Source organism: Corvus moneduloides, chromosome 7, assembly GCF_009650955.1.
Source record: "Corvus moneduloides isolate bCorMon1 chromosome 7, bCorMon1.pri, whole genome shotgun sequence".
In the NCBI taxonomy this organism is placed as follows: domain Eukaryota; kingdom Metazoa; phylum Chordata; class Aves; order Passeriformes; family Corvidae; genus Corvus; species Corvus moneduloides.
This window is the reverse complement of record NC_045482.1, coordinates 939,077-1,008,352: the sequence shown is the minus strand read 5'-3', so window position 1 is coordinate 1,008,352 and position 69,276 is coordinate 939,077. Positions and strand designations below refer to the sequence as shown.

Below are 69,276 nucleotides of genomic sequence, written 5' to 3'. Positions count from 1 at the left end.
GGCGAGCTCTGCCTCAGCACAATTTGATATCGGAGCACTTGACCGTGGCAGCCCCGTCATGTTCTTTTTGCTGTTGTTTTTTGGCGTTGTTTTCATTATTTTTTTCCAGCAGGGAAACTCTGTAAAGCCGATGGCAAAATTGCCTCTGCTGCTGGCAATCAGGCTGCAAAAGAAATTATCTAAAGAGAGGACAATGGGAATGAGAATGGAGCTGCCTTTTTTTGCCATGTTTGTTACTGAAGCAGTCAGTCTGCAGTGTTTTGCAGGGATGAGAGATATCCATCAGAGAACAGGCACATCTGCATTTTCTGGGGACACAGCAGGCTGAGCACAGTGTTTGGTGGGAGGAGAATATCAGCCCCATCCTCACCCCGCAGCCCGGATGTGCAGTGGGACAGAGTCTCATCATTCCCCATTTGCCTCTCCTGCCGGTTGTGCCTCCTTGGTCTCTCCCACAGGACCTTCCCCTGTCCCCTCAGCTCTCCCATACAAAGTTCATCCAAGATACTGATCCTCCATTCTCCTCTCCTCGCCAGCTTCCCTGTTTGAGCTAAATTATCTTGTCTACCCTCACGGTGTCATTAAAAAGGACCCCTCCTCGGGTTTTTCAGGAGCAGGGAAGGCTGGAGCTGCTCATCACAGACAGCTTCAGCTTTTCTCCCCACCCTGCTCTGGAACTGAGATATCAAGAGACAAGTTCCATTGTTTCAAGGTGAGATCAGACTTCTCCACTGTGGGATTTAGGCTGGGTTTTTAAATGCTAACACTCCCATCCAGATGAGAACAGGATTCTTTAGTGCCTGCCTGCCCCAGAGGAGGGAGAGCTCCTTTCCACAGCTCACGAAGGAGTGGAAGGAGTTGGTTTGCAGCGTTTCCCTCCAAAGTCTTTGCACCAAAGACATCATTTCTCAATCCAGCCTTGGCCTGACCTTTCAGGAGGTGGCCGATCCCTTCCCCTTGGTGTGCCACCACATTATTCCCACCGCAGCCTCCTCCCTCCAGGGCTTCCCTGAGCAGCTCTTTGTGTCCTACAAAGCTCTGTCAGGAGCTGGGGGGATGAATTTTTGCCCCTGGGCTGCAGCACTTGGCCACGAGGGTTGTTGCTGGAGGTCTCTGCAAAAAAAGCCCTGAGCTTGAGGGTGGCTCACAGATGCCTTGTTAGGGTGGGTATTGCCTTTCACCTGAAATCAGAGCTGCTTGATTGACTCGGCGATGCCTGGCTCCCAGGCAGCCAGGCTTTAATGCATACTAATGAACAAAACAAGTGTTTTCCCCCAGAAGTGTCACATGTTTCCCCAGACTTCCCCCCCAAGCTCAGCCCAAGAGATAACATCAAAGTGGTACAATTTAATGAACCTGCTCCGTTACAGTGTAGAGCATAATTTACTGGCTGCTATGCAGGGGGAAAAAAACCAAAAAGCCTCACTGCCGGCGAGGCTTTTCAGTCTATTCCTCTGATTTTAATAAGTTACAACTTATCTTGTGCCGTTTGGGGGAAGAATGGGAGAGATGGGATGATAAAACAGTGATTCATCCCACGCTGGGAGGTTTATTAAGAAAAAAAACCCAGCAAAACCCTGAGCTTTCGGCTACGTCTGGGAAAAGGAAGGAGAAAACAATTCTGTTTTAAGAGATTCCTTCCCTGCCAGGCTCAAACCCAGCGTGGTGTGAGGAAGCAGAGATACCTGTGCACATCCCTCCCCTCTCCACCTGATGTCCTTGGCCTCTTCTCCCGAGAAAAACTACCAGCAGGACGAGGGGAAATGGCCTCAAGCTGCACCAGGGGAGGGTCAGGTTGGATATTAGGAAGAATTGCTTCGCTGAAGGAGCAGCCAGGCTTTGGGGTGGTGGTGGAGTCCCCATCCCTGCAGTGTTCAAAAAATGAACAGATATGGCCATGTGATTAAGGGCATTGGTTAAAGGCTGGACTTGATGATCTGTGAGGCTTTCCCAGCATTGCCCATCCCATATTCCATGGAATAATGTGTCCTGGGAGGCCACCAGCCACTGTCCCTGCTGCTCTGGAGGAGAGGCACTAAAGGACAGGGCAGGACAGCCCACGGCTGCTGCTCAGCCACAAAAACTGCTCCTATTTGAAGACAACAACCATTTATCCGTGGCACATCTCTCCCGAGGCGAGGCCACGCTGCTGGAACAGCCTCATTCCAAGGGGACACCTCGCTTTGGGACCAGCAGGAGCTGAAAAGCCCCAAATGCTGCAGCCCAGCTCCTGCACAACCAAAGCCTCCAAGAGCGAAGAGGGAGGCTTTAATTACGCAGAGGTTTCCATGGCAACCTCCCCTATCAAATGGCCGAGCACAAGGGCTCTCTGCTCTTCTCCTTGCTCTCGTTTGCCTCTGGAACAATTAGGCCAGGATGAGAGCCCAGCTGCGTTTCGGCGTGGCTTGCCCAGCTCTGGGCAGGCCCAGAAGGAGCAGGAGCCTTCCTCCCCCAGGGCCCAAGGAGCCTGGTCTGTATTTCCATTGAGATTTCTGGTCACCTGCCTGCCCCGGAGATCCTTCCAGGAGCTCTTGGTGAAGCCAGGAGAGGCATTTTCCTCATGGAATCCTGGAATGGTTTGGGTTGGAAGGGACCTTAAAGCTTATCTTGTTGCACCCCTGCCACAGGCAGGGACACCTCCCACTGTCCCAGGCTGCTCCAAGCTCCATCCAGCCTGGCCTTGGGCACTGCCAGGGATCCAGGGGCAGCCCCAGCTGCTCTGGGCACCCTGTGCCAGGGCCTGCCCACCCTCCCAGCCAGGATTTCCTTCCCAATCTCCCATCTCTCCCTGCCCTCTGGCACTGGGAAGCCATTCCCTGTGTCCTGTCCCTCCATGCCTTGTCCCAAGTCCATCTGCAGCTCTCCTGGAGCCCCTTTAGGCCCTGGAAGGGGCTCTGAGGTCTTCCCAGTGCCTTCTCTTCTCCAGGTGGACACCCCAACTCTCCCAGCTTGTCCCCACAGGAGAGATAAGGGAAGTAGATAGCAATCCAGGCCCTCATCTCTGCCTCTCCCTGGGGAGATGTTCCCTGTTGTTTGTTGGTCCCTGGGATTTTGCTCACCCTTTCTGCCAGGTTTAGGAGGAATTGGGTGTCTGTATTTCCTCGTGCTCTCGCCCAGCTGCTGGGATTCAGTGCTGCAGCCAAGGTGTCCTCGTGTGCTGCTGGTTTTTGCTTCATGAGGAGGAGCCTGGCTTTGGGGAGAGGGCACGGAAATAGGTTTATAATTAAGCAATCCTTCCCTCTGGCACGGGAAATGCAGGCAGCCCTCAGCTCTCCCTTGCTCCATCCAAAGAAATCCCAGCTCCCGAGATGACATTTTAGAGCACGAGAGGAGGAGGAGGAGGAGGAAGACATCGAGGTGGTGTCCGACCGAAGGCATTGTTCTCTTTTCTCCGGGCCCATGCGAACGGCCAAACATCAATATTTGCTTTTCCATTTCCCTCTGGGCCCCATTGTTTGAGACGACTTTGCAGCTCACCTCTGTTTACTTGGAGGGCCTGTGGCGGGCCTGGCCCTTCCTTGGGCTGGCTGGGTGGGAAGGAAAGGCTGGCTCGTTCCTCCCGGCGGGAGGAGACTCATTGTCCCTCTTGACTGCTGTTCAAGAGCAGCTGCTGCTCGCCTATCGTAGAGCTGTGGATTTTCTTTGTAGCAGCTCAGCACTACTTAAAAGGCAGGCCCGGCCCGAGCACGTCTGCCAAATCAAATGGTTGGCTTGCTGTGAGGCTGGGCCCGAGGCTTGGAGTGGGAAGAGATCCAGGGATACAGCAGGTCAAAAAAAATCCCACTTGGCTTCTTGCTTCATGGTTTCTGACAGCAAACCCCCTGTTTCGAGCGGTGACTCTGTGAACTCATCGTGCTTGGCCTCTTTGGAGAGGGCCGCGTGTCCGGCTCGCCTTGAAACGAGCTCAACTCAAACCAGATTTTTATGTGTCCTGGAAAAATTCTCTTTGCAAGGATCTTTTTTGATGCATTAAGGGTGTCAGGAAGAGGTTGGTGATTCCCTCCTCTTTCTCTGAAACTCTGCCAACCCCACTCTTCGCAGGTGGTGGGATCTTCAGCCAGGAAGATTTTGCAGGGCTGCCCTTCAGCTGTGGTTTCTGCCTCTTAAACCCAGCAAGCTGGTGGCTTCTACTCCCTTAATAAGAATTGTGTCCCATCTGGCTTGATTTTTTGCTCCCAGTCTTTAAAAGCAAGGCCATGGCATGAGACCTGCACCTTGCTGAGCCCCCTTTGCAACTTTGCTGCCCTTTTTCCCTTCGTTGGAGGCATGCAAAACAAAGAGGCCTCTCCTGTCCAAACTCACCACCACATCTTTGCTCACTGCATGATTTAACAACCACAATTACAAGGTTGGATTGACCCTGCGTCCAGGAAAGGCCCTTGCTGGCATTTCTCACCCTCTGGAAGGGAGGGAAGTTTCCCTCCTTCCCCTCACCCAGGCCCATGGCATCTGACAGGTTTTTTTAAGTAATAAGAAGCCTCTTTGGATTTATTGTTGCGTGTCACTCCCTCAGTGCACAGCTGCCATTCCTCCTTAGTCTGGCAATGGGGTTTCTCCATCGGCAACAGACCCAATCCCACGGAGATTTTAAACCTGGCATTGTGGGACTGAGCACAAGGGGAGCACAAGGGGGACAAGGAAGAGAAAATTCGGGTTTAAGGGCAGAGGGATGATGATTTTTGCTCCACAGGTGCTGCGTGCCCAGGCTGGATCCAGGCTCCAGAGTGACCCAACCCCAGCAGCAAAGACAGCAGCTCCGAGCCCTCCATCCTGGGTGGGGATGAATAGCCCTGGAAGGTGGGTTTGGAGACCTGCACCAAAGGGCAGCTGGCACCTGTGGCATCTTTATCTCCTGCTTGTGCTCAGTACCAACACTGGGAATTGTGCAGGGAGAGACAGGGCGGATCCTGGCAGAAAGATGGGAATGGAGCAGAAAGCTGGGATCACAGAAGGAAGGTGGGAGCAGAGCAGAAAGGTGAGGAGACAGCAGAGGATGGGAATGTGCCAGCAGGGAGACACTGCTCCTTGTGCCTCACCTCAAATTCCCAGCCTACCCCAAAGGCAGACAGCAGGCTCCATGCCCGGCATGAGTTCATTGGGATGTAATCCTGTTACTGAGGGCAGGACAGGCTCCAGCCCATTCACAGCGCCTCTGGTAATTAAGACCAGCTCTAAGCCTCTTCAAACAAGGTGCTTGGCAAGCTGGGGAGGGAGCCAGGCCACTGGTTTGCTTTTGATGTGCTGCATCCAGAGCTCACTGGGAACCAGTGTCACCAGCAACCCAGGGCAGATGTTCCCCCAGGGCAGAGCAAGCCACGCTGTGTGCTGGGGGAATGAAGGCTTACAAAACCATGAAATCGTGGAATGGTTTCAGTTGGAAGGGACCTTAAAGTTCATCCCGTTCCAAACCCCTGCCATGGGCAGGGACACCTTCCTCATGACCTGTCCAACCTGGCCTTGGACACTTCCAGGGATCCAGGGGCAGCCACAGCTTCTCTGGGCTGCTGAAACGAAGGAGAAGCAAAGACATCCCTCCTGAAGGGACTCAGAGGAGGTCTGGCAGCCCAAATTTACAGCAGGCATCACGCCACTTGTTAGTTTTCATTAAATGCAGCTCCCCGAGCCAAGTGGGAATCACAGCTTTTGTTCAAGGAGCCGTCGGAGTCTCACACAAGAGGCAGAAAGCAGGGAGAACTCTGAGCTGGAACAGAAAGCAAATAAAACTCCAGTATTTGGGCTTTGTAATGAATATAATTAATTATGTCGAAGCTCTTTGCATAATTCCACAGTTGTCTGAGAGAGTTTGCCAGAGCAAGTAGTTCTGACACGCTGCACGCAGAAACTGCCCTTTTGACTCCACGAGGATATTGAAGATGTTCTGGTAAATATTTACATTTTTTAATCGCCAGTGCTAATCAGAGCTGAGATTATTGCAGTCACAAGAGTTTATTAAAATAAACTCTGCTCCAATTGCTTGCTTTCTGCATCTGCTGGGCTTTTTTTCTCCCCATCCCAACTGTCCAGATGCCAGGGAAGCTGGGATTTTGTCGGGGTTAGGTTTGCTGGACTACTGCAGTTGCTGTAGTAGTTTGAAAGGGTTTGGTCCCCAGGGCCAGATGTTATTCCAAAATTAGATGTCACCCGAATCCTCCTTGATGCTGAAATTACTGAACTGTGGGGTAGAAATTGTTTTGTGGGGTTTTTTTCTGCCTTGAAGCTGCTGTTTATTGGGAAAAGGTGTTTTTATCGTGAGGAGAGGGCAGTGTGAGCTCTCATGGCATTGTCTCAGCCCATATTCAAGGTCAAGCTTCTCCTGCAGCCCCTGGAAGGGCTCCTTTGGCCCCATTCCTTGGAGCTGGCCTGGGTTATCACCATTCATGCATCATCTCATCACAGAGCCCTGGGGCTGCCTCATAAACACTCCCCAGGCCAAATCCAACACTCGGAGTGCGCAGCGGGGAAGGATTTGCATCCCTGAGCTGGGAAGAGGCAATGCTGATGGATCCCTGCTCTTCCCCAGTCCTTGCAAACCTGCTTGCCTGTGCTGGGATGCTCCTAGCAGGGCTTCCCTTGGGCTCCAGCAGGAGCCTGAGCTGTGTCTGTGGGAAATCTCCTGCCCAAAGGAACGGGTTCCATGATTTTTTTTCCCACTTCCTCGCTTGGCCAGTTGAAAATTAAGCCCAGTCTGGGTCTGTGCTGCAGACTGCCTTGGACCACTGCCTGGCTTTTATGGGGTGGTTTGTCCACCCAGGAGCCACAAAGGGTCAGGAAAAAGACCATTTGGAAAGCAAGCAGAGTTCTGTAAATGCCCCCTGAAGCCTTGGATTTCTTGCAACAGCCGTCCCTGCTGCCAGGGCTCGTTCTGCCCCTTGCACAGCAAGATTTGCGAGAGGGGAAAAGCTCAGGCTGCGTGTCCTGAGCTGGCAGCAGCAAGGACAAATAATTGCAGAGCCGAGCAGTCGGTGAGGACAGAATAAATGAGCTATTTGAAAATCACAGCGGGGCTCAGCACTGCGGCTCCAAGCCGCTGCCTGTGCCCCGGGGTCAGGGAGCTCTGGGATCCCTCCTGCCTTCGGGTGCCTTTGGTTTTTTTTCCTCTTGAATAGCAGCCCTGCAAAGTTTGCAGCTTGTCTGGGCGTGTTCTTTCAGCGCTGCCGAGTTTAGGCTCTGGGCAGAGGTGAGAAGCCCTCGGATCATCCTTAAGGGGAAGGAAAAGCATCACACTTTGTTTAATGTGACTTTTCACTAGGGATGTGTCCATTAGAAATCAGCACAGTGCCACCAAACGAGCTTCTGGTTGAGCCCTCAAACAAGCTGGGGAGGGAAGGCATCACCTCAGGAACATCTCAGGGAAAAGAAAATTACTAAAAACTCCTATATTTCAGTTTTTCTACGTGAAAGAAATGAATTGCTGCTGTCATCTGTCCCCCCGCGGCAGTGCCAGGCTGTCTTGTAGCAAAGGCTCACCCATCTTCTCAAGTCTGCCAGATAATTTTGACCTTGATGCAGACCAGACCGGGGCTTTGAGGCTGTCACCAGATAGGGCGAGGAAGGAGGGGAGGGAAGAACATTCGGTTCAGCGCTGTGGGAATGAGGCAGTGTGAAAAGCAGGGAGCAATCCATGAGCAGATGGAGGGTGAGGTGGTGAAGACCGGCGGGCTCTGCTGCATTAATGATGTTAATAAGCAGTGAGGAGTGATTAATGAATTATATCCAACGGGTTTGGGTCAGCTGGGGACACCCCAGGAATGGAATTCTGGGCAAATTCACCACCCAGCTGCATTTTGGAGCAGGGAGGTCTTTCCCAGACTCTGGATAAACTCCTTGCCAGGCTGAAGTGGCTGTTACCCTTCCCTGCAAGGGTGAAACACAGGGAGAAGGAAATGCAGCACTCTCCAGAGGGGCTGGCCTCAGGATCTCTGGGAATACAATGCTCTCCTGAGTTTTCCAGGTGCAAGGACACCTCAGAGCAGGCTTTGAGCTATGTAAGGCGAAGGAGCCAAGCACTGGAGGGCACGACTGTGTTTCTTGGTTCCCTAAGGATGTGCTCCTCCACAGAGGATGGGACACAGTCACCAGCCAGGCTGGGATCTGCTGGAAATCCCTTCCTCATGGAGCTTCCTGGGGTCTTTCAGCACTGCTGTTGTCTCACCCTGGTGGGTGCTGAGGGTCATGAGCTCAGGGCAGGGACCTTTAACCATTGAATCCCAGGATCATTAAGGCTGGTGAAGCTCTCCAAGATCAGAGTCCAACCATTCCCCCAGCACTGCCAAACCTGTCCCCAAGTGCCACATCCACATGGCTTTTGAATCCCAGCAGGAATGGGGACTCCACCACTGCCCTGGGCAGCTGTACCAGTGCTTGATCGCCCTTTCAGAGAAGAAATTTTCCATAATATCCAATCTAGACCAGGCTGGACGGGGCTTGGAGCAACCTGGGATGGTGGAAGGTGTCCCTGCCCATGGCAGGGGGTGGAACCAGATGAGCTTTGAGGTCCCTTCCAACCCAAACCATTCTGGGATTCTGTGATTCCCTATGATCCCAATCACTCACAAGCTCGCTGTCCTTCCCTGCTAAGCTCAGCTTAGTGAATCTCTGCTGCAGCTTGGAGAACCTGGAGAGGCTCAGCTGAGGCTGTGTGGTGCTCAGATTCCTGTTGGGCTGCCAGGCAAACAAGGCAGGCCCTCCATGGATTGCATCATTTTTCCCAAAGAACCTCCCGCCACGCAGACATGGAAAAATATCCCTAAAGGAAGCTGGTCATTCCCAGAGAAAAACCAGGAATAAAGCAGATTAACTCGTCCACGGTCCCAAATCAATGGAGAAGAACGCACAGATGTGATTCAAAGCATCATGAAATTAATTACCAATAAGAATGTCCACCGGTGAGGGGGGGATGGGGCTAGCAGCACTGACACAGAGCTGTGCCCATCCCAAGTGGGTCCCCAGCAGTTAAATCTGGCATTTCAGTGGCTCTGGGCACATCCAGCCTTATTTTGGGCACATCCAGCCTTATTCTGGGCACGACACTGACAGCAAAAAGAGAGGGTCAGACCTCTGAGGGCTGGTTGGGGATGCTGCAGGAGGAGCTTCGGGGCTGTGTGAGGTGACTCCTCATGGGGGCACTGACAGCTGAGGTGCTGATGAGGCGTTTGGAGGTCGGACTGGCACGGAATGGGGCTGGACCTGCAGCCTGAGCCGTGGGGCTGCCGTGGCTCCATGCCACGGTCCCAGCCAGCGGCACAGCCGAGCCCACCGGGCCCATCTGCGGGCACATTCCAGCCTGGGAAGCAGCAATTACCTCCCAGCCAGGTGAAATTCCCCATCTCAATTCCAAACACAGCTCGGGTTGTGTCCAATGTCTCCCTCCTTCCCTGTCCACAAAGAGCTCTGCGCTTTGGTCGGGGTTCGTTGGGATTTAGAGGCCTGGATTAAGGAGGAATAAGCTGAACTTAATTGCAGGGATAATAAGAGCTGCTGCCCAGGGTGCTGTGAGCAGCAGGAGCTTTACTCCAGATGGAGTAAATGGACTTTTTGAGAGGAAGGATGGCACAGGGATCAGCATGGGACACCCTGTGCTGCCACTGAGCATGGTGGGGACACTCAGCAAGCACTTGTCCTGTGTCTCCTCTGGGACAGATGGATCAGGGAGCACCTTCAGGCCTCCTGTCCTGTCCTCAGCTATAGGGGGAGCCCAGCTCAGACAGTTCCAGACATCTCAGCTGGAGGAGATCAAGCCCAACCATTCCCTCAGCACTGCCAAGGCCACCACTAACCCGTGTCCCCAAGTGCCACATCCACAAGTGTTTTAAATCCCTCCAGGGATCATGACTCCACCAGATCAGCTGCGCCAGGGATTGCCAACTCTTCCCAGGAAGAAATTTTTCCTAATATCTCACCACCGAGTAGGCAACACAACCCTCTACTCACAAAGCCAACCAGGGAAGGTTATCTATGGATATTGCTGTGACTCCTCATGGCATCTTCCAACTCCTTTGAAGGTCCCTTCCAACCCGAACCATTCCATGGTGACTGGAGAGAAAGAAAATGGAGCTGCAATTTCCACAGGAAACCTGAAGCTGCGACAGCCCCAGCTGCTGAAAAATAAATAAATCCTTGTCTCCAGGACAAGCTGCTCTCGTCAGGACTAATTGCAGGAGGTTTCTTGATCTCTGACCATGGCAGCAGCGCTTGGTTCTGGGCTTCTGCCACCAGCAGGTCTCCAGGCACTTTCCAGAGGCAATCAGTGTATTTTCCATGGATTAATGCGGGAGAAGCGATGGCTCAAAACATCCCCAAACTTGTGTCTTTGCTAGGTAACAGCCTGGGGAGGGTTTATCCCTCTCCCTCTCAGCTTTGCAGCCCCCGGGGCTCTGTCTGTGTGGTCACATCTGTGCCTGCAGGCCTGCAGGACACCTGCGTTGTGTGCCTGGAAGCACCGATGGAAATTTATCCATCAGCAACGGAGGCGAGGGTGCGGCCCGGCAGAAATTTAGCTGGCACGTGGTCTTTTTCTTGGTCTCAGGAAGGAATCTTTGGGGGTTCCATAGTTTTGGCTGACACGCCATTAATTTCAGGCTCTCGTTAGCAGGGAGGAGGCGATGCTAATTGTGCAAGGCCAGGTGATGTTTGAAATAGGATCTGTGTGGGCATTGTTGTAACTGATCCTCGGCTGCTCGGGAAGCCTTGGCTGGGGCCTGACTGGCTCTCCAAATACAAATATTTGCCAGTGGATGGATGCCTCATTATTAATTTAAAGCCTGCCATAAATCACGAGCTCAGAAATGCAGACTTAAGCTCCGCAGACAAAAATAGATGCGGCCTCTTGCATGGGGAGCCATTCCCGATTACGCTTCCATAATTGGATCACGCTGAAATGGATACCTTAAATTTAGTCACAAAGGGCTAACGAGAAAAAAATGCCAGCAATTTATCACAGGCACGGCGCTATATTTAAAGCTGTCAGCATTCCTGGAACATAAAGTGAGCATAAATCCCAGTGATTTGTAAGCGCCCATAGGAATCTGCCTCCACGCTGACATTTAACACCCGAGTTCTCCACGCTGGCAGCCCTGGATTCAGCCACGTAATTAAGCCTTCACCTCCTTTTCAGTTTAGGAATAACCCTGCTGCTCTTGCAGGTTTAGATGCACCGCCAATTGCAGGCCCAAACGTAGTTGATTTCCTTCAGTAATCAATGCCTTGCTGTCGGTTTGGAGGTGGAGGTGCCAGAACGCTGCTCTCACGTCCCATTTAACTGAGATAAAGCAGTGCCTGGCCCTGTTCTGGGGCTGTGGCAGCTCATTAGCTGACACATGAGAGGAGCAGCAGACAAAAAACTCACTGAAGTGTGCTTTTCCGTGAGCCTTTCCGAGGAATCTTTCCAAATTAGACACACAATAATCCATAGTTTTGATACCTCTTCAATCCCCGGAGCTTGTTGGCATCGGCAGCCTGCAAAAAAAGGGATAAAAATCTTGGAAACAGGCAGGGAATGACTGTGCTGAGGTTCCTTCCAGGTCTTCACTGGTTCATGCCCTGGAGCAAGGGAGTTTACCTTGTTTTAAAAACTCATTTAGAGCTTAATCTCCAACCTCTAGGAAGGTGGTGGTTCTCTTCTCCTCACGCTAGTAAAGGACTTTTCTGTGGATAAAAGCCGTAGAATAATTTTGAATTTAAGCTCGAATACACCTGCCCTCGATTCCGCAGCCTGTTAGGATTTCAAAGCCTTGATTTCTAAAAGTTTCCCCTTTTTTGGGTTACAACCACACCCAGGTTTGTACCTCAGAGATGCTGGAACTGAGAGCTGATGCCAGCTCTCCATCCCTTCTTACCAAAGCCAGAAATGGAGCACTGATGTCTCCTAAGGAATTCCATTGTTTGTTATTAAATATTTGACAATTTAATTCTTTTTATCATAGAAATAATATTTTATTCAATTATATTTTCACCTTTGCTTGCTGCCACCTCGAGATATTTTACCTTCTCAAGACCCACACAATGGAAAGATGAATCATGATACAGATAATCCCGAAAGAGCCTGGAATTTGGGAAATTGGCCACGAAATAAGCCAGGGAGCAAAGCCTCTGGCTGTGGCTCTGCTCCCCTTTGTGTTTTCATTTCCTACCTTCATTCCTTCTCCCTGACGTGATGTCAAACCCCTGGAATGCACTTATTTATTAGCCGGGTAAAGAACAATAAGCGAAAAAATGCAATAAAAGAAGAAACTGCTCCCAAACCTCCCTTGCCAAGCATGTGAATCCTTCAGGAAACGAATCCACAGCTCAGCAAATCACTGAGGAATGTGGGTTGTCCCATGGGATTAAAGAGCCCTCAGGAAGGCTGCTGAGATATGGGGTGGGGAACCCCACTTTACCGCTTCTGCGCTGAGTAGTTTTCCGTATCTTCTAATAAAAGTTGTGCCTATCAAATTTTCATTTTATAGAGGCCAAAAGCTCTTCGTTTGCTCGCTTCAAAGCCAGGACAAAGTCAGGATGCTCACGAAGGGTGGATTGGTCCCTGGAGGTCCAACCATGCTGCGGCCCGGGCTGCAGTAACCTCAGCGCTAGCCAGAGAATCATGGAATCATTTCAGTTGGAAAAGCCCTCTCAAATCATCCAGTCCAACCATTAACCCACCACCCACATCCCAATTTACGCCTCCCAGGAGAGATTTTTCAGGAAAGGCTTCATGTCTGTGTCCAGACCAAGGCAAAAATCCTCTTGAAGTGATGACTGAGCAGCAGGAACAAGCGTGGTCAAAACCAGGCCAAGTTCAGCCCTGCTCTTACTGAAGCTGGAGAGAGTTTCACCTTCCCCATCCCCAGGCATCTCAGAGAGGTTTTGGAAGAGGGCCTTGCCTTCAGACAAGGCTGAGCTCACAGGATTTATGGATGAGAGAAGAGACAGATGGTCTTCCCCAGGGTAAAAACTGAGATAAGCATCTAAAGGTATTCCAAGAGAGCTGGAGAGGGACTTTGGACATGGGCATGGAATGACAGGACAAGGGGGAATGGCTTCCCACTGAGGGAGGGTAAAGTTTGATGGGATATTGGGAAGGAATTCCTCCCTGGGAGGGTGGGCAGGCCCTGGCACAGGGTGCCCAGAGCAGCTGGGGCTGCCCCTGGATCCCTGGCAGTGCCCAAGGCCGGGCTGGACATTGGGGCTTGGAGCAGCCTGGCACAGTGGAAGGTGTCCCTGCCCTGGAACGAGATGAGCTTTAAGGTCTCTTCCAACCCAGACCATTCCATGATTCTAAGCTTCTATTATTCCATTCTAATAGAATTCATTCCTTCCAGATAATCCAGCTCTTGTTCACCCCACTCCCACATCCTGTTTGATGGCCACGTGTGCTTCCCACCCCACACTCACCGCTGGAGCAGGGTCCAAGCGACTCCTCCTGGCACACTGTTCCTGGCATTCCCTGGGCAGATGCAGGTCCTGGGTGCTCCAGGTGGGATGTGGAGAGCTGCAGGAAGCTCTGTGTGGTCTTTGCCTTGACTTTGCTGGCACCCGCCTTCGTGAGGGTAATCGTGCGCTTAAAGCTGCTTCAGGGGAATTAATTTTCCTAGGAATTAAGTTCCCAAGGGAAAAGTTCTGGCAATTAGTATTCCCCAGAGCTGTGCCTCAGTAACTGGTCAAGGAGGGGCAAATACGTGTGGCAATGTGTGAGTATATTTCGGTAATGCCAAAGGGACAGGGACATTTTTGGAGGGAGAAGAGGCACAGGGGTATGTCAGCTGTGGAAACAACGGAAAGGATGGGCAGTGGGGGTGTTCTGGGTGTTCTCACCCACAGACATCTCCCCACTACTGCACGTGCCCTGGGATACTTCTCCCAGCAGTCAGGAGCCAGGCAGGGCTTAATTCCTCCCCTACAGAGGCCATCAGGAGCTTGGAAGTTTTATTTTATATGGAAAACTCTCGGCTAAACCAAGCTGAAACTGAGCTGGGAGGTTTTTGTTCACCTAGCAAGTGGCACAAGTGTTAATGGAAGGGGAAAGGGAGCCAAACCAGCAAGTTGCCACTGCCCCAAAGTGAAAAATGTCCTGGCTCTTGAGCCCAAACCTTCAACACATCAGCTCTAAAGTGACTGGTAAGTTTTTAACGGGTCCTCTTACTCGTCTTTCTACTTATCTTCCAGGCAGAAAGGTCGGCTGCTGCTGGTAAATCTCGGACAGGTTCGTGGAATTTTGCCACCCAAGAAACACGCTCAGTCTCCTCCCTGTTTTCTTTCCATTTCCACCAAGATCAGCCCTCACAAACCAAGCCCTGGTGTTTTAGCAGGTATTTGGCACATCTGCCCCGAACATCAACACTTCACAGCTGACAGACGCTTCTCAGTGAAACAACTTTTCTTTGACATCTCCCTTGCACAAAAAAATTCGGGAAAGCAGCAGCTTCCCTTCCCCCTTCCCTCCCTCCTTGCCGGCTCCTTTGGAAATCTCCCACTGCCGGCGTGACTCATCCAGGTGCCAATAGCAAACGGGAGCGAGGGGTGGCTTTTGATGGTCCAGGCAAATTTATGTTCCTACTACTCGTTCCTTGGATGGAGTAAAGAGGGCTCTGCCAAGCAGACATCCCAACTGAGGGGCTGACGGCTGCGAGGGACATTCTCCTCCCTCCGTTAACTTATCGAGTGTGTGGTTAATGGCAAACATCAATTAACGCCAGAGATCGCGAGTGGCAGGGTTGAGGCAGCGGGACAGGCTGTGACTTCCTTTGGGAAAGAGTTTAATGGCTTTGATATCCCAAATATGCTCGGAGTTTAATGGCTTTGATATCCCAAATACCCTCAGAGTTTAATGGCTTTGATATCACAAATATCCTCAAGAGCAGGCAGGGGACAATGCTCAGCCTGGAGTGAGGAGATGGGGCTGAATTTACAGCAGAGAAGGACCAAGCCAAGTGGCTGAGGCCTTCTGGGGGGTTACGAAACCTTCTTCTGGAAAGATCTTTCCACCATAAAAACAGAGCTCAGGATCCTCCTTCAAAGTGAGGCTGCTCAGCGGTGCTTTGGATGTCTCCACGTGGGTTCCTGCCCACAGAGACTTCAGAGCTGGGCTTTGAAGTTGTCCACCCTCCTCCCCTGGGCCTGCTCTGACTTTGACCTTCCTGACCCAAAAATAGCTCCTCTCAGTCACGGAAAATATCAAAGGTGTCGGACAATGGCTGGGTCCCCGTTCTCCCTGAAGGTAGTGGGAACTCTGCCACGGTTTGGAGAGAACGTGATCGGACCAGCAGGGCCCTGCGACAGTCCTCTTGGTCTTGGGGTGGGGGACACATTTCCTCTTGGGGCCACACGGCCAAACCCAGCCTCCCTGTGGTGGCCTGTGCAAGAGAGGTCACCTGGCCCAGAGAGGTCACAGCAAAGCACAGGAGCTCCCAGACCGGTGTCAACGAGCCGGTCAGAGCCAGAGCTGCAGCAACAAGGTTGTTCCAACCTACACGTTCTTCTCCATCCAACCTACACATCCCACACCACCCAACCCACACACCCTACACCATCCCAACCTAGAGATCCTCCTCCATCCAACCCACAGATCCTACACCTTCCTAACCTACAGGTCCAATGCCATCCCATCCTAGAGATCCTCCTCCATCCAACCCACAGGTCCACCACTCTCCCAACCTACAGGTTCTTCTCCATCCAACCCACATGTCCTACACCACTCAACCTACACGCCCTATACCTTACTAACCTACAGATCCTCCATCCAACCCACAGGTCCGACACCATCCCAGCCTACAGGTCCGACACCATCCCAGCCTACAGGTCCAACACCATCCAACCCACAGGTCCAACACCATCCCAACCTACAGGTCCTTCGCCATCCGACCCAGAAGTCCAACACCATCCCAACCTACAGGTCCTTCTCCATCCAACCCAGAAGTCCAACACCATCCCAACCTACAGGTCCTTCTCCATCCAACCCACAGGTCCGACACCATCCCAACCTACAGGTCCTTCGCCATCCGACCCAGAAGTCCAACACCATCCCAACCTACAGGTCCTTCTCCATCCAACCCAGAAGTCCAACACCATCCCAACCTACAGGTCCTTCTCCATCCAACCCACAGGTCCGACACCATCCCAACCTATAGGTCCTTCTCCATGCAGCCCACGGGTCCGATACCATCCCAGCCTACAAGTCCTTCTCCATCCAACCCACGGGTCTGACACCATCCCAGCCTACAGGTCCTTCTCCATCCAACCCACAGGTCCGACACCATCCCAGCCTACAGGTCCTTCTCCATGCAGCCCACAGGTCCGACACCATCCCAACCTATAGGTCCTTCTCCATGCAGCCCACAAGTCCCACAGCCATCATCAGAGTCACGCAGGTATTGTCACCTCACACGGCTTTGCTGTGTGCCCAACCTGACCTGAAGTTCACTGGAAGCCCCAGATAGTGAAGTCATGTGAACAAGGAACAATCTCCACTCTCACTTTTTAAAGTCTAAAAGTCTTTTTGGGAAATTGCTGTCATGTACTGGGAACATTTTACTCCCTCGCAGTAAGACAGATCCTGTGAAAGCCCAGCCTGTCTAAACCTTTTACTTATTTCTGGGGGCTTGAGGGCTTTGCTGGGTTAAAAAATATATTAGCTCTGCCCACAGATCTTGCCTTACCCATGACCTTGGACTATCAGAGCCACAACAGCTCTACCATTAGGAAAAAAATAATCTTTTGAGCCTGTGGCTGGGAATACTGACAAAATCCAAACTAAGTGCCAATTTCTCTGCTGGAGCTCAGGCTCCATCAGAAGAAACTTGCGGTGGTGTTTCGGTTCACAACCTTCTCTACAGGCAGCACAGTCCAACATTAGAGACGATGAGACAAAAATAAATGGAGGAAACTCAACGCGGGAACATAATCAAAGGCATCGAGCCTTTTAAGATAGCGTCTGCCCTGATGTTTACAGAGTCCTCCCAAAGCCAGGAGACTTCTTCTGGACTTCAGAGGCTCAGTGCTGCTCTGTTCTTGTTTATGGCCCTGATGCCAAAGAAAATCAAGGGGCTGATAAGCACCGTGCACCCTGCCATGCTCTGTCAAAGGACTCTTCCTTGGGATTAAGTGCCTGAACAACATAAAAGTGTTTTCATTCTGCTTTATGTTCTCATCTGCCTCCTGAACAATTATTTTTGGAGTTGTACAGGAACACGGGCTCAGTAGGACTTGGGTTTTGTTCCTGCTTTTCCATCAACCTACAATGGAAAGCCCACGTGCAGTGTCTCACTCCCAGCCCACGGCATTGTCCTCATGGGCTCGTCTTGTAATTGTCCCTCGTGTGGGAATTTGCTCATCTGAATCCAGAGCACGCTCCAGCCCACCAAGGAATGGCTCCCCTTGGAAAAGCAGACATATTTAAAGGGAGCTTTCACTGCAGCCACTCAATGTTTGGTCTCTTTGTGTGTCTGGACCCTAATTAGAGAAGGGAATTGTGGATCAGGAGCTGGAATTTGGTAGGACTCGAAAAAGAGCTTCACCCCAGGCTTGCAGTCTCCTGGGGTTTGCCATGATTAGTGGCTCCAGTCCCACTGGTTGGCTATAATGGAATAGAAGCCCTCTAATTGCGTGTTAATTACACTTAATTGCTCACCAGGAGGGAACCCAGGCCTTCCTAGCTGATTGTGGAAAGCAGTGATAGCTGAAGGAGGAGCCCCACAAGGCAGGTCCTCTGTAGAGGGTGATGCTGGCATCTTCCTCCTCTGGCCACCTGTATGAATCCAAGTGGCCACAGCCCCAGTCCTGCCAGAGCTCCAGGAGCGTTTGGACACCGTTCTCAGAGATGCCCAGGGTGGGATTGTTGGGGTGTCTGTGCAGGGCCAGGGGTTGGACTGGATGATCCCTGTGGGATATTCTGTGATTCCAACCCTGCACTGCTCTGGCTTGCCTGGGTCTGCTCTGCTCCCAGGCTGCTCTTTGGCTGCTCCCCATCCCTTGCTGATCAGTCCAACCTCGTTGGGAATGGAAGGCACAGACCTCCTCCTGCTTCAGACCTCTGAAACCCCCTCAGATCCTTTTTCCTCTCGGGAATTCCAGACAATATCAGCTTGAGGCTTTGCGGGTGAGGTGGAGGGGAAAGGAGGCTGAGGGGAGGTGGCGGGGGGGGGGGGGAGCTGGGATTTGTGGTGGGAAGGGAGAATGGGTGCGCACACCGAGTGCCTGCACCGAATTCCATGGAAAAACTGCCCCAGGAGCTGGGCTGCCAGGCTGTGACTTTGGGAGGGAAAGGGAACGCGGCCAGCAGAACGTGGAGCCTGAAGCAAGCCCAGGCCCAAGATGAATGTGGGGGGCCGGGGCTTTGGCTCTTGTGGGTTTGTTGCTGCAGGGAGGAATGCGAGCAATTCCTTGGCAGGATTTCCCCGCAGGATATTAGCATTAGAAAGGGAGTCGCTGAGCAGGGATGGTTCAGATACGGCTGTTGCTGGCTCGGTTCACCCTCTCTGGGGGTCTTGGTCTGCTCTGCCCTTTTCCAGTTCATACCGTCTGAGGATCATTTGATTCCTACTCACTTTTCACATCCAGAGCACTCCCAAACCACCTGAGGAGGACAGCTGGCAGGATAACATCCCATTCAGCATCCCAAAACTCCTTGGCCTTTCTCTGCAGGCAGAGTGCAACCCGGAGCCTGCAGGAAAGGGGCTCCTGGCAAGGGCAAACCAACAGATTGATGCTTTCTTTCCTTTCCTGACGTGATGAAAGGATCCCAAATGAGTCTTTGTGACTCTCTTGGCTCTGATCCACATGAGGAGTTTAAGCCCAATGAGCTCATGACCATTGTCCAGGACACTCAGGGAGGGATAGGGAATCTATACCTCAAGGACAGGAATTTTTAAGGCACAAATGTGGATAGAGCCCAGGGGGATATCTCCCGCTGTAGAAAGTTTGGACTCTGACTACTGGATGGGGATTTTTTTGGGGGAAAAAACCCACAATTCTCTGTGCCTTCTTTTACAGCAAGTTGTAAAACTTTACTGCTTGTCAAGCAACATTCGTACCTGCCCCTTCTGGGAAAAGGAATCAGAGCAGATTCGCCTCAGCACCTCAGAGCTCAGAGGTGCTGGGCACAAATTCACGCCTGCCCTCGATCATTCTTAACAGCACTTTGAAGAAGGCTTCTCGTCCCACCCCCCACTGCTGTGGGAAATCACATCATGATCCAAATGATGTGTTGTTCATGATCCTCCCCTCCTCGGGGGCCGCTCTTCCAATCCAGATTAGATTAAACCCAACCAAAAAGCATCTGGACTGTGGAGCTATAAAGGAGCCAAGAATTAATGAGTTTTCATGATCCTGGGTCCACGCCGCGATTTCTTTTGCATTCCTCTGGCCGCCCATGTGCGTGGAACAATGAATGTCCCCCATTTCAGGGTCCATCCGGAGGTGAGTGAGTGTTTGTAAACTGGAAATTGCCCTTTGAGCCATTGCAAAGCGACTGGCTCAGAAATGAATGCTGGCAGCCCTCATCCATGGATAAGGAGCTACGCAGGCTCTTGGAACAAGGGCAGAGAGGAAGCAGCCTCCAGGTGTAGCCACAACTTCTCCCCTTTGGGCCACAAAGTTTTGGAGCCATGTTGCCATGGAGGGAAGGGGAGCAATCCTGATTTTCTTGGGAGATTCTCCTAAACCAGTGGAGGAAGAGCACCCCGCTGCTCCTTTGCACCAAGGCACCTTTAATCCTGTGGAGATGCCATTCCTGCTCCTGGTTTCTGTGTGAGCCCTTGCTCCATCACAGGATACCACGATCTCCTTTATGGTTGCACAGTCAGTCCTCCTCCCAGTCCCAAAAACTTGTGGGAAAAATCCCGGAGAGTTTTATGCACTCAGTAAATGATACACCAGCTCTGCCTTACCAAAGAGCCAGGAGTTTTCGGGATAATGATGGGAATGTTAATGGTGAATTAATCAGAGAGGCCAGTGGAGCGTGACACTAATCAGGAGAGGTGATCACACTCTGCTCAAAGTCTGTGACTGCCCCTGAATCACCCGAATTTGGTGCTCCCAGGGGCTGGTGCGGCGGAGCCTGCAGAGGGAGGGAGGCTGAGCAGCGCTAAGGGTTTGACAGCTCTGATGGGTCTCTCCTGAGACACGAAAAAGCCCTGAGATAATGAAAATCCCACTCGAGCAAGATGTGGTGTGTAGGGATGTGAAACAGGGAGCTGAATTGCTTTTTCAGGACCCAGTGAAAATGGAGACCCTTAAAGTGACTGATCTGGGCACCTGAAAGCCCACCATGATCTTCGCCAGGTCTCAAAGGGGCGTCTCATTCTCTCCTGTCCATGAGGGTCACAGCTCCTTTCCAGGGCTGGGAAAATCCACCAGGAGACATGTATTTGATGAACTGGTGCTCCAGCAGGTCCCTGAGGTGTCGTTTGAGATCTGGAGAGTGACCAGTGACCCCAAAGAGCAAAAGTCCTGTTCTCTGTTGTTGGGTTTGGTGGGGGACAGGGAGGGTTTAACGTGCTTTGAAGTGAGTGTGTATAAAAATCATGCCAGAGTGGTCTGGGTTGGGAGGGACCCCAAAGCTCATCCAGTTCCACCCCCCTGCCATGGGCAGGGACACCTTCCACTTGACCACATTGCTCCAAACCCTGTCCAACTTGTCCTGGAACAATTCCACACATGGAGCATCCACACCTTCTCTGGGCATAATATATATATACAAATATATATATCTACATAAAAATAAGTTTATATATGTTTTAATAAGCATATCCTAAAAGTCCATGAGCCCTCAGTGTGGTAATTACAAAATGGACCAGGGCTAAACTTCCCATTCCCATTATCCATGCTCCTCCCACTGATTTTGAGTGAGTCAGACTTGATCATTTTCACTCAGTGTGAAGCAAATGAGGAAAACAAGAGTCAAGTGAGAGGTGCCATTAAGCTGTAGGCAAACTGGCGAGCTTCCAATCCTGGGAATGATTTACTGGAGTCTTTGACGAAGCCTGAGTGGCTGAATTACGGGCAGAAAAACAGGGATGAAAAGGAGAGTACGATGAGGGTATTTTCGTAACCTTTAAATTCCTGCTGGATTTATGCTCTTGATGCTCGGGCGTAATTCCTGATGGCCTTTAAAAAGTGGTGTTTCCATCCCAAATTTAGCTTGCGTTGTTTGCAAATATCTGTGACAACCCTATCTCATTCCAGCTGCTCCAGCATCCAGGCTGCTTTTGCCACTACCACAGCCCCGTTATCCATGTGGGGTGGATACAGGGATACAGGATTCTACTGCCACTTGTGTGGACCTACTTGAAGATAAAGCCATGAAGCAAAACTGAGCACTTTTGTCATAGAAGCATTTACCTGTCACCCATTCCCCACCCTCCAAGGAATAAAAGAAGGGATTTGGACCCAAATCAAAAGGTTTGGTGGAGTTGCATCCAAAGGGGCCTGATACCTCAACCAGGCTCCAAGGAAAAATCCTTGAGCTTGGGTTGACAGCATCCAGCTCCCACAATCCAAGAGTAACACGAAGCCTTGAGGTATTGAAGGCTGGGATCAAAGTAATTCCATGCTTTCCTGTTTGTCCCAGCTCCTGACGAGCACGAGAGCTGCTGGGACTAGATAGGAGCGGTGAACGTGCTCCCGGGGAGGCGAAAGCCTTTTGAACTGAGGGCAGCGAGGCATGAAAAGCACATTTGTGCTTCCCCACTCCTCCCACCTCCTGCAAATCTTGCAGGGTGGGGAAAGCTCCCTCAGCCCAAACGTTTTGCCATGAGAAAGGAATCGAGGAGCCAACACTTGGATGTCCAGGGCTCTGTGTCAGCATGACCTCGGTTCTCTCTAAGGCCCAGGAAGAAATAACTCCTGGAGAAGTGGTAGCACTGGTTCTCCCAGGTCAGCTCGGTTTGCACGGGAGCATTTGGGATTAGTTTATGATTTTTCAGGCTGTGTTTGTGCCAGCCTAAGCCCTGGAGGAAATAACACCAACGTCACACAGCCCATGCAGCTGCAGCCAGCCTCTCCCCCCTTCTGGCTCTCCCCCCATTACCCTCTAAGCTCCCAAGGTTGGTGTGGGCTAAGCCATTCCTTGTTACTTGTTTTTGGATCCAGGTTACTCTGCTTCCAGGCTTTTCATTCCTGGTTTTAATTTTCCCATCCAGCCAGAGCCAAATCCAGCCCCAGGGACCCCAGGGAGCTTCAACCAGGGGTGAGTTTGGCCCAAGGTGTTTCTATCACAAAGCTGTCAAAACCAATTTCCTCTGATCAGACTGAGCTGAAATCCCAGTGGAGGCAATTCATCTCCTGCTGGATGCTGGCTCAAATGGCAAATAAACATCAGAGGCAGGAGAGCCCGGCTGGAGATGAGAAATCTTGTCCTGTGATGAGAGGTTACGAACCTTTCTTATCTTATCTCACCTTATCTCTTTGGGTTTCGTGAGGAGGAGCCTGATGTGGCAGCTGGGGCCTGGCGTGGCTGGGGGTGCTGCAGGGGGACAGCCAGCTCTGCTCCCCATGTTTGTAAAGTGGGATGAGGATGGGGCAGGAAAACTGGAAAAATCCTTGTGTCCTTGGCTGTGTTTACTCATTCCCGGGAGCAGAGGGGCCAAAGGACAAGGTGGAGAGGGAACATGTCAGCGTTAGAGCCATGGTGGATTTCACAGCAAACCCTTCATCTGCTGCCAAGGGGGAAGCAAACACCTGTGGGAAGGTGCCAGCCCTGGCCAAGGTCGCTCCTCCAGAGCTTTTGCCCACGCTGGTGTTTTGGGATGCAGCAGTGCCTGGGAGCTGGCAGTACAGAAGCTTCATTGCCTTCACCTCCAGCTCAAGCTGTCCTTAATGGTGATACCTCCGCCTGTCCAAGCCCCAGGACCCCTCTGAGGGCCACCTGTGACCACTGGCCTGGACATATTCCTTCTCTCCACGCCTTGCAACTCCCGCCACCTCCCACCACAAAACCGCAGAATATTCCGAGCTGGAAGCGAACCACTTGGATCACCACAGTCCAGCCCATTCCACCTCCCTGGACAATGGGTGATTTTTCCCCTATTTACCCACAACAGCTGCCACACGTCTGCTGAGTGAATTAACCCGTGGGGACGGACCCCTCCCACCCAGCTCCCATGGGAAAGGGGTGTCAGAACACCCCTTGCCTCCCATTCCCACACCGCTCCGCTGGCAGCCGGCGGTGCAGCAGCGAGGAGGAAATGCCAGGGCTTAAGTGATTTAGCTTGGGGAACGAGTGAAATCCACTTACATGGGCTAATTGATAGCAAATGGTTCCTTAATTAGAAATGATAGAACTGCCCCCTAATTTACGAGGAAGAACAGGACCGATGTGATGAGGAGCTGAGGGGTGTTTCCCGTGGTTGCCGGTGATTTTCCTTCAGAGAAACTCTCGCCAATTAACTTTTCATGACATAAATTTGTTTGCCTTAAAATATCCAGTTAGGAGCATTCGCAAATGCATTATTTAAGGCCTGAAAATAAATATTGGATGCTAGGGCTGTGCTTTGTGAGAGCTCTGAGCAGCGTGGCTTCTCACTCAATTATTGATCACGCTTTCCGCCGTGCTGGAGACGTTCCCGCATGCACAGGGGAAAATCCCAGCGTGTTTACTTGCTCCTTCCATTTCTCAAAGTCTCCAAAAAACTCATCCAGTAATGGATTTGGGGATGTTTGTAACTTTTACATCTCCCTCGATGTGCGTTTTTGAGTGTTTAATAAGTTATGAGCACCTCGTGCAGTTTTTTCCCTCGCCGAGGCGTTTGCGGATGTTTTTCCACATAAAATTTTGCCAGGATGGATTTATCCTTGTGTCAGATTTGGTTGTAAATAGAACCATAGGATCACGAAGGGTGCACAAGGCCTCCAAGATCTTCAAGTTCAACCTTGAAGGCTCCTCAGAAACTGCGGTGGCTTGGACCTTGTGCAACCATCAGCACAGAGAAGCGATGAAAACTCACAACCAGGGAGCTGAGATTTGTAACAGAGAAGGAATTGCACAAACCTCACCTTTCGGAGATTGCGGAGAGGTTTCCAGGGATATCTGGGGGCTGCCAGTGCCCAAGAACTGCTCACCCTTGGCTTTGTGGCAGGAGATCTGCCAAAAATCCGCAGGTGGAAAACCGGGCAGCCCGGCTGCTTGGCTTTGCAGCCGAAGCCTTGGCAGGAATGGGAATGCCATGTCCAGGGGGAAGAAGGTTTCTGCACCCCGTGAAACACTCTGTCCCACAAAAGAGCTGCTCTGAGGATGCTTTGTGAGAGGCCCAGCATCACCCCGGATGGATGTGAGCGTTGTCGGAGGCATAAATAACATGGGACCTGTTCGGAAGCATCGCAGGGGGAATTCAGTTCTCCTCCCAGCTCCTTCCCACCCGGCAAACTGGAGCCACAGAGCTTGGAAACCCTGCAGACTCATGGCCATAATTAATAGTACAAAGGAGCTGGCAAGGGGACACCACCAGACAGGCTCCAGCTCTGGCTCTGACCGTCAGCAGGTCTGCAGAGAGCCCTGGCCGTGCCATGGCTGCTGGGCAAAGCCAGCGGGAATTTCACTGCTGCCTTCAAAGAGACCAACATTTCGCCCCAAAACCCTGCTGCTCCCATCTGCCGCTCCGTCCCTGGCACGGATGGACCACACAAATCCCAGATCTTTTCCACAGGATGTCCACCACAAGAGAACCAGCCTGATAAACGCGGCCTCGCTCGAATTTTCTCACTTCTAAAATGGGAATCGTGCCATTCGTGCTGGTGGCAAGCTCAGTTTATGGGTTGGTGGTCACCGTTCTTGCAGGGAGGGTCTCAACATCCATGCTAATAATCCCATGGCCCTGGGAACTAAATGAGGCCCCGGCACTCGCCAGCTGGAAAAGAGGAGAATTGGGCATTTCTTTGCCAGAGAAAAGGAGGGCAAATAATGGGCTTAGAAAAGAGGCAGGGCCAAGAAAAACGCGGAGCCGAGCGCTGGCTGCTCTCCTTCAAGAAGGCAATTCAGGCTCAGCACACACAGTCATTAAATGGGGAAAAGAGAAATAAATTCCCGTGACTCGGTTTCTTCGCGGGGCAGCCGAGCGAGCTCCTCGATCCGCCGTGACCTTGGGACATAATGGGCCATTGAAAAGCAAATCCGGCAGCACAGAAAGGAAGCGTGTTCCACCAGGCCAGAGGAGGCACTGGGGGAAGGAACAGCCAAGTGGTTATCTCTGACGGCTTAAATCTCAGCCAGGCAGAGCTTTGGACAAGCCAGGCTTTGTTGGGAGAGCCACAGCGTGTGGGGCTGTACCTGGCAGCTGACGTTTAACATTGTTTTAGAATGATAAAACTCACTCAGGATGCTCTCTGCCCTTGGCAGGGTGGAGAAACTCCTCAGGACAGGCACCTGTGTGGCAAAACAGCCACCACGTCCTCAGCCTCGTCCTTGAGGGCTGCTCCAGGATTGCTGGTGAAGTAGGGAAAGGTCTGTGGGGTTATGGATTTCAAACCCTGCCGGGGAAATGAGGGGAATGTGAGCATCAGCATCCCCGCTTTGCCCTCCTTGTCCTGGCAATCAGTGTCCCCACTTTTACCTCAGCATGGTTTTGGGGTGAAAGAGGTGTCAGCACTTCAAGCTGGGCTTGAGATCACCTGAAATCACTGGAAATACCCTGAATTATGGGCATGCTGGCAAGTTTTAGCACCGTGCTCTTGCTGTGCTACATGGGGCTGACCAGAGGATCCCAGGATGGTTTGGGAAGGGATCTTAAAGCCCATCTTGTTCCACCCCCTCTGCCAGGGGCAGGGATACCTTCCACTAGACCAGGTTGTCTCAATCCCTGCCCAACCTGGTCTAATTCCTCTCTCCCACTTTCCTCTGCCTCTAAAAGCCAGGGAATTCTTATTTTCTCCTTTATCTTTCGAGTCCTGAGCCCTCTTACAAGGTGGATAGCACGTAGCCAAGGGTGCTGATACTTTAATCCTCTGCTTTTATCCCAGGAAGCTTCCACCCAGCATTCCTGGGATAAATTTGCAGAAAATGCTGCTTGTTTTGGGCTTGCCCTGGATTTGTACCAGGATCTTCCAAATGCCTGTCCCTGTCCCAGGCCACACCGGTGCCTAGTGAGGACACCCAACAGGTGGAAATGAGCAGGGGTGGATCCTCTCGTTAAAACGGGGCTAATGATGTGAGGCAGCTGCTCTGAGCACAAGCCAGCACACTCATCAGTTCAATTAACCCCACTGATTAATGCAGGAGCTCAGCAGTGGCCACAAACGAGGCTGTTTGTCACTGGACGTGGGGAATTATTGTGCCTTACACTGCCGAGGGAAGGAAACTCTCCCCCGTTTTATCACGGAGCTGTCTGGAAGCTGGAAGGGCTCCGGCAGGGATCTGAGGGAAGGGAATAAACGATCCTAATAAATAAAGGTACATCCCTTGGCAGCACCACAAAATGGCTCTCGCTGCCCATGCCTTTGCCCCAGAGAGTCTTTAGATGTGTAGGGGAAATTTGGGAGTCAGCAGCCCAAAAGTGGTGGGTCACCTCACAAATCCCATCCAGGGGTGATCACAGGTGATATCAGCCCCCCTTCCCACAGCTTTCCCTCCCCTGTGGCACCAGCAGGGCCACAGGTTTATGAATCATGGGATGGTTTGGGTTGGGAAGGATCTTAAAGCTTAAAAAGCATCACGGGCAGGGACACCTCCCACTATCCCAGGCTGCTCCAAGTCCCATCCAACCTTGCCTTGGACCCTGCCAGGGATCCAGGGGCAGCCCCAGCTGCTCTGGGCACCCTGTGCCAGGGCCTGCCCACCCTCCCAGGGAACAATTCCTTCCCAATCTCCCATCTATCCCTGCCCTCTGGCACTGGGAAGCCATTCCCCCTTATCCTGTTCCTCCATCCCTTGGAAACAACCTCTCTCCATCTTTCTTACAAGTCCCCTTCCCCTGGAAGGCCACAATTAGGTCACCCCAGAGCCTTCTCGTCTCCAGGCTGAGCAATCTCAATTGTCTCATCCCAGGGTGGGCATGGCTGGCAATGCTCTGCTGGACTCCGAGGAAAAGCAGAAGCAGAGGCCAGGCTTGCCAATATCACGTAGGGAATTGCTGCCTTCAGCCATTGGAACGGACGGAAAGGGAAAAAATCCCCCAGAGTCCAGCTCCAGGAGGAAATCAGGTGGATGCCTGCAGAGATGGGTGTTGGAGGAGCAAATCCGCCCTGCTTTAATCCCAGCCCGGCGCAATGGAATTCCGAAAATGGAGCAGAAACAATCCACGTGGGGAGCCCGGCAGAGGGACGGCGGTGCTCTGTTTGCCAGCTCCGAAGGCAGCGAGCCTCGTTTACGAGGCACGAGGTGGGAATGTTGTACCTACAACATGAATCTTGTTGGAATTTATTGGCTTTCTCCAGCTCCTAAGCCCTGAGCACCTCTGAGTGAGCAGAGCTCAAACACCTGGAAGCGCTGCCTGTGGCAGCAATGCTCCAGAGCCTCCATCCCTGCCTCGGGATGCAAACAAAGAGCTGCTGCTTCCCCGGATGGAGTCAATAACTCAGCTTCCATAGGAGGAGAGGGACATCAAACCCTGCCGGTTATCCCCATCCGTCGTCATTAACCATCAGGGCTGCAATTAATTCGCGGCAAGGGGAGGATTGGCCCGGGAAGAGCTCGCCCCGGGGAGTTTCCTGGGAGCGCTGCGCTAGCCAAGCGTTGTTAAATACACCTTGGCAGCCGAGCTTGCGCTCCCTCGGCTCCGGAGAGCCATCCACAGCACGATCCAGGCATGGGGCTTCGCTGGATTCCTGGCAGAGCTGCAGGAGCGCAGGAAAAGCAACAAACACGGAGCTCGGGCGCGCCCACCGAGGGCCGGGGTGTTCCGATACTGCGCGTGGAAGCGGGTTTTGTCAGGCTCAGGTTTGGGAACGTTCCCTTTGGAAGGTTCCAGGAGCTCGGGGTTCATGGTTGAGCCACTGCAAGAGCATCCCTGCCCCGGCAGGGGTTGGAATGAGGTGGGCTTGAAGGTGCCTCCCAACCTCAGCCATTCCATGGTTCTGTGATTCCATGATGCTCCTGGTGAGGAGGGTCCATGCTCCGGCCCTGGTGAGGGGGATTGGTGCCACTGGGTTTGGGGCTCAACAGACCCCGGTCCGGAGGTCCAGCTCCTGTCTGCAACTTCCAAAGGAGCATCAGAGCAAAGAGGAGCTTTTCTCTTCCCAAAAAAAGCTGGCTACACCCATACCTGAGCTACGGGAATGGCATCCCAAACTGCCCAGGCCAACAACTTCTACCTGGATTTGTGCTTGAGTAACACCGTGGGGGAACGCACAGAGAAATGAACCTTTCCGCGGAATTCCTGCACCACAGAAAAGCCTGGCCTCATTAGGGCATACTGTCCAGGTCTAATTGCTCCCTGGGATCGCTTCCTGGCAGGGGAAACGGGAGTGGCACCATTCCAAAGGTGGGATAGACGCCTTCGCCATTGTGCCTGGCTCCTTCCCAGCAGGAGCAAAGGGAAGGCGGCAGCAGGAGGAGGGAGCAGGGCAGGGAGGGTGGGAGGCAGGAGCCATGGGGCATCCAGCACCCACTGGAAGGGCGCTGGTGGAGCATCCTCTAGCCGTGGATTCTGCTCCATGACGTGGATTTTGGTCCACCCTGCGACCAAAATCCCCTTCCTCGCTCTGAGCTGCTCCTGGGCGTTTGCAAACTGCTGGGAAAACAGAGAGGGATGGATGCGGATGGAATGCTCATCCCTCCGTCCCAGGCTCGGCACCGGCAATGCGCCCAAGGCGTACCCTGAGTGCTGGGAAAGCTGCTCCCGGGATGGGAGCACAAACTGATGGAGTTCAAGCAGAGTTTTCCCACCCGGAGATGTGGTTTTCCCCAAGGGATCGTGAGGATGCTGAGCTGGAGCTGCAGATTCTTGTACACCTCCTCCAGCCCATCGGAAAAGACATTTTTGTCCCCACAGCCACTCAAGGCATCAGCCTGGGATGATCCAGCCCAAGGCAGGAGTCATTTTGGACTTTCCAGTGTCCAAAAGACGGGGAATCACAGCAGGGATAGAAAAGAGGAATAAACCAGCAACTCAAATACTGATTTTAATGAGAGTTTTGCAGAAGCACCCCAGGCTCGGTGCCAAGGCACGGATGGGGGCAGCACCCAGCCCAGCTGCATCCCAGGTGCCATCCCAATGTTTTCCACTGGCAAAACAGGATGAGAATGCCCCATTGCAGTTAGAGAACCGAGTTATCCAGCTGCAGGGAGCTCACCTCGGAGGAACCCCAAAGCTCCCAAAATAACTCCGCAGAAAAGAGCTCCCAAGGGTGCTTTGAAGCAGTTCTGTGGGGCTCATTTTGGGAAGCCAGGAAAAAGGTTGGATGAGGCCGGGAAGTCCCAGCTGACCCCCCTGGATGGGGTCTGGCCACTCAAGGATTCGCAGCCACCCCGTTGCCACCCCACTTTTGTCACAGCCCCGCCAAAACTCCGTCTCCTTCTGCCGCGCTGGGCGCAGGAGGAGCCAGCACCAGGAAGAGGAAATTTAATCATCAGATCCCGATTAAACCCAGGAAAAAACAAGGAGGGGGTGGGAAGAGCGGCGGCTCGTGTAGCCCGGACCCATCTGCTCCGATATTTCTCACTCAGCCGCTTTTCCAAGGGGTGTTCCAACGGGACATGGCCACTGTGGTGGTGTTGCCGGCCACCATCTCTGGGTGCTCTTCGTGTCCATCCCTGTCCTGTCGCGATGTTGCTCCTGGTATCCCATTTTCCTAACCCTGCATCTCGGCCAGGCAGCACAACCCCAGGGTGGGATGCTGCCTTAATCCATGGGATTTTAGGGAACACAACCTCCTTTTTCTGGCATTGGGAGTCGCTCTCTGACTCTGGTTACCTCAAGAAATCAGACTTCAGCGTTTTCCCTCGTGTTTCTCCTGCCTTTCCCATCCTGGGAGAGGAACAGGGGCGGGATTTCTGCTTTACCAGGATTTCACGGCTTCCCTTCCGTGACAAAAAAGGCCAAAAAAAAAAAAAAAAAAGGGGGGGGAGGGGGGGCACATAAACCCTCAGCTGCCCAGCGTGCAAGGGAAGGAAGGGTTTGAGTTCGCCCACCACCACCGCCGGGCTGGGCGGGCGTGATTTTCACAAGCACTGCCCCTTGCACGGGCACAGCCACACCCCCTCCCATGTTTTGCACAAGGACACCGCTCCGTGACAATCTATTTCGCGCAACCACCGTGCCTTGGTGCAGAAGGCTCGTTCCGCCCGCGGCATTTTGCACAAGGACACCCATTCCGCGCCCATTCGCTTTGCGCAGCTTCCCCCGGTGCACGCCCGCTTGGTGCCCCTTGCACGAGCACACTCCCACCCTTCCACACGTGTTTCACAGCACCATCTCCCCCTCCGCTCCCTTCCCTTTCCCCTCCCTTCCCTTCCCGGCCCTTCCCCTCCCCGCACCCCCCGCTCCCGCCCCTCCGCTGGGCCACGCCCCCGGGCCACGCCCCTCGGTGACGTCAGCGCGGGCGGGCGCGCGCGGCCCGTGCCGGCGGAGGCGCGCGCGGGAGCGCAGCGGGGCTGGGTCCCGGTGCTCCCGGTGCTCCCGGTGCTGGAGCGGGCGCAGGTGAGAGGCGGGAGCGGGCGAACCCCGGGGCTACCGAGGACGGCAGCGGCTCCCCGCGGGCTCCCGGGGCCGCCGGGGAAAAGTTTGGAGCGGCGGCGGCGGCGGCGCCGGGCGGGCGGGCGGGCGGTGGTGGGGGGTCGGGGCTGGGGCAGCGGCGGAGCGCGGGGAGGCGGCTGGGGAGAGGGTGAGGGTGGGTGTTTGTGTGCGTGGGGCTCCGCGTAAGTGTCCCGCGTGTGTGTGTGTCAGTCAGTGTGGCTGTGCCGTGTGTCCTCTGCGTGCGCCAGGCTGGGTGTCGCGTGTGGCTGTGCGTGTCGCATGTCCCCCGTGTGTGCGTGTTAGTGCGTCCCCCGTGTGCGTGACTCTGCCTTGTCCTCGGTGTCCGTGTCCCTGCCCGCTGTCCCCGCTGTGTGAGGGTGCAGACGTGACCGTGTCACGCGTGGCTCCGTGTCCCCGTTCCCCGGGGCTGTGCGGTGCCCTCCGTGCGGGTGCGCACCTGCCCCGCGTCCCCCGGGTCCCCCGCTGGCGCTGCCACCCGGGGATGGGGACCGTGGGCCCCGGCTCGCAGCGCTGTCAGCCTGCCGGTGTCACCGGGCGCTTCTCGGTGTCCTGCGCAGGGACCGGCGTGGCTCCTCTTCTGGGGCGCTGCGGGGAGTTCGCGGCTGTTTTGAGCAGCGTTCCAGCGGCTGTGCCTGGCATTCATTTTCCGGGAGGGTTTTCCCAGCTGCGGCTCGCCGAGGGGTGGCTGACCCCGTTGCTCCTTGCTGGCTGCCCGCGGGCGATGCTGTGGAAGCGAGGGATGCTGCGCAGGGCTGGGTTTTCCAGCTGTTGCTCCCGGGACGGTGTTGTGCGGGTTGCCTCGGGCTCCCAGGAATACCCATTTTTTGGGATCCCTGGCTGTTCAGGAGTTACTTAGGCTCAGCATAACTTTGGTAGCAAGGAGGGGACAGCAGTGACCGTGAGTCATTTTGTGCCTCCGCCCAAATTAAACCACGTTGCATCGGAGCCCCCAAAACCCAGAGGAGCTGTGGGATGTGGGATCAGGCGGATGCAAATTCCTAGCGAAGCATCCCTGCTCTGGAATGCCCATCACTGCCTTCCCCCTCCCCGAGCCTGTCCTTCCCTGAGATTTGCAATGATTAAGTTTTGGCTGTTAATTAATATATACATTACAAGTTAATAATTGAGTTATGCTGAACGGAGCAGCAGCTCGGGCAGGAGACGAGAGAGGGGGGTGTGTTGTGTTGACAGCTGTGTCTGGATGCCGAGACTCTGGAATAAGGATTCATCCTTGATTTCCTCGTGCCTGACTGCAGCAGCGGGATGCTTAGATTTGCCTTAAAGCAAAAAATTCCTGAGACGGGGACAGGGGTTAGAGGTGGGTTTGGCACTTGGGTTAATGCTTGGATTTGATGACTTCAGAGAGCTTTTCCAACCCGAGTAATTCTGGGATCCTCGGAACGGTCGCGTCTCCTCCTGGCTCTTGCTCCCGGCAGACCCTCCCGAGGGGACAGCATCTCTGGTGGCAGCTCTTCCCTCCTGTTCTGCTTTTCCCTTCTTTCCTCCTTTTTTCTTCCCCTGACAAGCTTGGTTGCTCCAAGCCCCATCCCCGGAAGTTTTGGAAGGGGCTTGGAGCAACCCTGGTCTGGTGGAAGGTGTCCCTATCCATGAGGTGAACTTTAAGGTCCTTTCCAACCCAAACCTCCCACGATTCCATGAGGATTCCCTCGCCTTTCCAGGGTCTCCGTGTTCTTCCCACAGTGAGCTTTACCTGCCCTGGTCACTCACAGCGAGAGAATTCCCACTTTTCTCGTGACCCCCCCATCCCACGGACGCGCAGCCTCCTCTGAGTGCATCCCGTCCTGGCTGGGGAATTTTGCAAGCAGAGATGCCAGCTTTCCATGGATTTGTATTTCCAAAATAACCCCGTCCAGGCCATGGAAGGGAATGTGCTTTTCAAAAATAGCAGCTTCGTTACTTTTAATCAACTAAAGCCGGAGCAGCGTGGAGCGATTGCAGCCGCTGCTCGGCATCCTCGTTACGTTCTCCTTTTAATGAGAGGAGAACTATTTGCCAAGCTAAAATATTTCTTTTAGCCTGGTGGGGTTGCTCTCTCAAGAGCTTGTGTGGATGGTAAGGAGGTGGTTTAGACGCTGTGTGGGGTTTTGTTGTTTTTGGTTTGTTGTTTTTTTTTTTAATGGGAAAATCATTTAAATATGGCAAGAGGCGTTTTCATGGCCGGGGTTGTGTGTGAGGAGGGAGCTGGCAGCTGGAGAGGTCGGGACGTGCAGGGGAATTTGCATCCTCCTCAGTCTTCTCATTTCCAAGTGGTCTGGGAGTTGCGTCGCCTCCTGGCTCCGTGGGTGGATTTCGGACGGCGGCTGGCACAGGAGTGAATGCAAATAACCTCACCTCGGAGCCTCTCGGCCTCGGGTTTGGCACCTGCCTTTTCTTTCCTGCCCAAAATTCATCCTGAAAGCACCTGAGCTTTGCAGGCTGCCCAGGAGCTGGTGAGGAGCTGGGATGGGTTTTCATAGAATCATGGAATATCCTGAGTTGGAAGGGACCCACAGGGCTCATCCAGTCCAATCCCTGGCCCTGCACAGACCCCCCCACCAATCCCAGCCTGGGCATCCCTGGCAGCGCTGCCCAAACGCTCCTGGAGCTCTGGCAGCCTCGGGGCCGTGCCCATTCCCTGGGGAGCCTGGGCAGTGCCCAGCACCCTCTGGGGAAGAGCCTTTTCCTGATCTCCAGCCTGACCCTCTCCTGACACAGCTCCAGCTGTTCCCTGGGTGCTGTCCCTGTCGCAGAGAGGGGGTGGCAACACCCAGGAAGGTTTTGTAGCCAAATGTTGACTTCCCCAGTGACCAGGGATGAGTCAGCTTCAAAACGAGGGGATCAACCCACTGGAAAATGGATTTCTGCTTCTTAACTGGGATATCTTAATGGGAGCCCTCTGGGAGAGCCAGGCTGGGACAGCTGGGAGTGCTCACCTGGAGAGGAGGAGGCTCCAGGGAGAGCTCAGAGCCCCTTGCAGGGCCTTAAGGTGCTCCAGGAGAGCTGCAGAGGGACTGGGGACAAGGCATGGAGGGACAGGACACAGGGAATGGCTTCCCAGTGCCAGAGGGCAGGGCTGGATGGGATCTTGGGAAGGAATTGTTCCCTGGGAGGGTGGGCAGGCCCTGGCACAGGGTGCCCAGAGCAGCTGGGGCTGCCCCTGGATCCCTGGCAGTGCCCAAGGCCAGGCTGGACACTGGGGCTTGGAGCAGCCTGGGACAGTGGAAGGCGTCCCTGTCATGGCAGGGGTGGGATGGGATGGGCTTTATGGTCCTTCCAACCCAAACCCTTCTGGGATTCCCTGGTGGCTGCAGTGAGGTGTTCATGGAGAGCAAGGTGTGGGTGCTGCTGGGGTTCCCTGCCCTCTGGGATGGGGGAGGCATCTCCAGTGTCAGCACCAGCTCAGGACCCTTCCAAGCTGCTCCCAAAATTTGCAGGGTGAGATTTAAAAGCACGGAGTGTGTCCCGGAGCTGAGTGGGGGATGCTTCCCGTGGCTCCCTCCGTGCAAACAATCCCTGGATGGGCTGGTCCTTGGGCACAGGGCTGGCATTGTCCAGGGACCACGGCAGCGCCGTGCCAGCCTTGGCTGGGGCAGGGAGCACGTGGCTCCGCTGGCGCTGGCACGGGGAAAATCCCTCTTGGACTTGGGAAGGGGCAGGAGAAAGCCTGGGCTGCTCCTGGTGGAGGCAGTGGGGCTGAGTCCTGTCCCTAAAGGAGCTGCAGGGTTGGTGTCACTGAGCTGTGGGGACACCAGGGCAGTGCTTACGGGGCTGCAGGGTTTTTGTAAATTCAGAAGGATTTGCAGCCCCAGCTGGCTTTGTGATCACACATCGATAATGTCTGGGATTTTAGGAAGGGGAGAAAGGAGAAGGCTCTTGCAGGACCTGCAGCTTTGGCACGCGCGTGTCCTGACAAGTCCCTCTGCTTCCCAGGCAAGGCGGAAGGACTCGCTCCCAGCGGCTCAGATCTGGTTTTTAGTGCCCAGGTGATGTCCCAGTTCCATTAACACCACGCTGAAGGATCATTTCTCAGGATACCTATGGCATTTCCCCCCTCCCGTGGTCCTCCTTGCAGCCGGGGGGGGCCTCAGTTTTTCCCGGTGGTGCTGGGAGTGATTTCCGTGTATTTCTGCTCCCGTGGGCTCCTAAGGAAAAGCGTGGGAGTGTGGGCAGGGATGTGTGTGGATGGCTCCCAGCGCCAGGGAGTGCAGGAGCACATGGAACCCCTCTGCTGCCTCGGTCCAGGTGTTTCCCAGGGTGAAGTCAGTTTTTCACGGATCAGAGAGCAGGCTGTAAAACTTCCAACTCTTTCCTCCTGGCCCTGGATTCTCTTTTTTCCCCCCTCTGCTGGGGAAGGTGGCATTTTGGGTGCGTCGCACGTTTTTGGGAGGGATCACTTGGTGCGCCACAAGCAGCATTCCCTGGCTTTAATCCCATTTTTTTTGGTGGCCAAGCTGCTGCCCCTCCATTGGGAACCCCTTGAGCCGTGCCCCCAGTCCCATGGGATGTTTCTATTTTTGACCCACCGATTCTGTGTGGATTTGTGTGAGGGGTTATTTTCGGTGCTGGGAGGCACCATTCCCATTCCCAGCTGGCATATCAGTGGGAGAGCAGTGCTCTCATTCCCCAGCTCCTGGGGCTAAAGAAGTGTTCCTGCTTTTGCCTACGTAAGTGGGTGTTCCCGCTCTGCCCTGGAGAGAAGTGGTGGTGTCACATCCCAAATTCTCTTTATAGGACCATCACAGAATCCCAGATTGGTTTGGGCTGGAGGGACCTTAAAGCCCATCTCATCCCATCTCACCCCCTGCCATGGGCAGGGACACCTTCCACTGTCCCAGGCTGCTCCAAACCCCAATGTCCGACTTGGCCTTGGGCACTGCCAGGGATCCAGGGGCAGCCACAGCTGCTCTGGGCACCCTGTGCCAGGGCCTGCCCACCCTCACAGGGGACAATTCCTTCCCAATATCCAGTTTCTTTCAGTTTGGGAGAAAAGCTTTGTAGCCTCAAACCTCTGAATATTAAAGTACAAAGGCGGAAGGTGGCCCAGCCACTTATTTTGTAATCACTCCTGTGTTTCTTCCAAGTGAAATGGCTTCAAAAAGAAAGAAAGTTGGTTTAGATGGGGTATTGGGAAGGAATTGTTCCCTGGCAGGGTAGGCAGGCCCTGGCACAGGGTGCCCAGAGCAGCTGGGGCTGCCCCTGGATCCCTGGCAGTGCCCAAGGCCAGGTTGGATGGGGCTTGGAGCAACCTGGGACAGTGGGAGGTGTCCCTGCCCATGGCATGGGGTGGAATGGGATGAGCTTTGAGGTCCCTTCCAACCCAAACCATGTTGGGATTGGGTGATTTTTGGATCATCTGGGTGCTGTTTGTGTAAATTGGAGGGATGGTGATGCACATCTGGTTTGCCGTCCCGTTAAATGATGGGGAAAACTTTAATAATAACAATAACAACAATAATATTAATATAATAAATAATAATAATATTGTGAAAGCCTTTCCTTCTCACTGTTCTCTGTGTTCTCTGGAGTTGCTTCCTCTCCTGCCCCACGGGAGGGTCGCCCTGGGGACCATCCCATCGTTTCCAAGAGGGAAATCGCTGCCACAGAGCCAAACCAGATGTTTTCCAGCTGACTCCAGAAAATTTTGACCCAGCAAGGACTCCTGGCTGTGGTGTGGGGTTGGGAGGCTGCCCTGCTCATCCCGTGCTGCACGAGCTCCGGGCACGGCTCCGTGCTTCCCTCTCTCCGGGGCTAAATCCAGCTGCCGCCCTTCTCCCGCCGTGCCTGGCCACTCCGCCCGGGTGAAGTGCTTTAGGTCATCCCTACAAAGCGTTTCAGGTCGTTTTTGGGGGGCAGGGTTGGCGTGGTGTGTGGCCTTGTTTGAACAGCCGCCGGCTGTTTCCTTAGGAACAGGGAGAAAAGGCTTTTTGGGAATGGAACAATCAACGATGTGGCGCCGGCCGGGTCAGCGCAGAGCAGGGCAGGAGGTGTTTTAATGGGCACTGCTGCTGGAAGCAGTGATCCTAAAGGTCTTTTACACCCTAAATTGTGACTCTGGGATAAGTCCCAGAGTGGGTTTGGTTGGATTCTCGGTGTGTCTGGGGCTGGGTGCAGCATCCATCGTTTTGCTTGGTGTGGCGGGGGAAGATGCTCAAGTTATCCATCTAAAAACACCTCCACAGGTGAAGGGTGGAGAGAGGGAGCCAAAAAGGAGCAGGAATTGGAATAACGGATGCGGTGGTCACGCAGGGAGTTCAGAGCCAAGTCTCCCAAGTCTCACCCACCTCTGGGACTGAGAGCATTTCAACCCGGCTCGTGTGGCTGTGGGAGATGTGAAACCCTTCATTCCTGCCTCATTCCCTGCTGCAGCTCCGTCCTCTCGGCTCACATCCGTTCCCAGGGCGGGGGGCTGCTGGGTCCCTCTCTGCAGAGGCTGCCACGGCTAAAATTAAACAAAGAGAAACTTCCCATTTTTTTTTTTGGTGAGCGCTCCGGCTTCCGGAAAATGGCAGCGCGCTGGAGGCAGGCGAACAAAACAAGGCAGCCCTGGCCAGAAAAAAACCTCCTCACCTCTGAGGCATTTCCTTGCTTTCTTTCCCCCCCCTTCTCCAGCCTCTCTCCCTCCCCATCCTGGCTGCTCCATAGAAAAGCTGCCATCAGATTAGGGCTCCCGGGGTGGGGTTGCTCTGGGAAGGCTGCATGGAAAGGCAGCCTTGGGAATGGCTCTGCTCCCTCCCCCAAGTCCCCTCCGTGCTTCTTTTGCCAAAAACACCCTCAGTGGGTTTTTTCGGGTGCATGTGGCTGCGCCTTTGGGGCAGGTTGAGCTGTTGGGATCCGTAAGGAGGAGCAGGGAATAGTTCCCAATGAGCCTGGGAGCAACTGGTCCTTGCAATGGATAAGGTTTGGGGTGGGAAAAAGAGGAGGTGCTTGAGTGCATCGTGAAAAGAAGAGGAGATCCGTGGGTTCATCCCACAAAAGCAGGAGATGCTTTTGAGTGTATCCTGCAAAAAAAGGAGGAGGAGGTAGGGGTGCATCCCAGAAAAAGGAGGAGGTGGGAAGTGCATCCCACAGAAAAGGAGGAGGAGATGTGTGAGTGCATCCCAGAAAAAAAGAGAAAGCAGGAGGAGCGGATGCGTGGGGACATCCTGGATAAAAAGAGATGTGCAAGCGCATCCCACAAAAGGAGAAAGGGATGCGTGGGTGCCTCCTGGAAAAAAGAGGAGTTGGCTGAGTGTATCCCGTAAAAAAAAAAGAAAAAGGATGAGGAGGTGGGGGTATCCCTCAAAAGGAGGAGATGTGAGGAAATCCCACAAGAGAGAAAGGAGCAGGAGATGGGGGTGCATCCCAGAAAAAGAAAGAGGAGATGCCCAAGTGCATCCCACAAAAAAGACAGCAGGAGATGGGGGATGCATTCCACAAAAAGGGAGGAGGAGAAGGGAGGAATGCATCCCACAGCTTGTCTTCCCGAGCTCCAGCTCCTCCTTCCCTGTGCATGCTGTTGGCTCCAGGTTTCCTGGAGCAGCCTCCCCACGAGTGGTAGCTCTGCAGGGATGCATCCCATGATTGCTGGGATGGGACAGGTGGGTTTTTTGGGGAAAGGGGAGGAAAACCTGGCATCCCCAGCACCGGGGTGGGTTATTTTGGGGGTGTTTTGTGCCTTTTTTTTGATACCAACTTCCCAGGAAGCGTCTCCTTTCCAGCAGCCAACCTTGTCGGGGAGTGAGACTGCAAAACAAGGCTTTGCTGGGGTCTTTGGAAAAGTTTTCCTTGGTTTTCTGGGAATGGGCCATGGACATTTGCTGTCCCTGGGGGGGGTGGCAGTTACCTTGTCAGCAAAACACAGCTACTGCCCTTGACCAGCTCATCATTCCAAGGTTGGGAAGGATGCTCTGGGATCAGGACACCGGTGTGGCAGCTCCCCTCCTCTGCCTGGCTCTTCACATCCTGCTCAGCCTGGAAAACAGGTGAAGTTTTGGGGACTCGGGGTTGGTTTTTTCACTGCGAGTTGTTGGAGTCAGCAAACGCTGCAGAGGAACAGCTCAGTGCCGTCGGTGCTTCCAAGTAATTTTTCCCGTCTTTCCCGAGCTGTGGCCCCTGCTCCCCAGGGAGAGGCTGCCTGAAAGTTAATCGCTGCTGAAAAATGCTTTAATTAACTCAATTAGCCAGACGGTCCGTCTGGGCTCCTGCAGAGCCCGATGAGATCCCTGGAATGAGGTCGCAGCTCCAGCCCGGTGACGGGGAGGACACGGGGACTCATCCGAATCCCCACAGGATGTGCTGTGCTCTCCAGAGCATCCCTGCTCCTGGACCTGCCGTGGGAGATGTCTGACAAGGGCATGGAGTCACAGGACAAGGGGGAAGGGCTTTAAACTCCCAGGTTTGGAGGGCAGGGTTGGATGGGATATTGGGAAGGAATTCCTGGCCGTGAGGGTGGGCAGGCCCTGGCACAGGGTGCCCAGAGCAGCTGTGGCTGCCCCTGGATCCCTGGCAGTGTCCCAGGCCAGGTTGGACATTGGGGCTTGGAGCAGCCTGGGACAGTGGAAGGTGTCCCTGCCCATGGGAATGAGATGGGCTTTAAGGTGTTTCCAACCCAAGGAATTCCATGATTGTGCACCTTGCACTGGACATCCCTGAGGCTCCTCCAGGTGGGACTGGTCAGAGCAGCTGGTGCCTCTCCCAGCCCTGCTGTGCCCATGAACAGGAGCTCTTAGAACATCCACCACAGCCAGGCATGGAAAGAGTGAGCAGGAAAAAGCCCTGCACGGTGTCTGAGCAGAGGAATGCAGGGCTCTGGAGCAGGGATTTGGGAAGGGTGAGTGTTTAACCCCCTGTCTGCACTGTGACCGTTCCATCCCGGCTTTAGCTCCTTGTGTTGGGCTCTGTTTTAAAGCCTGGCCTTACAGACATCCCGAGGGAAGCTGGTTTTCCTGGCTGTGACAGGGAACCTGAGCACAGGCAGGCGGAGATGTGTCCTTTAGGCGCAAGGGAGGAACGCGTGTCCTGAAGGGTTTGGATACCGCGGGGAAACTGAGGCACAGAGCGTCAGTGGTGGAAGGTTAAACCATGGTCTCTGCACTCGTGGTGCCCGTGTCTCCAAAAATGGGCTCTGAAATCACTCCAGAAGGGCTTTTGTTGGGGGTGGGAAGAGAAATCAGTGTGTCCAGGTTGCCTTGTGGTCGGGCAGGATAAATGGCATGGGAATATTTGCTGTTGGGCCTAATTTTTAAGGGATCGTGACCCTTAAAAGTGGTGATGCTGCATCAGATGCTCCCCTGCCTCGGAGAGGGAAGGGGAGGTGTTTTGCTTTGGGAAAGGGGAGGTGATTCCTGGTTTATGGCTGCTTTGAGGCAATAGAGCTCGTGAAAGTGGGACAGAAGGTAATTCCCAGTGGGAATGCTGGCAGGGAAGGTGAGGCTGCTGGGCACCACCGGGATGCAGAGCATCTTCCTTTGGGATGAGCATCCCTTCCCCAGTGCTCCTTCCTGCCTGGAGAGCTCCCAGCTCATCCTCAGCTCCAAAGCAGCACAGAGTCCGAGCGTCTCCCCAATTTCTTTCTCCTTCTGGGGATGGGAGCCGTTTGGAAGCAGAGGTCTGAGCCTGTCCATGGAAATCCCACGCTCCACAGTGCTGCAGACACTTCTGCCTCCCTTTTGCCTTTCACCAGAAAATCCTCATCCCCCTTCCTGCACAAAGAAAAGTGTGAGTAATGCTGGAGAAATTTGGGATGAGGCCCAGCGAGCAATCGGATATCCGGCTAAGCAGGGCTCTGACTTCTGGACTGAGAGCTCCCAAATGAATAATGCAGCAGGAGGAATGGCAGATTTCGAAGTATTCTATTTTTCTGGTTGCTCTGCTTTATTTCTCTTTAAATCTTCACCCTGCAAAGCTTAGGAATGGCTTCTTTTTTTTTTTTTTTTATCACCTCGGTATATTTGTTTTATGCTCAAGCAATAACACATTTCCCGTTGTCCTGTTAAAAGCAGAAGCTGATGGTATTTAAAAATAATACTGGTGCCAGTTGTCTTGTGATACACATCACGTGTTCCTGCTGTAAATGTTGTTTGCTAGGATCATGCCTGGCAAAAAAAAAAAAAAAGCTGAATTCACTGTAAAAGTGGATTGTTGGGAGGCTAAAATGCCAGGGGATGTTGCCCTAAGGAGTAATGGGTGGTGGTATCTGTTTCCCTTTTGGTTTTCTTTCCTCCTTCTGGACCCTGCTGAAAAAGTTCCCATTTTTTTTTTTCCCCCTGTTGATCGAGTACTTTAAGTTGTTCTTCTAAATATAAATCTCTCCTGATGCGTCAGCTGTGCCTGGGATTTCACTTCTTTTATGTGGCACTTCAAGCAAGTTTTAATTAAAAAAAAGAAAGTTCCATCTGCATTGGTTTGATATTGAGGGTTGGTTTTTTTTCTCCTCATCAAGAGCGTGTCTAATTCCAGCCTGACCCCTCAAAGTCCTGAAGGCTGCATGTGGCCGTCAGCTGGTTGGGCTGGAGAGCATCCTCAGCTCCTGGAAAGTTCTTGCCGTGTCCTGCTTGGAATCATGGAATGGTCTGGGTTGGAAAGGACCTTGAAGTTCATCTCATTCCAGGGCAGGGACACCTTCCACTGTCCCAGGTTGCTCCAGCCCCATCCAACCTGGCCTTGGACACTGCCAGGGATCTGGGGGCAGCCACAGCTTCTCTGGGCACCCCGTGCCAGGGCCTCCCCACCCTCACAGCCAGGAATTTCTTCCCAATATCCCATCTCTGTCAGTTTAAAGCCCTTCCCCCTTGTCCTGTCCCTCCAGTCCCTTATAAAACATCTCCCATCCCCTGGAGGTCCAGGTCTTTTCCTCAGGGCTGCTTCTCCTGACAGAGCTGTCCCATCACTGGCACCAACATCTGCTGGATGTGACCAACACTGAGGTATGGAAGAGCTCAATCCTAACAGGGGGGGAAAAAAATCTGGGATGTTGCTGTGGAAGATGCTGAGAACAGGAGGTGTCGTCTGGGCAGGTTGGTGAAGGTGCCATGGATTTGTCTTCTCTAGCCGAGAGCCTGCTGCTTGCAGCCCCGTGTTTTGGGTCTGAAAATTAAAAGACATCCCTGTGGTTGTCAAAGCAGCCTCCAAGCAGAGCTGGTGGTGGGGTTGAGGTGGTTTTCCCACAGAAATCCAGAAACGGAGCAGGTTCTGTGCTGTTCGTGGCCTGCTGACGTAGGGAATCCGTCCCTGAGCGTGTGGGGCTTTTTAACCTCAGTTTGGTCCTTACTCTCTGAAAAGAGGTGTTCTTGTAGAGACAGAGGACAGGCTTTGGGCTCTTCTGTACCCCCTGAGTGGCTCTCAGTGGTTTTGTCTTGTTTCCTTTAATTTGGGCACTTGTGTGTAGGCCCAAAACCGCCCCTTGTCACAGCTGATAACGCTTCACCCCTAATTCAAGCTGCAGAAATCCAGAATTTGGCTCCGTGGTGTCTTACAGATGGGAGCTGAGCAACCTGGTCTAGTGGAAGGTTTGCCCATGGATGGGCAAAGGCTTTCAGGTCCCTTCCAGCCCAAACCCTTCCGTGGTTCTGTGAAATCTCAGTGGGAATGAGCGGAGCACGTGGCTCTGGGGCTCCAACGGGGAGGCTCTGAGGCTCCTGTCGGGCATGAGAAGCCAGGGCAGGTCTGTCTCCTTCCAGCCTTGCCTGGGGCTGGCTTCTTGGAGCCAGCAGAGAGGGAATAACTTGTCCTTTGGAAATGTTCCCTGTGTGGTGGCTTGGAGTTGTCCCTTCTTTAGGGAATGCTCTGTGTGTGGTGCCCGTGTGGGAGGGTGTTTTGTGCTTACAAGTGCAGTGCAGAGAGTTGTAGAAACGACTCCACTCAACCAATAAAGCTCTGCCTTGAGCAGGGAACAACCTGCTGTGGCTTTAGGATGACTTTCAGGTGTCATTTTAATTTCCCCTGGTGACTAATGCTGCAAAAAGTGTGTTGGAGATTCAACCGTGCTCTGTCCAACGAGACTGAGCAAAGATTTTGCCAAATTTGCATAAATTACTATTTCTGTGCCCAAACATCCTGCTAAATAAGGGGAATTTTCCCCCAAAAAGGCTAAATTTTTTGCTGAGGGTTATGTCCTTGGCCCAGAGCAGCAGCTTTGCCATCACACACGGTGGAGGCTGCAGAGAAAGGACTTTGGCTCTCGCCTCACGCCGCCTAAATCCCGACACGGACCTCGTGTGTTCTCAAACTGACCTAAAGCTGCAGTTCAAAGTGCGTGGCTTTGCTTGCAGACTGAGCCTTCCCATAAACATTTGGGGCTTAAAGTGATGAAATTGGTTCCTTATCAGCCATCTGACCCACGGTGATGGGGCTGAGCAGCTTTTAACCTGGCGAGACCGAAACAACAAAACCCCGAAGCAGCTCCGAGACCGAAACAACAAAACCCTGAAGCTGTGACAGATGGAGGTGGGTGGTGTTATTTTATTGGGGTTTTTTTCCCCTTCATGGCACTCCTGATGCTGTGGAAAACGCTTGGAGCCACTGCTTGGATGCTATCTGACCTCCCTCACCCCCAGGTTGAGTTAATTTGCAGGTTGCACAGAGTCTCTGTGCAGTCTGATGTGCTTTAATTTCGGGGTGATTAATTAAACAAGCAGGCGTGGTGTTTGCTCTTGTGTTGCATAAACAGCAGCCGGTTTTGGTGTATCTCAGGCACCCTCCTGGCTGGCAGGGGTAGGTGTCTGCACCTGGAAAACTCATTCCCACCGCTGGAAAAGCTCTAAGCGAAATTAAGGCGAGGACTTGTGCTGCTGAAAACCACCTGGAATGAGGCACGTGGTCTTTTGTGTCTGTGTAGTGAGGGTGGTGTTCAAAGCATGCTCTGGATTGAAGCAGGAACACTTTCTGGGATGGGTCTGCAGCTGGCTGGATTTGCAGGTGGGATCAAGCCCCATGTCCTAATCCCGGCTCTGTTTGGGGTGGTTTCGATCAGATATTAAGAAATTGTTCTCTGTGAGGGTGCTGAGGCTGTGGCACAGGGTGCCCAGAGCAGCTGTGGCTGCCCCTGGATCCCTGGCAGTGTCCCAGGCCAGGCTGGAGCAGCCTGGGATAGTGGAAGGTGTCCCTGCCCATGAGACAGGCTTTGAGGTCCTTTCCAACACAAACCATTCCATGATTCTCTGATCTGCCCTCACATCCACTTCCTACTTGCATCATCACCTGGGAGTTTGCTCTCCAGGCATCTGCTCCCAACAAACTTGCCCTCTTTCTACCATGGAAATCCCTGGTTTGTGGCATTGGGTCGAGCATGGAGCATCCCATGATGTGACCAACCCCCATCTTGCCTTCCTATGAAAGACCATCAACTCCAGCAAAGGGTTAAGCTGCTCACTCACACCCAGGTGTCCTGGGCAATCTGCTTTGGGAATGTTTACCAAAGAGGAGCTTAAAAAAACCCTGCTGTTTTGAGGGAATTCTTTGCAGTGTGCTGATTCTTATTTGTTTCTACCTAAAGAGAGAGAGGAAAGGAGGTTTTTGGCTCCCGTCAGCATTTTCAGCATAGAGGAGGGTGTCCTGTAATCCAGCAGCAGATCAGTGCTGGACTAATCAGGAAGGTGTGCAAGAACATTGAACTGAGGGAGTGGTTTTGTCCCCGCTCAGATGAGTTCTTGGAATCCAGAGAGATTTCATCCGTCATTGCTTGGTGTCCATGGGCTCGCTCAGGCGGTGAGCTGGGGACAAAACCCCTTGTTTTTCCCAAAAATGGGCCTCCTGACTGAGGATACCTGGAGACAGATCAGTCTTGGTGGAGTACTTGGGCTGGGAGAACTGCATGGAGTTGTCTGTGTGATGATCTGCTCGGAGCTGCCTCGTCTCTGGTGGTCTGCAGCTCATCTCTGGAGCTTTGTGTTGTCCTCTCTGCACCAGTTGTGGTGGCAGCCTGTCCAGCCAGCAGCAGGAGTGAGTTTCTTGTGCCTGCCCTTCTCTGGACATGCTGGTGGGACTGGTTTTCCAGCCAGCAACAAGGAGAACACGTGGCATTGCAGCAGCTCCTCTCCGTCAGACAAGGGCGGAATCGCTGAAGGGTGATGGGGACAGGGCTCTGAAGTGTTGCTGCAGTTAAAGCTCTGTCATCATCTCCTCTTGGGGGAAGCTCAGCAGCTCAGGGACTTCGGGTTTTGACAGCTCTTGAAGGCCAAATTAGCATCCAAATTATCTGAGGAAGGAGACGCTGCAGGGATTGCGGCTGGAGAGTGGAAAGATAGCGAGTTGCTCCAGGATTTTCTCAGTTGGTGCCTTTAGCCTTCAAGCTTCCATGGGTCTGGTTGATTTGAGATGGGGAGGAGGGGTTGAGTGGCCCCCCCTTGGGTGGTTATGAGATGGTTCTTGCAGCACCCACCGAGGTGGGAAATTGTTTCCCCTCCTTTTGACTTCCACGGTTTCCCTTACTCTGCTCTTTGTGGGTGTTGGCCCGAGATCTCCTGGGTGACCATGGTGTCTGTATGCATTTTCCTGGTGATTCTGGCAGGATCAAGACCACTTTTTCTTTAAAAGTGTCTTATTGTGGTTTTGGAAATTTGGGTTTCATTGCTCCTCCACCTCCGACTGCCTGTGTGAGCTTGAGCCGTTGCCTGATCCAGCTCAAATCTGAGTTTCCCCGGTTTGAGAGACGTTTGGTCCATGCTTTTGGCCCTAAACATCCTTTAGGAACAGTCTTGCTTTGGCTGTTGGCCGAACCTTGGGGCTTCTGAAGGACTTTGGAGGGGCTGTGAGGGCTTGCAGGAAGATGGTTCTCTCCTGGATTCCTGTTCCATCCAAGGGTTTTAAAGCTTGAGTTCGGCTTTTATGTTTAACTCCTCTGGGACCGCAGCAGTAGATATGACTTTGGGTTTTCATGGTTTTTTTGGTCCCCATGGGACTTGTCTGGATCAAACTCCTTACCCTGCCAGAGGAGCATCCATCCACAGGTCCCTGTTGAAAAGCCAGGACACCTTTGGAAGTGCCCTGCCTGGATTAGGAAGTGTTTTTTCCCTTGGAAGAACATTGAGCAGACATCAGGGGCACGGTGGACCAGGACTGAAGTCTGCCTCTTCTGATCCGAGGGCTAGTGGACATCAGATGAGAGCCTGTTCCTGAGGGAGATGAGTTTTCCATTGCCTTCCATCCCATCCATGGAGTTCCTTGCTGCAGGACTTTGTGGAGGCAAAAATGTCTGTGGGTTCAGGGAACCAAGCCCTCCCCTGGGCAAGAGGTCCACAATGGTCCCTGTTGAGGTCTCCTTTGATCCCACTGCCTCACCAAGAGACGTTTGGGCAGACACCGCCTCTGGGTTTTTAATTGGCTCTGTGGAGTGGAGGAATCTGTTCTTGGGGAGTGCCTCGCTCTCCGTGCTGGCATTCCAGCAGCATCCCTTGCACCAAGGACCATCCCACTGGAGATATCCCTCTGCCTTGCTTTTTTTGGGGATGCCAGGGCAAGTGGCTGGTTTTGCAGTCTTGAAACCATGGAAGCAAGTCCAGCTTTATTTCCTTCCCTGTGTTATCAGGACGGGCGTGCGTGTCGTGGTTTTGTTGCTGTGGAGTGGGAGGACCTGGGCTGTTGTCCCAGGAAAACCTTTCCTGTGGCCCTCTAAACCTCACAAGGGTTCCTGCCCCGTGCAGCACCTCCAGCACTTTCCTGCATGTCCAGGTTTTTTAAACCTCTGCCACACCAGCACTGCTTTCAGGGAATTGGGGTGGGTTTTGGGCTTGCTGTGGGTGCTCGAGGGCAGTGCCTGCATCTCCAGGACACTCCTCTGCCATGGCATCAGTGCTGGGCAGCAGCAGGAGGTCCTGCAGGGAAAGCTCCCTTTTCCCACCTTCAAGACTGATCTATATTTGAGTCTCTGAGCAGCTGGTGATGGATATCCAGCGGGACTCGTGCTATAAAAGGAAGCTTTCCCGTCCTTCCCGCTCTGCCTGTGAAGGATGACATCCCCAGCAGGGAGGCCGTGACAGACTCCAGGCACCAGCAGACACTGGCAGCATGCACTCGGCCAAAATTGCCTTCATTCCCTTCCCTTCTCCATCACCCTGGCCGTGCTTGGCTTGCCCTTGCCTGGCAGCAGGAGCTGAGCCAAGCTGGAGCTCGAGGGCAGGGTTTTTCCGTGGGGCTTGGCAGGGAGCGGAGGGCACGGCGCGGGGCCGGGCTCCGCTGCCGCCGTGCTGGGTGCAGTCATTCCCACATCACATGGTGGGAATGGGCTCCAAAGCAAACCCCTGGGACGTGAGGACGCTGCAGGAGGGATGGGAGGTCCCGATACTTCCACAAGTCCCGTCTTGTTTGCTGGGAAAGGGACTGAAGCGCCGTGTGTTGTGTTCCTGGCAGCTCCCGCGAGGCTCGTGCTGGGACGGACGTGTGAGTTCACACCAGGCTGTTCTCTCTGGCACAAAGAGCTGGTGTTTGGTGTTGTCTTAAGGGTGGTTTATCTTTGCTTGGCTTTGGTGGGTTTTCTTTTTTTTTTTTTTTTTTTTTGGAAGATGAAAGCGTTGGCTTGGCAAGCACAGGCGGTGAAGGAAGAGGAGGAGGAGATAAGAGAGAGGCAACGGGGTCAGGAATCACCGGGATACGCAGCACGGCTGGCGTCAGACTTGGAGAATGCTCGGGCCAGGCTTCTGAGGGGAAGAACTCAACAGCAGCCAGTTCTCCCCCACCCATCCCCTCCAGCATGGAAGAGACCTGGATCACTGGGAGAGGAGCTACAAGGTTATCTGAGTCTGTTCCTTGCCACCAGTAGCTTCCAAAGCCATCCCAGCCTTGTAGGGGGCTGCCGAGGACCTGGGCGGGGCTGTGCTGGTGTTGCCAGTTTTGAAGGTGTGCCTGAAGATCTGTCTGTACGAGCACGGAGAAAGGAGGGAATTCTCGAGGTAGCGGGATCATCTTCCACTGGGGGGGGGAAGCGTGTTGAGCAAGGGCCAGCGTTGTGTTGTGTCGTAGCCATGCGGGAGATCTTGAAGGTGGAGAATTCACGGGGCAAAATCAAGTTCCTAAATCAGATTGTTTGCTAAAATTTGGCAGTTTCGGCCACTTTGGGCCTTTTCTCAGTTTCTTTTGAAGGCCATTGCTGACTGCAGTGTGTTGGTGTCACCAGGCACTCCCTGAGCAGCTCTCTCAGGGCTGGGGTGTCCCCGGGGTTTGGAGGGGCCTTTTCTGCATCTGCTTCCATGGATTTGAGTTACTAGGGTTTTGTGACTGATGAAAGCAACATTTTCAGTACATTCATTGTGTGGGACAAGTGGTGTGGCACAAGAGCACTGTGGCTCTGGGACATGAGTTCCTACCTAGAAAGTGTTTAAATTTGCTCATATCCAAGCAAAGCTGACTGTTTTTAGAAGAAACCTCCGAAAACACTTCCATGGTTGTAGGAGAGCCGGAGGAACTGGACTTTGGGGAACGAAAAAGCAAATTAAAAGCCATAAGCAACGAGTGCCTGGAGTTGATCTTGGCTCTGGCATGGGGAGGGGATGATGAGTGATTGATTGGAAGCTCTTTCCTTTCTTCCCAATTTTCAATTTGTGGCCAGGGGCAGGGTGGGAGATGGTCTTGCACCATGGTCTTGAGAGGCTTTTTATGGATTTTCCAGTGTAAACAAGGTTGTGGGGTGGTAGTCACGGCGGAGTTGACCAGTCTTGTGTCACGGTGGCTCCTGTTCCTTGTGCTTCCCATGGACGTGCCATGATGGGATGGACCCTGCAGCTCCAGGGAGGGCTGGGAAGCATGGGATGGGCAGGGATTGCTCCCTTTGCTGGCAGCAGGTCCATGGCTGCACCTGGAAGGACCTGGCTCCATCTCCAGCCCTGATGGTGCTTGGTACCTGCCAGCCCTCCTGGGTCTTATCAGCCCAAATTCTTGGCATTCTGGGATTTTCCAGCACTGAGGCTCCTGGAGGGGTCCTCTCCCACCTACGCTGGGCTTGTTGGAGAGACATTCCCTTGGCCAGCAGCAGATCCTGCTTCCCGCCCTGGGGCTGCGCACTTTGGGGTGTTCCCGTGGTTTTTATTGCATTTCTTTGCTCCAGGACGTGGGTTTGGTATTTTTCCCAGGATTGCTTTTCCCTGCCAGCCCTGTCCAGCATGGCTAGGTGCCCGTGGTGTGTCTTTGACTGATAGCTCAGTGTCCGGACTGAGGTGTGTCCATCCCGTAATCCCATCAGGATGAGCTTGGAACGATGGGTGGAGCTGGGAGCGCTGGCGAGGACGGGGCTCTGCCTGTGCCAGGAGGTTTTAGGTGGCTCCCCTGGGCTTGCAGTTGGATTTCTGGGATAAGTTGCAGCAGACAGTTTGCAGAAGTTATTTTTAACCTTTTCCATGCCGGGAAATGCTGCAGCTGGGATGCTGAATGCTGTGTGTTCGAGTGCTGCAGGAAAAGTGACCTTTGGGTTTTGTTTTTAGTACGTTTTAATAGGTGGTTTTTTAGTAGATGTGACACTGCCACCAGCCCCAGACCTGCTGGTGGGACCTGAGGGAGCAGCTGGAGCTGGGCCAGGGCAGGGTTAGGATGGATTTTAGGAAAAGGTGGTTCCTCCAGAGGGTGCTGGGCACTGCCCAGGCTCCCCAGGGAATGGGCACGGCCCCGAGGCTGCCAGAGCTCCAGGAGCGTTTGGACAGCGCTGCCAGGGATGCCCAGGGTGGGATTGGTGGGGGGTCTGTGCAGGGACAGGGGTTGGATTGACCTTCCTTGGGGTCCCTTCCAACTCAGGATATTCCATGACTTCTATAAGAGGAGATCCAGGAGCACTGATTCAAGACCCTGGAGATGCTCCCTGCTGTCTCCTCTCTACCCCTTGAGAAGCAGCCGGGCTCTCCACAGTGTGCTCAGCCCGCACATCCCATCCCCAACCCCTTATCCTTACCCCCAGCTCATGCCAAGTTAAATCCGGGGGCAGCCCCGTCCATCCCAGGAAGCTGTGAGGATGCACCCATGGAAATGTGCTCACTGGGGCCTCCCTAGAGTTTTCTCCAACTCCCAGCAAAGCCTGCTTAGGATTTTGGCCAGAATAATGCAACCACCGTGGGGCCCTGATGCAGGCAGCCGCTCTCTGTTGGGACGGGGGGAGCAGGCAGCAAGTCCCCCTGGCTCGCAGGCTTGGATTTGACCCTGCAGCATTCCCTTTTCCTAATGGGAGTGGGAAAACCGCTGTGAGAAGCAGGTGTGGGTGCCTTTGAGAGGCTGCAGGACGAGCTGCTGGCACTGTCAGGGTGAGCCCTGGTCACCCACTGGTTTCCTTCCCACCCCCTCCTCTCCGCCGTTCATTTCGGATGCTGTTTGTGGCTTTGGGTAAACACGTGGGGCCGGGTTTTTCCCTGGGCTATATTTAACCCCAGGCTAAATTTAAAGCGCTTTCAGAGGAGTTTGCAGACCATTGTCTCAGTGGTTTCTAGACAAATCTTGCCCCTTCCACCCTTTGTTTCCCCCCACGCCGCTCCCATTATCCCTTTTATCCTCGCACAGCCTGAATTTGGGGGTTTGCTGATTATCTCTGCGCTCAGGAACGTCTTGGGTCCGTCCCCAGCTCCAAAACAGGGCTCCCATCCCGAATCCAGCCGTGGGGGGCCTGGATCCCCATCCTTTAAAGTGTGTGTGTGCATCCCTAGATCCAGGAGGGACGGACAGATCCAGGATGCTCCTGCCAGGAGAGGAAATCCCTTCCCATTATCCCTCCTTTGTGTGTAGATTCTTGCTGCCTTTTGAGGCCTCAGGGCTGGATGCAGAGGGGGGTTTTTCCAGCTGTTTCTCCACACAGCCCACGTCTGTCAGAGACCTTTAGCACGAAGCTTCCCATCTCCTTACATAAATAAAGGAAGGGGGAGCATCCCTGCGAGTTCCAGGCTTGAGGATATGTCAGTGAGAGCTGTCAGGGCTGTAGCTGCCATGATTCATGTAAAATTCATGCCATGCTGGACCAGCAGGCAGGTGTTTCAAAACATATCTGTGGCTTACACTTGGTCTTCTCCTACTTTGTGCAGGGGGGAGTTTTGGGATGCCACAGTGGTTTGATTTTATTTATTTATTTTTTTTCCCAGCAGGATCATGTGCAAGAATTGCCAGAATTGGTGAAAACTTTGCCACTTGAGCTCTTTCTGTGCTGGTGATGCCGTTGTGGAGGTTTGTTTTTTGCCTCTGTGAAGGCGGGGGGGGGAATTGTCCTCCCAGCCAGGGAAGAAAAAACCCTATAAAAGCTCACAAAGTGTCTGTGGGGTCTCTAGAGGGGAGGCACCGTGTATTTGGGGTGTTTCCATGCCACCTGGAAAACCTGCAATCCCAAATGGCATTAATGGGAAACACCACGGCGGGGCTTGGAGCTGGGTGAATGGTGCCGGCCGAGGGGAGCATCCATCCTTCCTCCCTTCCTTGCTTCCTGCTGGAGCTTGCCACTGATTTTTCCTTTGTCTTGCCCCCTGGCAGCAGCTCCAGGTCTCCTGTCTTACCTGTCCCAGCCCTGATAAGCTCAGCCTTGACTCAAAGCCCGGTTGCCCTGTGTTTATTCCCTGCCAAACCCTCTCCCTTTGGATTGCTCCTGGCAGGAGGCTCTCCTGTAAGGGGAAATGTTTGCACACAAGTTCTCCCTTCCCTTTTCTGGCTGGAGCCTGGTGCATCCCTTCCAGCCAGCCGCATTCCCGGCATACCAGCCCCGGGGATGGCTTGGGAAGCATTTCAAGCAGGCTGGAGTATCTCCTGCTCAGGCTCTCCCCAGCACATTTCCTCTTGCTGCATTCCAGAAAAGGGCACCAAATCCTTCAGGACTTGCTGTTCCCTCTCACAGTGCCGGAGGAGGCATCAGCTCTGTATTCCCACCTCAGGAATTTGGGTCTGGCTGTTATTTTCTGCTTGATTTCATTTTCCAGCTGAGGGAGGAAAAGAAAAAAGATTGCATGGGAGAGGCAGAAAGGAAGAACAGCGTGAGGAGTGGATGAAAATCCCTTTGTAAAACAAGGGATTCGGACATAACTTCTAATTAGAACTTGGATGTTTAAGACCTGTTGGTGTTTTGCAGCCAGGCTGGAGTTTTGTGGCAGGTCTGAGGGAGCAGGAGGCAGGGGATGGATCCAGAATTTCCAGCATGATCCCGGGTACGCCCAACAGCGTTCCTGCTCCCTGGTGCAAACCTGGCGTAGCAACTCAGGGCTCAGGCTGTGCTCCAGCTGTGCCTTCAGCCTTCCCTGCTTGTCCTGGCCCATCTGGCCACTGTCCCAGCTGCAGAGGACACGGGTGACGTCAGGGCAGCTCTTGCCCACGCTTGCATCAGCCGCAACGTTGGTGGTCGGAGTGTCCTGTGGGAACGGGCTCCTTTCCCTCTCGGCTCCGGCGCACTGATGCAGCTGCTCTTCCACAGGGGTTCTGGAAGTGTTTTTGCAAGTGCTGCTGGAAAAAAAAGGAGGAAAAACCCCTTTATTTTTATCCTATTCAGTGCAGGAAGGGATGTTGCCCTGCCTGGTTGGCTGGGTGTGGAGAGAGATGCGGGGAGCAAGCGGGAGGAGCCAGGCCCCATCCCAGGAGATCCCAGTGCTGCAGCTGGGAGACAGGGATGACCCATTTGAACATGGAAAAAAGCCCAGTCCCATGGGTCTTCCATGCTTCCACAGCAGCCCAGTGCTCAGTGGTTTCATAATTGTGTGACAGCAACGAGCAAATGCTTGGGAAACGGAGAGAAGGAGCAATTTATGATCCTGGGAGCAGTGTATTCCCAAAAAAACTCTGTAAGGCCAGAGGGCTGCTTCGTATGGGGGTGTGCCCAGCATCATGCAAGACCAGGCTGTCCTTGCCCTCCAAGGATTGGTGGTTCCTGGGAGCATCCAGGTTTAAGGAGAACAGGAGGACGCTCTCCTGTATCAGCACCACGGGATCAGCGTGCGGGTGGCATGGGGGAACTCGGAGCCTTTCTAACACCCTGGCCTTTGTCTCTGTCCCCCAGGCTGGTTCCCCGAGGTGACACTGGGGTCCCCATGGCCATGTAGTGCCTGCCTGGAGCGGAGATGGCAGCGCAGAGGATCCGGGCGGCCAACTCGGGAGGGCTCCCGCGGTGCAAGTCCGAGGGGACGCTCATCGACCTGGGCGAGGGCTTTGCTGAAACCGCGCTCTGCGACGTCAAAGGTGCGTGGGGCTGATCCTTCTCCTCATTTCAGGCCCGTCCTCCCCTCCTGGGAGGGCTCGGTGACCCCAACAAGGCGGCGACAAAGGTGTTCCCTCTCCCCAGCGCTGGGATCCTGCAGGTTGCTCCAATAATCCTTTTTTTCTTCCCCAACTTTTATTGCCCTTTTTTTTTTTTCCCCTGCTGTGTTTTCCTTACCCAGCATAAAAGCCGTGGTCAGGTGGGAGGGGAATTGCTGCTCCCCTGGCAGGAGAGCATCCCAAGGAAAAACTCCAGGTGGAAGCTGGAGCGCGCCGAGGGCCTCGAAACAAACAAAACATGCGCAAACGCGATTGTTTTTGCAGGTGGAGCACCTGAACATCAAACACTTGCTGCGAAGTGGATGGGTTTTAATGCAGAAATAGGAATGACTCCTCTTCTCCAAGGGGTTTCAGCACATCCCTGTTAACCCTCCGCATGCCCAGCTGGAGGGACACAGGAGCAGCCACTTGCCTGTCTGATCTGACACCAAAAATGCTCCGTCCTGCAGGATGACCGAGTTAGCAGTGGCTTCCAACCTGCCAGGCTGCCCAAATAATTCCAATTTGGAGGTTCTGTGTAGTTTTCCACTGGATAAATGTCCTCACGCCTTTGCCTGCTGGCGGATGAGTCATTTGGGATGTGTACAAAACTCTTCTCCTCTGAACATTTGATCCCCAGGCTATATTTAAAGGCTTCTCTTTGCTCAGCTGTATCTTTCCTCGCCTTGTTATTTCCATGGTGAGAAGTAGTGGCTGCAGGGATGTGCAGTCTGAGCTCCCATCCCTTTGTCTCTGGGATTTTAAGGGCTTCCTGTGTTTTCTAAACTCCCTTTTCCTCCCAGAGAGCTCTCGAGCCCGTTGAAGCAGGTGCTGTCCCAGTTCCCTTGCAGCTCCCTGTTGGTGAAAATCCAGCTTTCCTTGTTTTCTTCAGTCTGCCGAGGGAGACAGCACACAATTAACCATTGATGGAACGTCAGCTGCAGCTCGGCTTTGGTGCTTTTTACAGAAACACATCCTGAAAATGAGAGCAAAGCCAATAAATAGGGTGACAGTGTAGGCTAAACCCTGCCTGGATGTAAACTGGGGTCCCCTGGCAAAACAACTTTCTGCTGGCACTGCTGCAAGGGAGGTTGGAGATGCTGCCAGGACCACGGCAGCACTGTGGGAGGGAGGTGCTGGGATTCTGTGGGGGTTCAAACTGGGTGACCTTTAGAAACACAGAATGGTTTGATTTGGGAGGGACCTGAAAGCAGGGACACGTTCCACTATCCCAGGTTGCTCCAAGCCCCATCCAACCTGGCCTGGAACACTTCCAGGGATCCAGGGGCAGCCACAGCTTCTCTGGCCATGTTTGACCTGGGCAGGAGAGGGGTTACAGCAGAGCAAGAGGGCTTGTCACCTGTAGGAAGAGTTATCTTGGGTTTGGATGAACCCTTTAAGGAAGAAAGGTGTGAATGTAGCAGAAATGGTGGAGATTTCTTGAAAACCTTCTTCCTTGAGAGGTTGCCCAGGGAATTAGTGGACCTGGAAGTTTCCAGAAAACACAGAGATGTGGCACTTGGGGACATGGCTTAGTGGTGGACATGTCAGTGCTGGGTTAATGGTTGAACTCGATGATGTCAGAGGGCTTTTCCAGCTTTAGTGATTCAGTGATTCCAAAGTGTACCTTCATCACTTAGAACAGTGTGGAATGGTGACCAGGAATAAATGATTGCAAATCTGTGGTGGCTCTGCTGTGCGTCTCTCACAGTGCTGTCTCCTCCTTGCCTCTGCAGTGCCTTCTCCCAGTGCCTTGCTGGTGAACAATCCCACGTCCTTCGGGAACGCGAAGGAAGTCGTAGCAATCAAGGATTACTGTCCCACGAATTTCACCACCTTGAAGTTCTCCAAGGGGGACCACCTGTACGTGCTGGACACGTCAGGAGGGGAGTGGTGGTACGCCCACAACACCACGGAGATGGGATACATCCCGTCCTCCTACGTGCAGCCCGTCAACTACCGCAACTCCTCCCTCACGGACAGCGGCATGATCGACAATCTGCTGGAGAGCCCCGACGAGGGCGTCAAGGAGCTGGACCTGCTCGGGGAGTGGGCTGATGTGAAGAGGAACTCTGCCAAATCCTACCAGAACAACCCCTTCCTGAACGGAGTGCAGACCAACCCGTTCCTGAATGGGAACTTGCAAGCAGCGCCCGGCTTGGATAAAGAATCCGACTCCAGCGTCGCCGTGGATTTGTTGCTCTTCGACACGGGGGCTCCCACGTCGGCTCTTCCCAGCTCGGCCGCCAACAGCAGCCTGGGGAACCTTTTTGATGAGTTTCCCTCCACGAACAGGCTGGATGTGGAACAGCCCGTGAGAAGGGACAACCCCTTCTTCCGAAGTAAGCGCTCCTACAGCTTGTCTGAGCTGTCCGTCCTCCAGGCCAAGTCGGACGCGCCGGCATCGTCGGGTTTCTTCAGCAGTTTGAAGTCTCCCACCCCTGAGCAGTTCCAGAGCCGGGAGGATTTTAGGACAGCGTGGCTGAACCACAGGAAGCTGGCTCGGTCTTGCCACGACTTGGATTTGCTTGGCCAAAATCCTGGCTGGGGTCAGACGCAGCCGGTGGAGACCAACATTGTGTGCAAGCTGGACAGCTCCGGTGGGGCCGTCCAGCTGCCGGACACCAACATCAGCATCCATGTGCCCGAGGGCCACGTGTGCCCCGGGGAGACGCAGCAGATCTCCATGAAGGCCATGCTGGACCCGCCGCTGGAGCTGAACAGCGACAAGTGCAGCACCATCAGCCCTGTCCTGCAGATCAAACTCAGCAACATGGAGGTGAAGACCTTCATCATCCTGGAGATGAAGGTGTCGGCGGAGGTCAAGAACGACATCATGAGCAAGAGCCTGGTGGGGCTGCAGTGCCTGCGCAGTGACATGAAGGAGGGGCCCTACACGCCGATGCAGCTGAGCTATTCCTACGGGGACACCATCCAGGTGCAGCTGGAGAACCTGGAGCCCTGCATGTACATCGCGGCCGTGGCGCAGGGCCAGAACATCCTCTACCCCTACACCGTGTGGGATTACATCAGCAAGAAGATCACGGTGGGCGTCTACGGCCCCAAGCACATCCACCCTTCCTTCAAGACCGTGGTGGCCATGTTCGGCCACGAGTGCGCGCCCAAGACCCTGCTGGTCAACGAGGTCACCAGGCAGTCCCACAGCCCGGCTCCCGTCGCCCTCCAGCTCTGGGGGAAGCACCAGTTTGCCCTGTCCCGGCCCCAGGACCTCAAGCTCTGCATGTTCTCCAACATGACCAACTACGAGGTGAAGGCCAGTGAGCAAGCCAAGATCGTCCGGGGCTTCCAGATGAAGCTGGGCAAGGTCAGCCGCCTCATCTTCCCGATCGCGTCCCACGACCCCAACGAGCTCTCGGACTTCACGCTGAGGATACAAGTCAAGGATGACCAGGATGCCATTCTGACCCAGTTCTGCGTCCAGACGCCGCAGCCGCCTCCGAAAAGTGCCATCAAACCGACGGGGCAGAGGCGGTTCCTCAAGAAGAACGAGGTGGGGAAGATCATCCTCTCCCCTCTGGCTGCCACCACCAAGTATCCGGTTTTTCAGGACCGGCCGGTGCTGAGCCTGAAGTACGGGAAGCTGCTGAAGACGGTGGTGAGGCAGAGCAAGAACCACTATTTGCTGGAGTACAAGAAGGGAGATGTCATAGCCCTCCTCAGTGAGGAGAAGATCAGGTTGAAAGGCCAGCTGTGGACCAAGGAGTGGTACATTGGCTACTATCAGGGGAAAATCGGCCTGGTGCACACCAAAAACGTGCTGGTGGTCGGGAAGGTCAAACCCAGCTACTTCTCCGGGCCAGATCTCACCACCAGCCTGCTGCTGGAGCAGATCCTGAGGCCCTGCAAGTTCCTGACCTACATCTACGCCTCGGTGAGGACTCTGCTGATGGAGAACCTCAGCAGCTGGCGCTCCTTCGCCGACGCCCTGGGCTACCTGAACTTGCCGCTCACGTTTTTCTGCCGGGCGGAGCTGGACAGCGAGCCCGAGCGAGTGGCCTCCGTCCTGGAGAAGCTGAAGGAAGACTGTAACAGCATGGAGAACAAGGAGAGGAAATCCTTCCAGAAGGAGCTGATGACGGTGAGTCTGAGGCCTGGTGAAAGGGGGGCTCCGTTCCTGGCTCTGCAGAGGGATCAGGCTGAACGGGAGTTGCAGGTTTCTGAATTTGGTCTGTAGAGAGAGAAGTCCATCTTTCAGGTCTTTTGAACACTGCTGGGCGCTGTCAGGTGGTGCCAGCTCTGGGGTCGGTGGGCTCTTGCTTTAGGGGGATCAGGGCAGTAATGAGGGAGGTGCTGAGGCACTCGGAATTCCGCAGTCACGCAATGGTTTGGGTTGAAAGAAACCTCAAAGCTCATCCTGTCCCACCCCGTGCCACGGGCAGGCACACCTTCCACTAGCCCAGGCTGCTCCAAGCCCCGTCCAGCCTGGCCTGGAACACTGCCAGGGATGGGGATTCTTTTTTTTCTGAGTCGCAGCTAAACCAAGGACACCTCTGAGCTGGGACGTTTTATACATTGCAAATGGAAATGGGTGGCTTGCTCCTTGTCCTGAAAGGAATTTGGGAGAGCGCTGCCTGCTGGTACTTCTAGGATGCCATTAGCAAGTCAATCCCATACGAAACATCATCTCCGTGATCGTTTCTAGCATTTCACAGGAAGCGAGCCAAAGAAAACACAGGGCAAAAGGTCTGGAAGAGATTTGCAGCTCTCTCCTGTTCCCTGCCCTCCCGCAGGAGCAGGATAACTGAGTTAGGGGGAACAGTGTGGGTTAAAATGGCAATTGGATTAAGGAATAGCTTGGCAAAATGAAATTATGGCAAAGGGGACTGGAGCTGAACGAAGGAGTTCAGTTCCCACACTCCTTTTAGGGAGAAGGGGAAATGTAAGGACTGAGTAGAAGGTGTCAGGAAGGGTATTGAATCCGTTGTTATTTATGGAAGTGTTGTCCGAAGAGTTCCCTGTGCCCAGGCGCCACTTTGGGGCCTGGGGGGCCATGGTTTAGCTTTGCCTTTCAGCTTTCAGGTCGTGCCGCCAATGCTGCTTCTGTTGCAGGGTTCTCCTGGCCATCAGTGACCCCTTTCCTCATCCAGGAGTGGAAAATCCGCCCTTTGCCCCCCGAGGGAGGGTTTGCCCCTTCAGTCATCAGGCCCAGTGAACGTTGGGATGAAATCCATGCTGCTCTTGCTGCGTCTTTCCGGGAGCTTTGCGCTGTTTGCTTTCCCTGTTTGCCAACCCCGTAGGTGTTGCTTTTATCTATTCTCATTGTTTTCAGGGATCCCAGGCGGTCTGTAGGTCATGGAGAACCCTCAGTGGGGAGACAAAGGGAAAGATAAGGCTCAAGGAGCTGCAGGAAAACATCCTGCTCCCCTGTGGCTGCCTGGAGAGCAGAGTCCCAGGGCAGGTTTTATTCTCCTTGTCTCTCTAATCCTGCTCTCTGGGAGGCTGAGCCCGTGGATAAAGGATGAGCTCCCTTCTTGGTGGAACACGATGCCGCTTCCAAACCCCTCGCTGCCGTCAAATCCTCCTTAGCCTATGGAGAAATTAGATTGAGCCTGTTGAAAGAAGGAAATAATGATGTTTCAGGGCATGGCAATGGAGCAGTAATGGGTTTTATTGTGTTTAAATCTGATTTTATTTGTAACAAATGGACTGGCTTTCTGGCGAGGGGAACCAGGGGCACTAAGCTCCAGTGTGGCCATTTCATCTGAAAATTGGTTGTCTCCCCTCAGAAGCGCTGGGAAGGGAGAAGCAGAAGCAGGTTTATCAGAGTTCAGCGTCGAGCACGCAAAATGCCAGTGGCAGAGTCGTGCACCAGCAGCCAAGCAAGGCAAAGCCTGGCCATGATGACTGGTTAATCAGTAATCTGCCTCTAATTACTATTTTTCTAATCAGGCACTAGCATTGGAGTGTGACGGTAACTCGGGGGGGGATGTGGCTCAGGAATTACTCAGCACAGCAGAGAGGGAGGGAAAGCTCTCCCTCCCTCCTCTCTGCCCGTCGGAGGCAGGCAGCACATGGATAAAAAAGTAAAAAAACTGGGTGTGGATTCGAGCAGATTTCGTTGCCCCTGGTGCCTGGCCCGTGGGGATAGATGTGCCCTGAGACACAGCATTTCTCCCTCTCTGGCTGTTAGAGACACTCTGGTTTGTCATCCCTCCAACACACACTGCTGTTGGGAAAAGCACGGCTCTGCTGGGAATGCTCCTGGCACGGCAGCAGGGAGCCGTGCAAAGGAAACTCTGAGCTTGTTCTTCTCCAGGCTGCTTGTAAAGGTCACACATGAGATGAGGTTGGGAGGGTGGTTTTTTTTTTTTCCCCTCCCATTGTTTTGTTTGCTCTGACTCCCGGTATCCAGGTATCCATGCGCTGCCTGTCTTCTGCCAAGAGTTTTTCCTTGTCCCTGGTGTGTGCAGGCCTCAAAGAGCTGCTGGGGGGGCTGCAGGTCAGGGTGTTCATGGCTTTGGGTTGGAAAAGACCTTAAAGCCCATCCCATTCCACCCCTGCCACGGGCAGGGACACCTCCCACTGTCCCAGGCTGCTCCAAGCCCCAATGTCCAGCCTGGCCTGGGACATTTCCAGGGATCCAGGGGCAGCCCCAGCTTCTCTGGGCACCCTGTGCCAGGGCCTGCCCACCCTCAGCATGCTGAGATCCAGCTGGGCGTCATGTCCAAGGAAATTACCCCATGGAGCCAGTATGAGGCAAAAAAAAAAAAAAAAAAATCAGTATTTAAGGCTGACAGTGTGTATTTTAAATGTGTGAGATGATTTTGGAGGTGGCGACAGACAAAAAACGAGTGGAAGAGACGTTTGATGCCCAAACAAGGGTTGTTTTGGGGAACACTTGTACAGAGGCAACTTTTTTGGGTCAAAACCTGACCTATATCCCAAAGAGGAGGACGAGACAGGAGCCTGTGCACGAGGATCCTCTCACCCTGTGGGTCTCGGTCTCCTTGGGCCTTTATCCCATGTTTATATGTTTGAGGAAGTCCCAGGTGGGAGCTGTTTTCCTCCACTAGCTGCTTTCCTTCGTTAGGAAATGGGATTCTGCATTTCAAAGCTGGGATGTAAATTCAGCCTCCCCTGGATGCCTTTTAAGTGGAGGTGTTTCTGCTTTGAACCGGGATTTGAATATCAAACACCCTCTCTGCTCTTTGCTGGGCTGGCGGAGCCGGTTCCCAGCTGCTGCCACGGGAGTAAATAATAAATAATAAATATTTTGGAGGGCTCTGGCAAAGCACAGCCCAGGTCACACCTGGGTGCCGAGGGATGGAGATGCAGTGGGTGCACCCAGCTATCCCGGGAGGCTTGTCCAGGGCGAGGGAGGAGGATGGAAAAAATTGGGCCATAATCCCACTGGAGGGTTAAGTCTGCCGAGCTAATCCCAGTGTGTCGCCGTTCCCAGTAATATTCCCCCTCTGGCTGCCACCTCGGTGTCTGGGATGTCTCGCACCCCTTCCCCACGTGGCTCTGGTGCTGTCCCTGTCTCCTGTCACCTCTGCCCGTGTGCTTGGAGCTGCCAGGGCACAGCCCGTGGTGCCGTGGCCAGCAGTAGGTTTGGGAGCTAACACGCGGCGCTCCAGGCCGATCCGTCTCTCCCGGACTCGTCATTTTGGGTGATTTTGCAGCTCTTGCTGAGGTGGCCTCCCGGCTGCTTTCCTTTGCTGCTGTTTTGTTGTTCACCTGGAGCAGCAGGAGGAGCAGGAGAATCCATCTCCTGCAGCTCCATCCCTCTTAACCCTGCAGCGCTCCCGGCTCCGGGAGGCCTCTTCTGCTGCCTCTGACCTCGGGTGGGAGGTGAGAGCAGTTCCTTCAGCCTGCTTTCCTAAATGCCAGGTTCTGCCCGGGATTGGGATCCAGCTGCCTGGAAAGGCGGGTTTGGGGATGTTCAGTCTGCCCCCTTCCTTAGGACCCTCCAGATCCTTCCCCTGCAGAGAGGGCGGTGGATCCAGAGAGGGCGGTGGATCCGTGCGGCTCTAGCAGAGGAGGCGGTTCTGGCACAGGTGTGTGACATCTAAATGCTTCCTCATGTCTTCTGCACCACCAAATGAGGGCTCTTTCCCATGGATTTTCCTTGCTTGTTTAACGAGGGGGTTTATGGCCGCCCTGGCTCCCACAGGAAGCCGGTGTCAGCACTTTGGAGGAGCAGCCACGTGCTGGGCTGCAGCTGTGATTAGAACCCAGCTCAGCTCTAAGCTGGGAGCAGATAAGGGGGAAAATCCACACGGTGCTTTTGCTTTGCAAATCGCTGGAGTGGTTTCAGATGTTCCCATCTTCCCTCCCCCAAGTGAGACCTCCACTGGGCGGATTTAACCCTTCTTTGCCCCACAGCCAGACCTGGATTTGCCTGGCCCCCTGTGTTGGGAGAGGGTGTCAGGGCCCACGGAGACAGAAAGGTGGATTCTGGCCACATTTCTGGGAGAACCATCCCCGTGCTGCTGTGAAGGAGCTGGTGGGGTCTGTTTGCTTGATTTCCATGTTTAATAACATCACACCCCTTCCTGAGGCTCAGGGTAGGATTTGCCCAAGGACTGGGGTTGATGCTGCTGGGACTCTTGTGATCCAGAGGCTCTGGCAGAGGCTGGGGGAGCCCTGGGGAGTGGGGTGACGATCCTGGCAGTCAGATCCCATCCTCTGAGACTGAACACTGCCATTAAACCCTTCCTTTCCTGGGCTGCTCTGGGGGTTTTCCCTTACTGCAGCTTCATCCCACCGTGAGGGGATTTTAATGGGATTTGACACTTCAAGGCAGGAGCTAACCCTACTCCATCCTTTTTTTCCTGGCTAAGTCATTCCTACCTAGAAAACCCGGACTGATGCAGTTGCTCTTTCCACTTCAAAACCATTTGTGGAAAATCTTGGCTTTTAGGACAATAAATGATGCAGGAGGAGGAGAGGAGGAAGAACATCCCGAGCTGAGCAATGCTTGTACTGTCGGAGTCTTCACCTGGGTCTCACCCCAGCCCATCCCCTCACAGGGCTGATGTCCAGGTGCCATCCCAAAATGTCCTGGTTGTGCCTTGCCCACTGCTCTGCAGGATAGTGCAGCTCTGGGATGGAGTCTGGATTAGTTCTCTTGATTAAAAGCATCTGTTGTCCTCAGCCCCCGGGATGCTTTAAACTGCTTAAGGTGGGGCCTGGACATCCCGGGAGGGGTTGCCTGGAGAATGAGGCTGCCTTGGCCAGCCCGGCTGCAAAGCCCATCCCCGAGGGGTCGAGTGCTTTGTCCAATTAATGGGATTACTCTCCTGCCCAGGCCTGCTGGCCTGATTTCCCCAGCTGTCGCTAGCAAGGAGGCAGGAGGAGTTTTGGGATGCTCCTGGAGGGAATTCCCCTGCCACGCGCCCCCAGCCTTGACTCCCTGCTCGCTTTCCCCCCCTGTCCTCCAGGCCCTGCTGAAGATGGACTGCCAGGGGCTGGTGGTGCGGCTGATCCAAGACTTTGTGCTGCTGACCACAGCCGTGGAGGTGGCCCAGCGCTGGCGGGAGCTGGCCGAGAAGCTGGCCAAGGTGTCCAAGCAGCAGATGGACGCCTACGAGGCCCCGCACCGCGACAAGACGGGCACGGTGGACAGCGAGGTGAGAGTGAGCCTCCACGGGCCCTCCGTGGAGATCTGGGCCTCCACAGGCCCTCCGTGGAGATCTGGGTCTCCCTGGGGCCCTGTGGGTTGCAGATCTTGGAATTCTTTTGGCTGGAAAAGACCTTCAAGGTGTTGGAGCTCACCCAGCGCTGCCAAGCCCCACCAATGTGGGCCCAGCGCTCTTAAAGCTTTCCAACCAAATGATTCCACGTTTCTCTGGAGATTCCTCCAGAGCACACTCTTCTTGGAGGACCAGAGGGATCTGGGGGGTGTTCTCCTGGGAAGGTGCTTGCTCTGGGCTGCTGGCTGAGCTCTGATCCCCTCCCACCTGTCCCCCCTCTGCCCCAGGCCATGTGGAAGCCGGCGTACGACTTCCTGCTCACGTGGAGCAGCCAGATGGGGGACAGCTACCGGGACGTCATCCAGGAGCTGCACACGGGGCTGGACAAGATGAAGAACCCCATCACCAAGCGCTGGAAGCACCTCACGGGCACCCTGATCCTCGTCAACTCCTTGGACATGCTGCGGGCAGCTGCCTTCAGCCCCCAGGACCACGAGGATTTTGCCATCTAGCCCGCGTTTGTCCACTTCTCCCTGGCTGGGAAGTTTGTCCTGTGCTTTTTCCCCCCTCTCCTCTTTCTTGAGCTGACTTTAAAGAGAAGAAGTGGAGGTTGCTCTGCGTGGGTTGGAAGAGGCCAAAGTTTGCAAGTTCTCCACCAGGACTGGAAGGCAGCGGGAGACATCCCACCTCGATGGGAATTCATCGGGAAGGGGACGGCTTTTCATCCAGTTAAACTCTTTCTTACTAAAGAAACCCCAGACTTTCGAGAGGGTAGGAAGAAGGGGTGGGGAGGGGGTCCCAAAAGAGATCACGTGTTTTTTTAGGCATTTACAAATAAAAGTCTAATTTTTGTAACGAGCAGTAAAAGTTGTAACAGCTTTGGGGGAGGGGTGGGTGAAGCTGTGGCTGGTTTTAGGTCGTAGAAACTGCTTTTAAATGATGGGGTTTGAGACAAATACGGGTCCTGTAAACACATATTTTAAGAGGAAGCACAGGAAATGCCCTTTCCCCCTACCACGGGCAGAGGATCTTGGCTACCAGATGTGACTGAAGCACCGTAAGAACTTGGGGTGTCCCCAAATTTGGGGTGTGCTCAGCCCAAGCAGCACCTTGCACCAAAAAATACTTTTTTTTTAAATTGTTTTATTTTATTCACAGGCCCTGTGAGCCTTTGGGTTGTTTTTGGGGTTGTTTTCGTGTCTCTGCAGACGTGGATTTTCTTGTTTGTGGGCAGGGAGATGCTCGTTGCCTGTTCCTGTTTCTTTAACCAGGAGGAACTTCATCCCCCCCTGGATGTGGTGCAGGACAGCTCTGGAAGAAGCTGGAGGTTTGGGGCTTGCCAGAGACCTCAGGAGATGGATCAGGAGGATGATGAGAGGGAATTGTTGCCATCCACAGAATCCCTCTACAGGCCAAAAAAAAAAAAAAAAAAAAAAAGGAAGAGGGAAAAGAGAGAATCTTCCTCCTAGTTTGAAATCCGGGCTCATTGGGGATGGTCCAGGTGCTCTTTGCCATTGATTTCTAATTCTTCAGGGCTCCCCAAATCCAGTTTAACCTGTCAATAATCTTTGCTATAAACCTGCTGCCAACAGCCTCAATATTTTTGGCACCCTGTGCCCGTATGTTTTTCCCCCCCTGTTCCTCTTAAATCCGAGTTTTTGGAACGACTTCGTTTCCTCCTTCGGCTCCCCGGCATTCAGGTATTTCACCTGGGAGGGGAATATTTTTGCACAGAAAGGTTATTTTAAGTGCAGAGGCTCTTTGTAGTGAGAATGTGTAAGGGTTGTTAAGGGATGGGTTTGGTTTTTTTTTCAGGTTAATTAAAAAAACAATGGAAGGGGAAAAAAATGGAAGAAAAAGAGTAGGAAAGGCATCCTGTGGAGGGAATGGTGTATTTCCCTCTTCCCAAATTCCCATCCCCAGAAGTGATCGCTCTCCATGGACCCCACAACAGCACCTTCAATTTCTCCTCGGGGCTTTCCTGTGCAACTCCCCATAGCACAGAGGGTCTGTGAGCACCCAGCCCCTTTCCCTCTCCCTGAGGCACCCCAGGAGCCCATTTTTCCATGCAGGAGCTGAAATCCCTGCTGCAGTGAGGGTGACCTCCACGTGCAGGCAGCAGGATGCCTTTTCCCTGGACTTTTACCTGGACCTGGGCTTCTCCCCCTTTGCCTGGCAGGCTCCAGAGCTCTGCAGAAGGCTGTGCTGGGAGAGTGGCAGCAGCAGTGAGGGCAGGAGTCGGAGCCTCCTGTGAGCCATGAATAATCCCAGCTTTTTTTTTTAGCCCCCCTGCTCCCCCTTGGTTTTTCTGTCTCCCTCAGGTACTCTGAATACCTGCCCTGGCATTCCAGCAGCTGCCTCAGACCCCCTGGGCTCGGCTCCTCAGCACCCTGTGCCCTCCCCAGCCCCCTGGGACCACGGCCAGCACCATGCGGGGTGAGGCTGTGGTAATTTGGTCCCAAATCCAGTCCTTCCTCCTGTGCTGGGACTGGGAATGTGTCCCCCAGATGCCTTCTGGACTAAATGTCAAGGCCTTCTCCTAAAAATCTGTCTGGGCCTCTGTGTTGCCACCCTTGTGCAGGAACTGGGTTTTGTTCTTATTGGGAATGGGCCTTTTTTTAAAGAAAAAGGAGTTTTTCGGGGGAAAACCCCAAAAAATCCAAGTAAAGCTGTTACTCTCCAGTGCTCCCGGTTAGATCTCATCTGTGTTGTCTCTTCATCCCCAAAGCACCTTGGATGAGTGGGATTCATTTAGTAGGGTTTCCACTGGGCCAGCACCCGGAGCCAGTGGTCCTCAATCCCATTTCTTCCCCTCAGCCTCCCCATCCCACTTTGTCCAGGGAGAAGTGGCTGGGAACAGTCTCGCTGCCCAGACTGCTGCTTAGGCTCAAGCTGCAGCTAAGGGACTTCCTGAAGGTGGGGTTGCAGGGTTTGTTTTGGCACGGGGGAGTTTCCCTGGTTGTTTTCTGGCCGGAGAAAACATCCCTGCATTTAGCCAAGGCTGTTGTGGTGCTCCCAGTCCCAGTGGAGGTCAGATGCCAAGCCAGGAAAAGGAAATATTCAGGTGTCTGGCTGTGGCTTCAGGGCTCTCAAGGGTGGAGGAGTGACAGGATGGATCTGTGATCCCAGATGAGGCTCCCTGGAGCTTTCTCTGAATTATTCCTGAATTATTTGCACAGAAGTCTGGTTTTCCCTGAGGTTCTCAGCCCTGGCCAGCCCCAGCTCTGTGGGATGGACACAGGTGATGTCCCACCATGGACACCCTACCCTGCCTTGTGCCTCCTTTCCCTGCTCTGGGAAATAGGGACACCAGCCAGATGATTTGGGGAGTTCCCCCTTGCCTGGCTCCCTGGAATATTTCAAGGAAAGGATTTGGCTTTTTATTCCTCAGGGAGCCAAGCGCTTCAGCACGGGTCACCCTGCAAGTGCATCCTCACAGCATTTTCTCCTCTGCTTCAGCCCTCACAAGTGAGGGATCATCTTCTGTGGGCTCATCCAGCGCCAAAAGGGTCAGGGAGAGGTGTCAGGAGGGGAAGGGAGAGGAAAGTGACCCCTGGGTTATCGGGGTCTCCACACAAAGCGTGGCTTGCAGGGAGATCTGCAGCCTGGGATGAAGGACCCTGGCGGTCTCCGGGTGTTCATTTTCATCCCTGGAAATCCCTGCTGCAAATCAATGGATTTGCTGCCTTCCCAGCTCTTTGGGGGAAGCCTCTGGTGGATTATCAGGACACCACGTGAGGAGCTGCTTGTGAGTGCTTGGAAGAGCAGGGTTGTTCCAAGGGTTGCTCCCAACTCTTCCTCAGGTTTCTTTGGCCACCAAATCCCCCCTTTCCCAGGGCTGTCCCCTGCACCCAACCTCCTCTGAGGGCCATTTCCCCGTGCCAGCTGGAGGCTTGATGGATGGTTTTGTGGAAAAAGCGTGGTAGGAGCACCTCCAGGATCACAATGGATCCCTTGGAATCCTGCCCTGGGATTTGCTGGTACTCCCAAGTTCAGCAGTCCTGTTGCAGGTTTGGGTTTCCTTGTTTGCTGGATCCTTCGTTTTTTTTTACCTTAATAGCCCGGGGTGACTTCATCCGGCCTGACCCCTCACAGAGCAAGGCTGGAAACGAAGGGAGAGGATCATCCCAGGAAACGCAGCTCCCATTCTGAGTTCAAGCATCCCCTGGGGCTCCCCTCTTCACAGCTCAGCAGGTTTCATCCACTGCGGGAATCCAGGGGCTTCTGAGCAACAAATGGCACTTTTGGGCTTTTTAGTTTTGTTATAATGGGGGGGGGGGGGAAAGAAGGATGTAAAGGTGTGTTTTTCCCGAGGGGTGGCTGCTTGCTGGACTTGGGGCGGAAGGACCCTGATGTCTGAGTGGAAAGGAACAGCGCTCTCTCTGGCTGGGGGGAGGAAGGTGTGATTTTTTTTCCCCGTTTCACAGCCTCCCTCGGTGTTGGGATGTTGGGAGTGACACGCTGGTTGTGGTTTCCCTTTCCTCCCCCTGCCCCTCCCCGAATCACCCGGCTGCCTCCCTCCTGCTCTGCTGAAATCATCTCCAAAGGGGTTGGGATCAACCCAGGCCCCCTTCAGCACAAATCGAGTCACTGGGATGCTCCTCAGTCCCTCACCGGGACAATGAACCATAGAGGGACGCTTGGATCTGCCCCAGGGAAGCAGGGACCATGCCTCCCCCTCCCCTGAGATAATCCAGGCTGGTGGCATTCCTGGGAAGAAATCTGCTCCTTTGATTCAGGCTGGTTTTTGAGGATATTAAGTAATCCAGGCAGGAGCTGGCTGGGGGGATTTGGGATTTGCTTGATGACTCGCTTTTATCATCCTAAGCAATCAGATGTGAGACCTTTCACCCTTCCTTAAAAGAAAGGGAATTGGTGCTGGGAGCCCTTGGTGGTTCCTGTCACAGCAGAGTTGTGTGACAGTGGCTTTGTGTGTGAGCTGTGACCTCCTGGCTCTGCACAAGTCCCTGACAGGAGGGGGCAGCCGGGGGGGAGATCGGGCTCTGCTCCCAGGGAACAGGGACAGGAGGAGAGGGAACGGCCTCAGGCTGGGCCAGGGGAGGGCAGGGTGGACATCAGTGGGAATTTCCGCATGGAAAGGGCGCTCAGGCCTTGGAACTACCCAGGGTGGTGTGGAGTCCCCATCCCTGGAGGTGTTGAAGGAACACGGGGATGTGGCTGTGGGGACACACGTGGTTTAGCTGGGTTAAGGGTTGGACTCGATGCCCTTGGAGCTCTTTTCCAAGGTGAAGCATTGCCTGGCTCACGGAGCTGCACTCCTGCAGCTGGGGCACTTCGCTCCTCTCCGGGTTCAGCCGAGCACGTTCCTCCCGTGCAGGGAGAGTCTGTCCTGCCTTTCATGTCAGACGTTTTGGCAATCTCTTTTCCCCAGGTTTCATCCCACTCTCCTATAAATAACTCCTAGAAACACCTCTGCAGGTGAGAATTAATGCAAGGGCTCGGTGGCTGCTCCAGCTAAAAGTGCCTGGGCTTGCTGCTGCCAGCTCCCTCTGCCCCTCAGACAGTGCCAGGGCCCCAGGCTGCCGTGGGATGGGACATCTCCAGTGCCAAACCCTCTGGAATGCTGCAGGGATAACTCTGGGGGATGATGCAGGGGCCAAGGCACGTTCTGGACCACTTCCCATGGTTGTTCCCACAGCATCAGTCCTGCACTGCTCCCCAGGCTGGACCAGCATAGCTGCCATCCCAAAGCCACTTTTTTTGTGGGTTTGGGGTGAGTTTGGGTGGTTTCTGTTCAATGAGGCTGGTGCTGCTCCTGGCAGGTTGGCTTCCCTCACCCACACTCCTTCCTCAGGGAAGTGGGATGCACTCCACATCTTCCCCTGCCGTGCTTCCATGATTTCCAGAGTGGGAAATGAGTTCCTGGCAAACCTCCCCAACCAGGAGTTGTGGCTGGGTACCAGCAGCAGTGAGTATTTACTTTCCACAAAGCCACCTGAAAGGTAGATGATAGAAGAAATAAGTTAAATAATTAATTTCAGCATACAAGTGAGAGTGTCCAGGGCAAGGGACTCACCTGTGGGTGGAGCCCTGCACAGGTAAGGAAGATGGAGTGTTCCTGTGCCTGTGGATAACCAGGATATTTATAAGGATGTATTTCTAAAAGGGAATGGCTTTCAGCTGACAGAGAATGGGTTTAGATGGGATATTGGGCAGGAATTGTTCCCTGGGAGGGTGGGCAGGCCCTGGCACAGGGTGCCCAGAGCAGCTGGGGCTGCCCCTGGATCCCTGGCAGTGTCCAAGGCCAGGCTGGACATTGGGGCTTGGAGACTCTGGTGTGTCCCTGGGGGGCAGGGGTCTCCATGGACCCCCATACTGGTGAGTTGGAGGAGCCCAAGATCCGCCCGGAGCTCCCATGGCAGTGGAAAAACCTCACTGTGGCCCTTGAGGGCTGGGGTGAGGCTGAGGAACCCTGTGGCTGCAGAAAAATGCCAGCAATTCCTGTCATTTCCCATGGTGTGGCTGGTGGGAAGCAGGGAGAGATGCCGGCTGCATCCTCCCGCTGGAGCCAGGGCTGCTGTGCCCCATCCCAAACCCAAAGAGCCTCGTGGCTGTGTTTTGCAGCTGGGGTGGGTCTGAGCAGTCCAGAAGAGCTGGGAAGCAGCACTGTCTCTTTCCCAGACTTACAGGATGTTAAAATCCAGGGAAAAATAAGAAAAACACTCAAAAGGTGCCTGGGTGGGAGCAGAAATCACCAAGCTCCGGGGAGGGTTTACCTGAGAGCTCGGTGGTGCTGAGGTGGGAGGTGTTTGTACCCCTGTTTTCCAAGGGCAGCGAGGGCACTTTGGCTGCTGCTGCCTTTTCCCAGAGATTAGAAGGATTTGCTGGAAAAGCTCAGCCTGCAGTGCCTGGGGCTCTGG

The 69,276-nt window shown here is 53.9% G+C and overlaps 1 protein-coding gene across 6 annotated transcripts; it reads left to right on the top strand.

The window, feature by feature from the left end:
• Positions 1-30,450: 30,450 nt before the first annotated feature.
• SH3BP4 (SH3 domain binding protein 4) lies at positions 30,451-63,253 on the top strand. Of its 6 annotated transcripts, none has more exons than XM_032114828.1 (6): positions 30,451-30,539; positions 50,618-50,696; positions 52,504-52,682; positions 54,476-56,838; positions 62,144-62,332; positions 62,683-63,253. In XM_032114828.1, exons 3-6 carry the CDS (start codon positions 52,565-52,567, stop codon positions 62,905-62,907), a joined length of 2,895 nt encoding a protein of 964 aa, XP_031970719.1. In that variant the 5' UTR covers positions 30,451-30,539; positions 50,618-50,696; positions 52,504-52,564; the 3' UTR covers positions 62,908-63,253. The 6 variants fall into 6 exon arrangements, with proteins under 6 accessions (XP_031970719.1, XP_031970718.1, XP_031970723.1 ...); XM_032114827.1 differs by having other exon boundaries at positions 50,615-50,696; XM_032114830.1 differs by lacking the exon at positions 30,451-30,539 and adding an exon at positions 47,093-47,297.
• The last annotated feature ends 6,023 nt before the right edge of the window (positions 63,254-69,276 follow it).

What these genes read in the sequence shown, in the direction of transcription:
- SH3BP4 (XM_032114828.1), top strand. Translation starts at nt 52,565, where the DNA reads ATGGCAGCGCAGAGGATCCGGGCGGCCAACTCGGGAGGGCTCCCGCGG. An exon ending in CGCGCTCTGCGACGTCAAAG is followed by an intron (nt 52,683 to 54,475) that starts GTGCGTGGGGCT and finishes TTGCCTCTGCAG; the next exon opens with TGCCTTCTCCCAGTGCCTTG. An exon ending in CGGGCACGGTGGACAGCGAG is followed by an intron (nt 62,333 to 62,682) that starts GTGAGAGTGAGC and finishes CCTCTGCCCCAG; the next exon opens with GCCATGTGGAAGCCGGCGTA.